At 55.0% G+C, this 69,232-nt stretch overlaps 1 protein-coding gene, 1 long non-coding RNA gene and 1 pseudogene across 24 annotated transcripts; 2 read left to right on the forward strand and 1 right to left on the reverse strand.

The window, feature by feature from the left end:
• The first annotated feature begins 8,627 nt into the window (after positions 1-8,627).
• Positions 8,628-59,636, forward strand: TNK2 (tyrosine kinase non receptor 2). Of its 23 annotated transcripts, XM_036445034.1 has the most exons (17): positions 14,016-14,020; positions 17,395-17,405; positions 36,683-36,865; positions 38,475-38,545; positions 40,411-40,632; positions 42,095-42,247; positions 42,709-42,986; positions 44,631-44,757; positions 45,381-45,527; positions 45,615-45,709; positions 51,461-51,655; positions 53,718-53,809; positions 54,335-54,379; positions 55,120-56,468; positions 56,567-56,662; positions 56,814-56,941; positions 58,865-59,636. In XM_036445034.1, exons 3-17 carry the CDS (start codon positions 36,703-36,705, stop codon positions 58,869-58,871), a joined length of 3,168 nt encoding a protein of 1,055 aa, XP_036300927.1. In that variant the 5' UTR covers positions 14,016-14,020; positions 17,395-17,405; positions 36,683-36,702; the 3' UTR covers positions 58,872-59,636. The 23 variants fall into 23 exon arrangements, 22 of the variants coding, with proteins under 22 accessions (XP_036300928.1, XP_036300927.1, XP_036300930.1 ...); XM_036445035.2 differs by lacking the exons at positions 14,016-14,020; positions 17,395-17,405 and adding an exon at positions 8,628-8,727 and having other exon boundaries at positions 36,685-36,865; XM_036445037.2 differs by lacking the exons at positions 14,016-14,020; positions 17,395-17,405 and adding an exon at positions 26,802-26,941 and having other exon boundaries at positions 36,685-36,865.
• LOC118722901 lies at positions 19,508-20,231 on the forward strand (annotated as a pseudogene).
• On the reverse strand, positions 23,608-27,707 carry LOC118722902. The gene is made up of 2 exons (XR_004989162.1): positions 27,661-27,707; positions 23,608-23,752 (listed from the first exon to the last, which is right to left on the reverse strand). It is a non-coding gene; the product is annotated as an uncharacterized LOC118722902 (long non-coding RNA).
• Positions 59,637-69,232: the final 9,596 nt, after the last annotated feature.

Below are 69,232 nucleotides of genomic sequence, written 5' to 3' on the forward strand. Positions count from 1 at the left end.
CCAAATAGAAAAAGAAGTAAAAGTATCTGGTCACAGATGGCATGATCTTACATATGACATGATCTTACATGTATAATAGAAAAGTAAAGAATCTAGAACATCATGCTGAGTGAAATAAGCCAGTCAATGAAAGAGAAATACCACATGACCTCACTCATTTATGGATATTAAAGAACATTATAAACTGATGAACCAAAAGACAGATATAAAGACAGTATAGCAACAAGAAGACTGTCAAATTACAGCAGGGAGGGTGGGGAGATCTGGGGGAGATAATAGATCAACCGAAGGACTTGTATACATGCATATAAGTACAACCAATGGACACAAAACTCTGGGGAGGGAAGGTATGTATGGGGGGGGGGAGGCAATGTTAAAATATGTACACAGATAATAATTTAATTTAAAAAAACAAACAAATAGCCGAAACCGGTTTGGCTCAGTGGTAGAGCATTGGTCTGCGGACTGAAAGGTCCCAGGTTTGATTCCGATCAAGGGCATGCAGCTTGGTTGCGGGCACATTCCCGGTAGAGGGTGTGCAAGAGGCAGCTGGTCGATGTTTCTCTCTCTCATCGATGTTTCTAGCTCTCTATCTCTCTCCCTTCCTCTCTGTGAAAAATCAATAAAATATATTTTAAAAAATAAATAAAAAGCAAACAAATAAATAAAAAGAAAACGAAAGGATCTATAATAATAAAAGTGTAATATGCAAATTGACTGAAAGGCAGAACAGCAGAATGACTGTCTGAATGACCTTTCCAGACAACCATGCTATGACATGCATTGATGCCAGGCCAGCCAAATCGGGTGCCATGCGACTGGGAAAGGCCTCCCCCCGCCATCACCCCACAGTCGCCCCGCAGAGGGAGGCCCAGGCCGCTCTCTGCGAGGCAATCGATGGGGGGGCTCCTCGATCAATCGCCCCAAAGAGGGAAGCCCAGATCACCAGCTGGTGAAGCAATCAATGGGGAGGGGGTTCTGTGATCACCGCAAAGAGGGAGGCCCAGGCCACCGTCTACACGGCAGTCCATCGTGGGGCTCCCAGACTGTGAGAGGGCACAGGCCAGGCCGAGGGGTGCAAGACACAAAACAAACACACACCAAAGTACGAGATACAAAATCAACACACAAAAAATCAGTCGCACTGCTATACACTAACGAAGATCAATCTGACAGGAAATTAACAATTCCATTTAAAATAGCCTCAAAATAATTAAATACTCAGGAAGAAGAGAGAAATAGCAAGGAGGTACAAAAGTGAAAAAAAAAAAAAAACTACCTCACCATTTAATGGTAAGCCCTGAGTGCTTCTTATTTCCAAATGTAACACAGTGAGTTCCAGAAGCCCAATTTCAGGGATGTGAAGGAGTTAGGTGAATAAAAGAGCCAGTTCTTCATATGCTATCTGGTCTCTCTCCCACCCTCACGCAGTTCCTGGATTATGCATATTGGGCCATGGCTAACATGACTTGCCCGACACTGACTGGACTCAGGATAGATGAATACCTGTTTACTGGTTAACAACTTCAACCCTAAGGTGTCTGCCAGGGGGCGCCAGAACCCAGGTCTGTGGCATTCCTTTCTGAGCAGCCCATGTTGATTCAGGGTTTATAATCTCTACGCTCAGTTGGCCCTTTATCTCAAACTAGGCCGAGGGGGCAGACACGTAGGAGCCCTGGTAAGGTTTTGAAACTCTGAATTGCTTGGGGGCATGTGAGCCTGGTCTCCAAGGCAGATGGGGGAGTTCTGACTTGCTGGATAGCGTGAAGGCACTGTTTGTTCTTGGCCCTGGGAAAACACGGCCTGGGTTAGCAAACAGCCTCGTGCCCAAGAATTCCTTCAGGTACCCCTCCCTTTACTTCCCCGAAGAGGCAAATGGTCCCTGCCTGACTCAGAAATCTTCGCCCTTGCCGAAACCGGTTTGGCTCAGTGGGTAAAGCGTTGGCCTGCGGACTGAAAGGTCCCAGGTTCGATTCCGGTCAGGGGCATGTACCTTGGTTGCGGGCACATCCCCAGTAGAGGGTGTGCAAGAGGCAGCTGATCGATGATTCTCTCATTGATATTTCTAACTCTCTATCACTCTCTCTTCCTCTCTGTAAAAAGTCAATAAAATATATTAAAAGAAAAAAAATCTTTGCCCTTAGTCAAATCAGATAGTCTGCTCAGATATCAGTCCTGATCCAACGCCTCACTTCTCTCCTGCCTCGGGCACTGGGAGACACTAGGGGAACTTTATATATATATATATATATATATATATATATATATATATATATATTTTATTGATTTAAAAAATATATATTTTTTTGATTTTTTTTACAGAGAGAAAGAGAGAGGGATAGAGAGCTAGAAACATCGATGAGAGAGAATCACCAATCAGCTGCCTCCTGCACACCCCCTACTGGGGATGTGCCCGCAACCACGGCACATGCCCACAGGCCGAAGCTCTATCCACTGAGCCAAACCGGTTTCGGCTCTAGGGGAACTTTTAATTGCTGAGCCCCACCCCAGGGATTACAGTTTCATTGTTCCTGGGTGGGGTCTGAGCTTCAGTGTTTTTGAAATTGTCTCCTGTGATTCTTATGTGCAGCATTATTGAGAATCTCTGGGCCCAAGGGCTTGCCACCCAAATCAGAAATCTCAGCCTACCTTTCCCAATTTGCTGAACCAGAGTCTGCATTTCAGTGGGTTCTTCAGTCCCCACACTGACCTTTGAGAAGCATGGATCTCATTAGCATATCGTTTCTGCTTCACCCTTGTCATTGCTCTGGCCTCTACAAGCTTCTCAAGCTGGAGCAGTGGCTTTCAGAAGCTATTGGCTGTGACCCACAGAAAGAAATAGATTTCGTTTTCAATGTCAAGTGCACATGTGTATACACAATGAAACAAAACTGTCACGAAACCATACCTTTTCTACAGGAAGTGCACTCTCATTCAACAGACATGGTTGGCACCTACTTCTTGCTAGGCCTTGCCCTAGCTGTCTGTGTCAGTCTGTTCCCAGACAAAAATCCTGTCATTGTGTGGGGGCCGGGGAGGGGGCAGCGGAGGGGGCAAAGGAGGGTGTTGAAAATTTAAAATCGTGAATTTGAAAGTGCGAGGGCTCAAAATAAGCCACCCAGGTTGTACCTCAGTTATGTGTAGATTACTTTGAGCTAAAGGCAATTTTATCTTCAGGGTCAAGAGAGGTTTTATCTTCAGGGAAAGCCTCTCAGGTGCATTCCCTCATCCCTAGCTGAGGATGGCTAATCTTCCTCAATCCCCCTTTCTGCCCCTGAACCTCTCCTGCATGTGAGGTCTCTGACTCATGCATGGGGTTCCCATACATATGTGTATATTAAATGTGGCTCTTTTCTTTTGCTAATTTGTCTCACGTTTATTTGATTATTAGTCCAGCCAGAAGAACTTCGGGGGAAAGTTTGTTCCTCCTCCACAAAGGGCATGCTAGAAGATGACTATAATGATAATAATAAAATTTTTCTTTTAAAAATTGCAATTGGGGGAACTTTCAGAAGTTGGTTCTGTTTCTTGATTTGGGTGCTGGGCATATTCACTTTGCAAAATGTGCATGTTTTATACTTCAATAAAAAAAAGTTTTAAAAATTGCATTCTGGTACTTTCTATTCCATTAAGTGTCTTCTCCCATGGAAAAAATAAGCCAGTCAAAACCCACTAAATTCCGTTTCTCTCCTACTAATGCGTTGCAACAGTCGTTTAAAAAAAAACATGGTTCTATTTTAGAAAACAAAACAGAACAAGAAAGCCTTCAGCCCAGCCTCTGCAGCCTCCAGCACACTTGGCTGAGCACCTGCTTGCAGGTATGAGTCAGGCTGCATCACCCCCCCTGAGTGGCCCTCCTTGCCTTGCCCGCAGCGTAACCATCTCTCAGAGGAGATTCGTAAGGGCGCCATCAGGAGCCTCCACTTTGAACGAGACCTGACTAGCCCTCTTCTTTGCAGACTCTCCCTGCTGTGGGCAGCTCTCCTTAAGCTCCAAGTCTGGGAGGCGATTAGCACAGGCATGTCAGAGGGTTGGTGTTATCCCTACAGCACCGCCTGTATCTCCTGAGCCTTGTGCTTCCTTTTTTTTTTTAATAATAATAATTTCTTTATTGATTAAGGTATCACATATTTATCCTCAACCCCCCCCCCATCCCAATCCCCCACACCTCCCCACTCATACCCTCACCCCGCTATTGTCCTTGACCACTGGTTGGGCTCATATGTGTGCACATAAGTCCTTTGGCTGATCTCTCCCTTTTATCCCCACCCTGCCTTTGAGGTCCACCAGTCTGACCCACGGCTCCTTATCTCTGGGTCTGTTCTTGTTCATCAGTCTATGTTGTTCACCATTTCCCCCAGATGAGTGAGATCATGCCCCACTGGAAATATACTTATAAGAATAAAAAATGAGACAAGCAATAATGGTTATGCTGAAAGGCATATGAATCAGTCTGCAGTGAGCTTCTTTCTGGGCCACCAGTTCTTTTGAGACCCAATTTCAGTGTCAAACAGCGCTTCTAAACTGTCTTCTCTCCTCCACTAAGCTGACAGCTCCCCGGGGGAGGGGGAAGAGAGCAGTCTCCCTGGGTGTCCCCCTGGCCACTAGTTCGGGAGTCCCAGGACGGTGCAGAGAACACAGCCTGAGACAGCTCCCAGCAAAGCTCGGGCTCCGCACGGTGGTAGACGCGGACAGGCCAGGGCTTAGGGCTGGGCAGAATTGGGGGAGGGAGCAGGAGGCCTCTTTGAGCCCAAGGCAACAGAAAACCCTACACGAAGGATGTTATAGGAAGCCTGGATCTGGCTCCTGAGAGCCACTGGTGGAGAGTGGGGAATGGGGACCTGCGCTCCCCCGATGAGTCACCAAACAGGACCCACCAGGGCGCAGGTGCTTGGATCCCCTGCTTTGTTTGATTTGGAGCTTGATTTACTGGCAGAGAAGCCTGCTCCAGATCGGTTGTTTGCATCGATTGACCCCTAAAAACCTAGTCAAAACCAGTGCTTCCCCAAAGGAAGCTCCTGGGCCTGGCATTGCTTTGCGGTGCCTCAGTGGCTCGGAGCAGACCTGTGAGTCAGAAAATCGGACTTGAATCCTGGCGTCACTGTATAACCAGGTGTAGGATCCCGAGCAAGTTACAGGACTTAACCAAGTAGAGCCTCAGTTCCGCCATCTGTAAAATGGGGGTGGTAACGTGTACCTTCTTGGGTTGTGGTGGGGGTGGGATGTACATAAATGCCGAGGACAGGACCTTACCAGCAGGAAGGGTCCAAAAACGTTAGCGATTGTCATTACTGAGGCTGGTGTGGGGAAGGCTGGGAGAGGACACCTCCTCAGATTCCTTCCCGCTAATTTTCTTTTTTCTTTTTTCTTTTTTTTCCTGAGGTCAGGCAACAAGGGAGAGATTTTAGCCTAGATGTGCCCATAGGTAGGGCCAGGAGTCCTGTCTGTCCTAGACCCTCTCTTGGCCCGGGTAGGGTGCTTTCACCTCCTGCTCACAGCCCTGGCTCCATGGGCAAGGACTCTGTTACACACATGCTATGAAATGAGTGAGATCGTGCCCCACTGGAAATATAAGAATAAAAAATGAGACAAGCAATAATGGCTATGCTGAAAGGCATATGAATCAGTCTGTAGTGAGCTTCTTTCTGGGCCAGCAGTTCTTCTGAGACCCAATTTCAATGTCAATGATTTAGTATAATAGGAAGTTGTGCTGCCCATCTCACAGGGTAAGAAGCAGTGATTCAAACCCACCCCATCGGGTCCCCCATCATAGGTGTCTGGACACAAATCCACCCAATCCAGCCCTCCCCCCGCCCCTCGCCCCCTGCCCCTATGGGTGTCTGGAGCCCATCCCCTTCTCATTGCCCTACTGCCTTCTGGCCAGTGCCTTGGGCCCAATGCCAGACAGTGGGAGTGCAGGAAGAACCACCCTCACACAGCTCTCTGATGTCCGACCTTGGGGACACTGCCCCCTGGAGTTGTTTTATTATTACAGCCACTTTATACTGAGGTACAGTCAGCAGAATGGCCAACTGGCCCTAAGCCTCTGGGTTCTAAACGCCACCTCCCAGGGCTGCCTCCAGGTGGGCCAGGAGCTGGGTCTGTAGGCTGCACTAGCCCTGCGAGGAGGAGCTGTGAATGTATCCTCCTTTGTGGGTACAGGGCGAAGAGGGCCACAGAGGCCCAGAGAATGCCCCCCACAAAAAGCCCATCGAGAGTCCTTTAAATTCTGACTCCCCATCCCTGGGTGCTGGTGCCATTTTAGGGCTCAGCTTGTCTGGTTTACAGCTGACCTAATACACTTATAATTCTTTACCACTTTCGGTCTCATGGTTACCCCTAAAAGGACCCTGACAGGAGGAAGGCACCCCCCTTCTTTGCCTGGGGCTCTTTCTGCCTGTGTTCTCTGCACAAAGTGTCACACGCCTGAGAGAGCTCTCCCTTATTTTATTTTATTTTTTAAAAATGTATTTTATTGATTTTTTACAGAGAGGAAGGGAGAGAGATAGAGAGTAAGAAACATCGATGAGAGAGAGTCATTGATCAGCTGCCTCTTGCACACCCCCTACCGGGGATGTGCCCGCAACCAAGGTACATGCCCTTGACCGGAATCACACCCGGGACCTTTCAGTCCGCAGACCGACGCTCTACCATTGAGCCAAACTGGTTTCAGCGAGCTCTCCCTTATTGCAATAACCTTCAAGTACCCTCTGCCCTCTGTTGGGAAAGGATGGGGTTTGATTTGGAGCTTGACCTCTGGGCTCCATTTTATCTATTAGGACTAGAATCTTCCTCTGCAATCAAACACTCATTAGATTGTGCCCTGGTAAACTTTCCAGTCCATCCTCCTCATTTTGGAAACGAAGCCACTGAGGCCAGATGGAAGTGACCTTTTACGTGGTCACGTGGTAAATCAGCACCACTGCACTGCTGCTTCGAATTCAAGACAACTATTTTTAAAAAATATATTTTATTGATTTTTTTTTACAGAGAGGAAGAGAGAGGGATAGAGAGCTAGAAACATCAATGAGAGAGGAACATCGACCAGCTGCTTCCTGCACATCCCCTACTGGGGATGTGCCCGCAACCAATGTACATGCCCTTGATCGGGAATGGAACCTGGGACCTTTCAGTCCGCGGCTCTATCCACTGAGCCAAACCGGTTTTGGCTCAAGACTCCTATTCCAGTGCTCCTCCATTGGGCGTGGTTGACTATGCCTTCCCAGGATTAACTCCTGACCGAATGCCTCACCTCGCCTTCCTTTTTTTTTGGCATCCTTAGAAGACAGCCTGAAGGAGGTAGGAGGCGAGAGAGGGTAGGGGGAGGAGCAAGCGGAGCCTGGCCCTTTAAGAGGGCGTGCTGGCCCCGCCCCCGCCCCGCCCCGCCTCGGGCGGCGCAGGCGCAGGCCGGCTCCGGGGGACTCGGGCGGGCGCTCGGGGCTCGCGGGCCGGCGCGCGGGGCCGCAGCACCTGCGGGGGCCGGAGCGGGGCTCGGCGCCCGGAGGGAGGGGAGGGCGGGCGACGCGCCGGGGACGTGGGGGCGGCCGCGGAGTCGGAGTCGGGGCCGGAGGGACGCGGCTCCGCAGCCCCCTCGCGGGGGACGGGGCGGACGGCGCGGGCGGGCGGGCGGCGGGGGGCGGTGTGAGCGCGCGCCCCGGGCAGCACCATCTGGAGGGGCGGGAGCGCGCGGCCTCTGGGGGGCAAGCGGGTGCGCTGGGCGGCGCGGGCGGGGGGCCCCCAGCAGGGCGCGCAGGCGGAGGAGGAGCGCGGCGGGCTGAGCCCCGCGCTGCCCGAGCAGCAGCCGCCGCGGGTGGGCGTGCTCAGCTGGGGGCCGCAGCAGCTGCGCGGGCTGAAGCTCGGCGTGGAGGAGCAGGGGGGCGTGGGCCCGGCGGTGCAGGAGGAGGGCGGCGCGGGGCCGTGGGGGCAGGAGCGGGGCGGCCGCGGCCGGGAGCCCAGCCCGGGGGCGGTGTGGGGGGCGCCGGACGGCGCGGGCTGGAGGCGGCGGCTGTCGCCGTGGACGAGCTCGGGGAGCTGGCCCGGGGTGCAGGAGGAGGGGCTGGGGGCCCGCACGCTGCACCAGGAGAAGGGGGAAGGCAGCCCCGCGGTGCAGGAGCGCGGGGAGGCCCTTTCCGGGGTGCAGGAGCGGGGGGAGGGGAGCCCACGCCGGCGGCTGCTGCGGCAGCAGCTGTCCGAGTTCGGGGACCGCTCCTGGGAGCGCGGGGAGGGGCTTGAAAGTTCGGGGGAGCAGCCCTGGGAGAGCTGCGGGCACCCCGGGCGGGAGGCGGTGGTTCTGGGGGAGGCCCGGACGCCCAGACAGCGGCCCGAGCTGGTGGGGAGGGCGCGGCCTGTGGGGCCCCAGGGCCCCGAGGGAGAGGGGCGCCCGGGAGTGCAGGAAGCCAATTGGCTTCCCGGGGTGCAGGAGGGACAGGTGGTGCGGGCCGTCCAGGAGACGTACCTGGACGGGAAGGGGTTCCTGGGGGGAGAGGGGCCCCCTGAGGGGCTCAGGACCCGGAGGCGCCGGCGGAGGAGGAGGTGGTGAGCCACCGGCGGGCTGCCCAGTGCCAGGATCGCCAAAAGGAGCACAAGATGTAGGGGTTTGGGGGAGTGGGGAGATAAAGAGCCTGGGAGCGACTGCCTGAGAGCCCGCTGTGTCCTGCTGGGTACTCTGCGGCCACCCCGGTCTGGACATCCATCCTCAAAGCAGCGTCTGCAGAGAGGCGGCAGGAGGTAAGGAAGCCCATTTCTGCCCTCTGGTGCGTTTGGAAGCCGGGACCCTGCGGTTACCTCGGTGAGGGTGCACCCCAAAAGGCCCTTGTTCACTGCCCCATCCCCACCCCCCAGTTTAAACCTGGGGAGGGAGGAAGCAGTGCAGTTTTCAACAGCGAGGCAGGAACCCCGCCCCCCCCCCCCCCCCCACCTTAAATGCCAGCGAGAGTGATGGGGCATTTCCTCAGAGTCTAGACTGGAGGTGAGCCTGGGTGGCTGCCAGGCCTGGGCAGAAGGAAGAGGGGGGAGCCGCAGACTGGGGCTGCAGAGGAGGCTGCCCTCCCTCCCTCTGCTTGTCTGCCTTTGGAGGTAGGGGTGCCTCCGTGCCATGCCGTGGTCGTAGCTGGCATGGTGCAGCCAGCCTAGGTGGTTGCCACACGTCCTTACAAGACGTTCCGAAAGAGGGAAGAGGGCAGCATTGTGTTAACAGGACCTTATCTCGTGCGGCAGGCAACGACTTGGGCACGAGCCGACCTGCTCCCGCCACACCTTCCTGTCACAGCTGATTAATGCGGGAGGGCCCGGAGCCAAGGATGGATAGTGGGCAGGAGGATGGAGAGCTGCTAGGTGGCTGTCTGTCTCCCGGAGGAACCCAGCCTGGAAGGGGTGGGAGAGGACAGGGTATCTACCCCATTGGGCTCTGGGCATCCTTTGTGGCCCAGACCTCAGCCCCAGCCCCTGGAGGTGGACTGATGGTCCGCTGTGGCATCATGGGTTTGGTACCAGCTGAAGCCAGCTCCCGGACCAGCCTAGAGGCGGCGTTTGCAGGGGTCAGTGCTAGATTTGACTTTTATGTTGATTTTTGTAATGGCCGGGGTGTCGGGCCTTCTCATTCCTGGCCCAGAGGGGCTGCTGACTGTCTGTCTGGGTTTTTGCTTCTCTAGTCCTGGGGGCTGGGAGACGGTGTGCAGAATTGCAGCTTGCTTCAGGGCCTTGAACTGGGACCAGTCTCTGCCCCAGCCCAAGGTGTGGCCCTCAGTCACATGGCCCCCAGGGCCCTGTCTGAGGCACACGGGGTGGAGATTGTTGGGCGGGAGTGGTGGTGACTTCCTAGCTAGGCAGCTCCTGGGACTGTGCTGGCGGAGCCAGTTAGCCTGCCCCTCAATCAAACCCAGACTTGTCTGTCGGCTTCAGCCCACGCCTGCCTGTCTCGCTGCCACCCCAAATACTCAGGGACCTGAACCTCAGGTGCCGTGTCCAGGGTGCCTGGTTCTTCTGGGATAGCCAGACTGGTTCTGTCTCTCTGGCTTCAATGCAAAAACATGGTCTGTTCTAGCCCTAGCCGGTTTGGCTCAGTGGACAGTGTGTCTGCTCCCAGACTGAAGGGTCCCAGGTTCGATTCCAGTCAAGGACATATGGGACATGGACCTGGATTGTAGGCTGGATCCCTGGCCCTGGTCCCGTCTCCTGTGGGAGGCAATCAATCTACAGTATGTGTCTTTCTCACATGATGTTTCTCTCTTTCTCCCTCCTTACCTCCCTCCCTCCCTTATCTCCCCCCCCCCCCCACACACACACACACTCTCTCTGAATCAATGGGAAAATATCCTCTGGTGAGGATTAACAACAACAAAAATTGTTCTAAACATGTACACAGAAGCACACATTTTCACTTATTTCAAGTCCCCTTTTTAAATTTGTGGTAGATGAAGATGAGGAGGAGGGTTTTGCCAGATGTGGGTTTAGATTACTTATGAGCTACGTAACGTCCTGGGCAAGGTAACGCCTTTGGGTTTCAATTTCCTTTTCTGGGTCCTGCCTTTCACCACAGTGTCTTCTTTTTTTTTTCTTCAATTTGAACAAAATGCACTTAATGCAATTATCAGTAGTCTATAACAATAACTTTTTTGTTATAGGTTTGTTGGGTAAAAGATAATAATCTTTAATAGAACTGTTCATGTATATTAAATCTCCAGGGTTTATTTATATATATAAAATATATATAATTTCTTTATTGATTAAGGTATCACATATTTGTCCTTATCCCTCCATTCCAATCCCCCACCCCTCCCCACTCATGCCCCTACCTCCCTCTTGTCCTTGACCACTGGTTAGGCTCATATGTGTGCACACAAGTCCTTTGGTTGCTCTCTCCCTTTTATCCCCCCTCCCTCTGAGGTCCAACAGTCTGACCCACGGCTCCTTATCTCTGGGTCTGTTCTTGTTCATCAGTTTATGTTGTTCATCATTTCCCCTAGATGAGTGAGATCATGTCCTACTGGAAATATACTTCTAAGAACCGAAAATGAGACAAGCAATAATGGTTATGCTGAAAGGCAAATGAATCAGCCTGTAGGGAGTTTCTTTTGAGACCCAATTTCAATGTCAAACAATTCCTTATGTATATGTGTCAGCAATGACATTTCAGTTCTGGATGGTGGACAAATAGTCTTCTTTTTAAAAAAAAATATTTTTATTGATTTTTAGAAAGGAAGGGAGGAGAAAGAAGTAGAAACATCAGTAATGAGAGAGAATCACTGATTGGCTGCCTTCTGCACACCCCGTACTAGGGACAGAGTCTGCAACCTGGGCATATGCCCTCACCGAATTGAACTGTGACGGTCTGGTCCATAGGTCAGTGCTCAGCAACTGAGCGTGCGGCTCCCAGTGTCTTGAGTGCTGAAGGCTCAGACCCTGCTTTATCAGTCTGGTACCCCTGCCCGGGAGCTCCGGGTGGTACCCCTCCCCGGGAGCTCCGGGTGGTACCCCTGCCCGGGAGCTCCGGGTGGCACCCCCTCCCCGGGAGCTCCGGGTGGTACCCCTCCCCGGGAGCTCCGGGTGGTACCCCCTCCCCGGGAGCTCCGGGTGGCACCCCCTCCCCGGGAGCTCCGGGTGGCACCCCCTCCCCGGGAGCTCCGGGTGGCACCCCTCCCCGGGAGCTCCGGGTGGCACCCCCTCCCCGGGAGCTCCGGGTGGTACCCCTCCCCGGGAGCTCCGGGTGGCACCCCCTCCCCGGGAGCTCCGGGTGGCACCCCCTCCCCGGGAGCTCCGGGTGGTACCCTCCCCGGGAGCTCCGGGTGGTACCCCCTCCCCGGGAGCTCCGGGTGGTACCCCTCCCCGGGAGCTCCGGGTGGCACCCCCTCCCCGGGAGCTCCGGGTGGCACCCCCTCCCCGGGAGCTCCGGGTGGTACCCTCCCCGGGAGCTCCGGGTGGCACCCCCTCCCCGGGAGCTCCGGGTGGCACCCCCTGTCCGGGAGCTCCGGGTGGCACCCCCTGCCCGGGAGCTCTGGTTGGTACCCCTCCCGGGAGCTCCAGGTGGTACCCCCTCCCGGGAGCTCCGGGTGTCACCCTCCCCGGGAGCTCCGGGTGGCACCCCCTCCCCGGGAGCTCCGGGTGGTACCCTCCCCGGGAGCTCCGGTTGGCGGATGTTGGGGAAGAGGGGCCAGTGCTTCCAGACCTTTCACTCTGGCCCATAAGCCCACAGTTATCCCCCATGCCCTATGCTTTATTCTGGAACATGAAGTGCTTTTTTATTTGTTTTTAATAATAGTTTTATTGCGGTATAATGATAAAAGATAAGTGGAACATATTTAAAACACAATTTGACGTTTTAATATATGTATATATTTGTGAAACCACACCACAATCAGGATAATGAGCACACCCATTATTCCCAAACTCCCAAGCGTTTTGTAATCCTTCCATCCCACCCCTCCTTTGCCATCCCCCTTCCCCAGGTAGCAGACTGGTTTGCTCTCTGTCATTCTGCATTAATTGACATTACCTAGAATTTTATGTAACTGGAACCATACAGCATGAGCTCTTATTTTTTTGCCTGGCTTTTTTCACTCACCATGATTATTTTGAGATTCATCCACGTTGTTTTGAATATTAACACATTCCTTTTCATTGCCGAGTAGCATTCCATTGTCTGTATACACCTGTTTATATACAGTCTGTTTATTCATTCTCATATCAATGGGTTGTTTTCAGTTTTGGGTTATTACAGTAAACCTTGATTTTGTGGACCTTGATTTAATGGACAAAATTTCTGGTCCATATATCATGTGAAAATTAAAATCCTGTTAATTTTAAAATGCTTTTAATTTAGATTTGGTTATAATTAACAGGCTGCTTTTTGTTATTAATGTTCACTGTTTTTTAACAAATTTTAGGGAAAAACACTAGTAATTTCGCCATATGTTGGAAAAACACTAGTAATTTCGCCAACATAAGTAAATATTACATATCTAAAACTATAGTCTACATATTTACAATAAATCCAAGAGTCACTGCTCGTAAAGTGTTCAGTGAATGACTAGCATGTGATTACACGGCATTTTGTGCCATTATTGGTTCTGTTGTCGCATGGTCTGACTTCCTGCAGCAGTTTTCTTTTTTTTTCTTGTTAATCCTCACCTGAGGATATTTTCCCCATTAATGTTTTTTAGAGGGAAGGGGAGAGAGAAAGAGAGAAAGAAACATCAATGTGAGAAAGAGACACGTCGATTGGTTGCCTCCTGCATGTGCCCCAACTGGGTCCGGAGATAAACCTTCAGCTAAGTACGTGCCCTTGCTGAGAATCGAACCCGTGATCCTTCGGTGTATGGGCCAACACTTTTAACAATGGAGCCACCCTGGCCAGGGCTCTGTAGCAGGTTTTTAAAAAAAATAATTTTGTTGTTGTTTTTTTAAACATTTTTATTGATTTCAGAGAGGAAGGAGAGGGAGAGAGAGGAACATCAATGATGAGAGATAATCATTGATTGACTGCCTTCTACACAGCCCCCTCTGGGGATTGAGCCTGCAACCTAGGCATGTACCTTTGACAGGAATCGAACTGTGACCTAGTTCATAGGTCAGCACTCAGCTTCTGAGCCACACAGCCGGGCTCTGCAGCAATATTAATATCTGCCAGCCACCAGATGTTCAGATGGCCACCCTATGTTCAGGTGTGCACTGAGCCACTCCCCAGCCATGTGCATTTGTTTACTTGTGGTGACTGATGAATGCACATATTTACTAGATCTATTTAATATACATTTAAAATTACTTGTCATACATATTTAATTTTAATTACACAAACATGTTTATATAAGTAAAACCTGATAAACTAATTTGTCAATTTTCAACATATGCATTCAGAAAATCTATTTTATTATATAACTAGAGGCTTGGTGCACGAATTCGTGCACTTTGAAAGGAAATTAATTAGAAGGTGGCTGGTGGGGCGGGACTGGGCAAGACGGGCTGGACACACCCTCGGTCCCTCCCTAGCCAGCTGCACCTGGGGCAGTGCTGGGGTGTCTGCGGAGTGAGCAGGGCCCCTCTGGCAGGTGGGGTTCCCTGGCTTGGCCTGGCCTGCGGGAATTGAGCCGAAACTGGCTCTCAGACATCCCCTGAGGGCTCCTAGATTGCAAGAGGGCAATTCTTGGGTAACTCACCGCGGGATCAGGCTCCCTCCTTTCTGGTTCTGGGTGCATCATCAAAGAACCATAGCTGCCAAGTCACTGCAGCTAGGCAGCTCCTGTGTTGAGCATCTGCCCCCTGGTGGTCAGTCCACGTCATAGTTACCAGTCGAACGGTTGGATGGTCGCTTAGACTTCCGTATATATAGGACTTTCAGATTTAACAGACACCCCCTTGCCCGAATTAACCTGTTATATTGAGGATCGAGGTTTTCCTGTACAAATAAAACTGAGCATTTGTTGAAGTCTTTGTATGGACAAATGCTTTTTATTTCTCTTGAGTACATTCTTAGGACTAGGATGGTTGGATCATGTAATAGAAACTGCCGGACTGTTTCCAAAGTGGTTGTACCATTTTACATACCCACCAATGAAAGTTCGCGTTTGTCCACTTTTTTTTGTCAACACTTGGTCTCTAATTTGAGACATTCTAATAGGTCTGTAGCTGTATCTCATTGTGGTATTAATTTGCATTTTCCTAGTGAGTAATGTCATTGAACATTTTCATGTTCTTATTTATCATCTATATATCTTCGGTAACATGTCTTCAAATTGTTTGCCCATTTAAAAAATATAGATTTATTGATTTCAGATTGGAAGGGAGAAGGAGAGAGAGATAGAAACATCAGTGATGAGAATCATTGATCGGTTGCTTCCTGCATGCCCCCCACTGGGGATCTAACCACAACCCAGCCATGTGCCCTTGGCCAAAATTGAACCTAGGACCTCTCAGTCTGCAGGCTGACACTCTATCCACTGAGCCAAGCTGGCTAGGGCTGTTTGCCCATTTTTTAATTGAATGGGTTTTGTTTTTTTCCATATGGAGTTTTGAGAACTCTTCATACATTCTGAATACAAGCCTTTTTATTGGATATATGACTTGCAAATATTTTCTTCCAATCTTGGGCTTACATTTTAATTCTCTTAACAGTGTCTTTTGGAGAGAAGTTTTAAATTTTAATGAATTCTAATTTATGAACTTGTTTGCTCGGTTTTTATGGATTGTGCTTTTTGTGTGAAGATGAAGAAACCTTTGCCTAACTCAAAGCACTGTGGTTTGCTCCTGTGTTTTCTCCTACAAGTTTTATAGTTATGGTTTTGCTTTTAGGTCTCTGGTCCATTTGGGGCTAATTCTTGTATAATATATGGTGCAAGGTATGAATTGAAATTCAGTTTCTTATGTGTGGAGATCCAGTTCTTCCAGCACCGTTTCTTGAAAAGACTTGTCTCTCTATGGAGTTGCCTTTGCACCTTTGTCAAAAATCAATTGTCTCGTGGAAACCGGTTTGGCTCAGTGGTAGAGCGTTGGTCTGCGGACTGAAAGGTCCCAGGTTCGATTCCGGCCAAGGGCATGTAATACATTGGTTTCGGGCACATCCCCGGTAGGGGGTGTGCAAGAGGCGGCTGGTTGATGTTTCTCTCTCATCGACGTTTCTAGCTCTCTATCTCTCTCCCTTGCTCTCTGTAAAAAATCAATAAAATATATTTTTTTAAAAATCAATTGTCTGGCCTGGCCAGTGTGGCTCAGTAGTTGAGCATCAGTCTATGAACCAGGAAATCATGGTTTGATTCCCAGTCAGGACACATGTGGGATGATGGCCTCAGTCCCCAGAGGGGGCTGTGCAGGAGGTAGTGGATCAGTGATTTTCATCATTGATGTTTCTCTCTCTCTTTCCCTCTCCTTTCCTCTAAAAATTCGTAAAAAAAATATTTAAAAAAAATCTGTATATGTACAGATCTAATTCTGGGCTCTGTTTTGTTCCGTTGATCTATTAGAGTACTATCTTTATCCCATTATCTTAACCACTGTAGATTTATAGTAAGTGTTGATATCAGGGTAAGATCTTGAACATTGTTCTTCCTTTTCAAAATTGCTTTAGTTGTTTTAGGTTCTTAGCATTTCCATATGCATTTTAGAATCAATTTATTAATTTCTATAAAACACAAAACCCTACTGAATCTATAGATTAACTTGGGGAGAATTGACATCTTAGCAGCATTGAACTTTCTGACCCATGAACACTGTAGAGCTCTGAATTTATTTAGATTCTTTACGAATTTCAGCAGTGGCATATAGTCTACAGTGTGTACATCTTTCACATCTTTTGTCAAATATATCTGTGAGTATTAACATATTTTTGGTGCTGTCGTAAATGGTACTTTTTTATGGTGTTTGATTTTTAAAAAAATATATTTTTATTGAATTTTTACAGAGAGGAAGGGAGAGGGATAGAGAGTTAGAAACATTGATGAGAGAGGAACATTGATCAGCTGCCTCTGCACACCCCCTACTGGAGATGTGCCTGCAACCAAGGTACATGCCCTTGACCAAAATCGAACCTGGGACCTTTCAGTCCGCAGGCCGATGCTCTACCACTGAGCCAAACCAGTTTCAGCTGATTTTTTATTTAAAAATTTTTTATTTAGCTTAATTATGGTAAAACTAGAGGCCTGATGCATGAAATTCATGCAAGAGTAGGCCTTCGCAGCTGCAGCTGCCTGGATCCCTCCCTTGAAGCCACAGCTGCAGCCCCAGCTTCATTCCAGAAGGACGTCTGGTCTAATTAGCATATTATGCTTTGATTATTATAGATATATATAACATAAAATTTACTATCTTAACCATTTTGAAGTGTACAGTTCAGTATTGTTAGGTAAATTCATATTGTTGTACAGCCGTCATCACCATCCACCTTCTTAATATATTTTTCATCGTGTAAAACTGAAACTCTGTACTTACTAAACACTGACTCTCCCCTGGCTTGTGTGGCTCAGTTGTTGAGCATTGACCCACTAACCAAGGGGTCGCTGGTTTAATTCCTAGTCAGGGCACATGCCCGGTTTTCAAGCTCATTCCTGAGTATGGAATGTGCAGGAGGCAGCTGATTGACGTTTCTCTTCTCATGCATCTATGTTTCACCCAATCTTTCCTTCTCCCTTTCTTTCTCTCAAACAAACAAAAAAACACACCCCAAAACAGTGACTCTCTATTTAGTATTTATCTTTTTTTCACTTACCATATGTACTCAAGGTTCATCTATGTTGTAGCAGGTGTCAGAATTTCCTTCTTTTTTAAGGTTGAATAATAATCTAGTATATGGCCCTGACTGGTTTGGCTCAGTGGATAGAGCGTCTGCCTGCAGACTGAAGGGTCCCAGGTTCAATTCCGGTCAAGGGCATGTACCTTGGTTGTGGGAACATCCCCAGTAGGGGAATGCAGGAGGCAGCTGGTCAATGTTTCTCTCTCATTGATGTTTCTAGCTCTCTATCTCTTTTCCTTCCTCTCTGTAAAAAGTCAATAAAATATATTTTAAAAAACAATCTAGTATATGAATACTAGAGGCCTGGTGCACAAAATTTGTGCATGGGGGGGGGTGTCCTCTCCAATCCAGGACCCCTCAGGGTATGTCCGACTGCCGGTTTAGGCCCCATCCTGTGCAGTCTGGGACTGCTGGCTCCTAACCGCTTGCCTGCCTGCCGACCTGATTGTTGCCTAACTGTTCCCTGGCCGGCCTGATGGCCCCCAATTGTCCTCTCCTGCCAGCCTGATGGCCCCCAACTGCCCTCCCTTGCTGGTTTAATGGTCCCCAACTGCCCTGCCCTGCCAGCCTGATGGCCCCTAACCACCTCTTTGTCGGCCCACACCAGCGTGGCTTTGTCTGGAAGGAAGTTGGACATCTGGAAGATGTCTGGTCACCTGGTCTAGTTAGCATATTGCCCTTTTATTAGTATAGATTCTATATTTTGTTGATTCATTCAGACAGTTGCTTCTTAACCTTTGGTTGTCAGTAATACTGCTATAAGATGGTGTTACTTTTTAAATTTTGGTTTCCAATTGTTTGTTGCTAGAAAATATGAATATAATTGATTTTTGTATATTGATATTGAATCCTGCCAGCTTGCTAAACTGACTTATTCTGGTAGCTTTTTTGTAGCTTCCATTGGATTTTATACATAGACTGTGATGTCATCTGCTAATAAAGACAGTTTTACTTCTTCCTTTCTAATCTTTATGCCTGTTGTTTCTTTTTCTTGCTTGATTGCACTGGCTATATCCTCTAGTATAATGCTGAATAGAACATTAGATTTCCTGGTCCTGACCTTCAGGGATTTTCCCAATTATTCATGATGTCAGCTGTCGGTTTTTCATATCTGACCTTGATCAGGTGAAGGAGCTCACTTCTATTCCTGAGATTTTTAATAGAATGGATGCTGGATTTTGTCAAATGGTTTTTTGTGTGTTTATCAAAATGATCGTAGGACCTTCTAAAATGTTGAATTACATTGATAGATTTTTAAAAGATATTTCTTTATTGACTTCAGAGAGAAAGGGAGAAGGAGAGAGAGGTAGAAACATTACAGTTGAGAGAGAATCTTTGACTGGCTGCCTTCCGCTCGCCCCCTACTGGGGATCAAGCCCGAAACCCAGGCATGTGCCCTTGACTGGAATCGAGAACCTGGAACCCTTCAGTCTGCAGGCTGACATTCTGTCACTGAGCCAAGCCAGCCAGGGCTACATTGATAGATTTTTAATTGTTATAACAACCTTACATTCCTGAGACAAACTCTACTTGGTCACGATGTGTTATTCTTTTTTTTTTTTAGTTTTTATTTAAAAAAAATATTTCTTTATTGATTTCAGGGAGGAAGGGAGGAGAGAGATAGAAACATCAATGATGAGAGAGAATCATTGATCAGCTGCCTACTGGGGATCAAGCCAGCAAACCAAGCATGTGCTCTTGGCCAGAATCGAACCTGGGACCCTTCAGTCCACAGGCTGACGCTCTATCCACTGAGCTAAGCTGACTAGAGCACAATGTGTTGTTCTTTATATATATTGTTGAATTCTGTTTGCTAAGTATTTGTTAAGAATTTTTTATCTATGCTTATGAGGATAGTTTTCTTTTTCTTTTTTGTAATATCTACAGGATTTATATATCTTTAACTTAGAATAGTCTGCCTCCAAGTGATTTTAGTAGTATATTTTTATCTCTTTTCTTTGTGTTATTAATGTTAAAAATTATACATGCTATCAACTCCATATGACATTGACATTATTTTTGTTTAAACAGTCAATTTATCTTTTACAGTAATTAAATAAGAAAAATATCTTTTTTTTGTTCTTCCCAGTTTTTTTGTTTTTTTTATTTTTTATTTTTTTATTTCTATTTTTATTAAATTATTATCTGTGTACATATAACATGGCCCCCTCCTTCCATACATGCCCTCCCTCCCCAGAGTTTTGTGTCCATTGGTTGTACTTACATGCATGTATACAAGTCCTTCGATTGATCTCTTATCTACCTCAGATTTCCCTCCCCTCCCCGCTATTTACCCATGTAGTTGCTATTTCCAATGCTCCTCATTTCTTTGCAGAGATCCATATTTCTACATGGTATTATTTTTCTTTATCTGAAGGACCTTAACATTTATTGTAGTGTAGGTTTGTCTGCTGATGCTGAATTCTTTCAGCTTTTATATGTTTAAAAAGTTTATTTAGCCTTTATTTAAAAAATATATTTTCATTGTCTGATCTGCCCTCTGCGGTGGAATCAAAGCCAAGATGCAGATTTTTATGAAAACCCTGATGGGGAAGAACATCACTCTCGAGGTTGAATCCTTGGACACAATAAAAAAGGCAAAGGCCAAGATCCAGAATAAGGAAGGAGTTCCTTCTGATCAGCAAAGACTGATCTTTGCTGGCAAGCAACTGGAGGATGGATGTTCTTTGTCTGACTACAGCATTCCAAAGAAGTCTACTCTTGATCTTGTGTTGAAATTTTGTGGTGGTGCTAGGACAAGGAAGAGGAAGTCTTAAACACCACTCCCCGGAAGAATGAACATAAGAGAAAAAAGGCTAAGCTGGCTGTCCTAAAGGCTGCAGAGTGGGTGAGAATGGCAGAATCAGCTGCCTCTGGCGAGTGCTCTTCAGATGAATGCTGGAGTTTTTATGGCTAGCCACTTTGACAGACCTTGTGGCAAATGTTGCCTGAGCTATTGCTTCCACAAACCAGAGGACAAGTAATTGTACATGGGTGAATAAAAGACATGCACTAACAACAAAAAAGATATTTCCATTGAAATAGAATTCTAGTTAGTTTTTTCTTTCAGTACTTGAATGATATTGTGCCATTGTCTTCTCATTTCTTTTTTTAAATATATTTTATTGATATTTTACAGAGAGGAGGAAGGGAGAGAGATAGAGTTAGAAACGGCGATGAGAAAGAAACATCAACCAGCTGCCTCTTGCACACCCCCTACCAGGGATGTGCCCGCAACCAATGTACATGCCTTTGACCGGAATCAAACCTGGGACCTTTCAGTGAGCCAAACTGGTTTCGGCTGTCTTCTTATTTCTATTGTTTCTGCAAGAAGTATGCTGTCAAGAAGTATGCTTCAAGATTTTCACTTTATCACTGATTTTGAGCAGTTTGATTATGATATGTGTTTGTGTAGTTTCCTTCGTGTGCCTTGTACTTGGAGTTCACTGAACTTCTTGAATCGGTGGGCTTAGTTTTCATCCAATTTGGAAAATTTCAGCCAATTCTTCACATGTTCCCAACTTTCTTCTTTCTTTAAGCATTCTGATTACATGTATGTTGGGCCGGTTGAAATTGTCCCACTGTCCACTTAAAAAGGAATCTCTTTTTCCTCTATGTTTCATTTTGGAATTTCTAGTACTGTGTCTTCAAGATTTTCTTCTGCAGTGTCTAATCTGCCTTTAATTCCATTTAGTTTATATTTTCATCTCATAATGCGTAGTTCTTATTCTAGAAGTTCAATTATAGTTTTTTAGCATATGGTTATAATAATTGTTTTAATGTCTTTGTCTACTAATTCTAATGTATGTCAGTTCTGGGTTGGTTTTGATTGATTGCTTTTTCTCCTTATTATGGACTAGTGGCCCAGTGCACGAAATTTGTGCACATTAAAAGGGGATTAATTAGAGGAAATAATTTAATATTGCTATTTGCCCTTTCTCTATGATAGAAGTGTCAGAGATGAAAGAAAATTAGTAAAATGTATATGAAACTCTTCCTCCTGGCAGAGGCGGGGGCGCACCATGGGACCCAGAGTCAAGTCCCACGTGTGCCTCAAAATCACGCAAGACCAGACCTGGCCGCCCCCCCCACTGGGCACAGCCTCAGGTCCCCTGGCCCGGAGCTGGGGCTGGGAGCACGGCCTGAGCTCCCCTGGCCCAGTACTGGGGCGAGGGGGAGGGGGTGAGGGGGGCTGCACCTTGAGGTCCCCCGTCAAGCCCTGCCAGGTGGAGGGTGCAGCCTGAGGTGCCCTGTCAAGGCCCGCCAGGCAGGGATGCAGTCTCAGGTCCCCTGGTCTGGGGCATGGGGTGTGGCCTGAGGTCCCCTATCAAGCCCCCCGGATGCAGGATGCACAGCCTCAGGTCCTGCTGATTGCTCGTTAAGGCTCCTTACGGGAACTCTGGCCTCTGCCGTGGGCGCAGCCATCTTGTGTTATGGAAACCCCCTCCTCCACTGTGGGCACCGCCATATTTGTGATGGAGTGATGGTCAATTTGCATATTCCCTCTTTATTATGTAGGATTACAGATTTTTGTATGCCTAGTAATTTTTTATTGGATGCCAGACAGTATGAATTTTCTTGTTGATTGCTGTGTATTAAATATTCTTGAGGTTTGTTCAGGGATGTAGTTAAGTGACTTGGAAATAGTGTGATCCTCTTGGGTCTTGTTTTTAAGATTTGTTAAATGGGACCAGAGCTGTGCTCAGTCTAGGGCTCATAATTCCCCACTGCTGAGGCAGGGCCCATTTGTATATTCTACTCAGTGCCTAGCTTTTCCAACCTGTTAGGAATAGGCACTTTTCCCAGAGCTGTGAGTACCAGACACTGTTACTTCTGTCCTTTTGGGTAGTTTCTGCACATTCATGTGATGATCAGAACCCAGCTGAGTATTGGAGAGGGCCCTTTGTAGACCTTTATGGTTTCCTCTCTTTTCTGATGATGTTCTGTGAACCCTGGCCACATGAGTATCCCCAGACTCAGCTCCATCTCCCCTGCTAAGGGCGTCTTTTGCAGTGTGACTGGTTCCCCTCCTTGGACTGCAGTTTGGAAATCCAGCTGTAGGGCTGGGGTCCTTTGTCTCCTGTCTCATGTGTATCAGTGTCTTTTGTTTCCTGATATCTGATACCTCTAAAGCCATTTTGTATATTTTATCTATTTTCCCGTTATTGTTATTTCTGACAGGAAATGAAATCTGATCTCTATTAGTCCATCTTGGTCCAAGATGAGGATTTGACTTTCATTCCCCTCATTCCACCTCTCCACCTTTTAATGCTCCCTATCTTTCAGTCCATCCACTCTAGGTATATTGCATTTTTTTTCCTTCACTCTCCTGTCCGAGTTTACATTGCTGTGGTATGGTAAGCTATGATGACTTTTCCTTTCCTGCCCCACTCTTTGTTCTCCCTGGAGTTGGCTTTTCTGTGTGCTTGGTTTTCTGTGTATCTTTCAGTTAGTCGAACTCGCCGGTAGCCGTCTACATTTATCGAGATGTTGTTTTCCATTCGGTGTTCTGTCAGACTCCTCTTTCTGGAGAGGTTTCGGAGCCCTGTGTCTGGAAGCAGCTCGGGCTGGCTGCTTTCCATCATGGTGCTTGGCTGTCCCTTGGCATCCTGGCGATTCCTTAACAGCCCTTCTGAGGTGGGCTCTTGTTTCCTGCATCTCGTGTCTTCTCTGTTGGTTTACTCGTTCGTTTTTGGTAGAGCACGTCCTCTCAGGTGTCACAGGCCCATTTGCTTTCCAGCTTTTTGTGGTGGTTGTCTCTCCTGTTTTTTAATTATTATTATTAAATATATTTTATTGATTTTTTACAGAGAGGAAGAGAGAGGGATAGAGAGTTAGAAACATCGATCAGCTGCCTCCTGCAAAATCCCCACCGGGGATATGCCCGCAACCAAGGTACATGTCCTTGACTGGAATTGAACCCGGGACCTTCCAGTCCGCAGGCTGATGCTCTATCCACTGAGCCAAACCGGTTTCGGCGTCTCTCCTGTTCTTATCCTTGGGGACTTCTGCCATGCAAACATCTCTCCTTTTTTAATTGTGGTATTGGTAGAGTTTTGGGAAGGAGTGAAATTATGTGCCTGTTTGCAATCTGCAGTCTTCTCCTAGAACGTCTATCCCCTCCTTAACCTTTGAGAATCCATGAAATCATTCAGTATCCAGTATATATTTATTTAAAAAAAAGTTTTAATGATTTTTTACAGAGAGGAAGGGAGAGGGATAGAGAGTTAGAAAAACATTGATGAGAGAGAAACATCGATCAGCTGCCTCCTGCACACCCTCTACTGGGGATGTGCCCGCAACCAAGGTACATGCCCTTGACCGGAATCGAACCTGGGACCCTTGAATCCGCAGGCTAGTGCTCTATCCACTGAGCCAAACTGGTTAGGGCCAGAATACAATTAATGGATAAGACCCTGGCTCTGTCCACCATGGGCCTGCATCCTTGAGCCAAGCAATGTAGTATACAGAATTCTGGCTTCATTTCTTATTTTCTGGGTGATCATGGCCACCTCTTCAGAGCTAGTTTTTTTTTATCTATAAAATGGGAATAATGTAGAATAGGAAGGGGGGGGGGGTTTAAATTGGTCAATGAAAAGAAAGCTTTTAGTAAAGAACATGCACGTAATGTTTTGTTTTTTTTAATATATTTTATTGATTTTTCACAGGAAGAGAGAGGGACAGAGAGTCAGAAACATCGATGAGAGAGAATCATTGATCAGCTGCCTCTTGCACACCCCCTATTGGGGATATGCCCGCAACCAAGGTACATGCCCTTGACTGGAATCAAACCCGGGACCTTTCAGTCCACAGGCCGACGCTCTATCCACTGAGCCACCGGTTTCGGTAGCACATAATGTTTTCTTGAGAGCCCACACTGTGACTTCTCCTTTATACTTCCCCCCAATCCTAGCACCAGGTGAACACATAGTAGGTCTGTGAGAGACGGAGGAGGGGCGTAGGGGGAGAGGTCTGGCCTGGCCTCTCCTCTCAGCAGTCGAACCTCCTGAGGAAGCTGAAGCCATGGGCCTCCGCGGGGATGAGGACCGGGGTTCTTATCGCTGCCTTTCCTCTGTAGGCTGTCTCCTAGTGAGTCAGGGTCTCCGCTCGGGGCCCTGACCTTCACTTGTCCCTGCTCTTGGCAGGGCCGCTCCTCCTCAGCGGTCAGAAGAGACCGTTGTTGACCACTCTGAATTGTTGACCTCCCCCAGCTCCTGGAGGTTCATTCCCTGTGACAGGCTCTTAAGTGCCTTGGACCAGGCCAGTCCCTTCCAATTTAGGGACTCAGTTTCTCTGTTGCTAAAGTGGGTGGGCAGGAGATGGTGGGATTTATGGTCTCTTAAAAACAAACAAACAACAACATATATATATATATATATATATATATATAAAATTTCTTTATTGATTAAGGTATCACATATTTGTCCTCATCCCCCCATTCTCACCCCACACCCCTCCCCACGCATACCCCCACCCCCCTGTTGTCCTTGACCACTTGTTAGGCATGTATGCACACAAGTCCTTTGGTTGATCTCTCCCCTTTATCCCCACCCTCCCCTACACTCCCTCTGAGGTCTGACAGTCTGTGTCTCTGGCTCTGTTCTTATTCACAGTCTTTGTTGTTCATTGTGGAATCTTAAGTACCTTGAAATCCCTGACACTTCTCTCCCAGGTTCAGACCCTTCGCCTCCTGGGCCCCGCAGCCTGCTCTGCACTGGATGTGCCTAGCTCCGGGGTTCTGTTGCGGACGGACATGGGGATGAGCAGTCCCTGTAGCAGAGTAAATGATTTACAATACACAGTGCTGGCTTTCCCCACCCCACCTCCTGGGCCCAACAATAGGCCACTTCAGCTCTAGGCTCTCCCCAGGGGTGGGGGTGGGGTGAGGCCTGAGCCAGAATGCGGGCAGCTCGCTGGGCGTCCTCTGCCCAGCCCTGGAAGAGCCCTGGGAGTGCCTGGCAGCCGGCACTACCTCCTTCCCTTCCTCGGAGGCGCTGCCGGGCCTTGGTGCCATGCTGGTGCCTGGGCCAGAGCATTGGCATGGTGTGCACCAGGCAGACCCCGGCGGCTGCAGGAATTCATCCTGCCACACTTGCGCGGTGTTTGTGTTAGCGGGGGAGAGTGCTCCAGGAGTACATTAGGGCTCTCAGTGTCCTGTCTGAGTGTCAGGATTGGCATGCCAGTCTGGCTGGTGGAGCGTGGAACAGTTACAAAATACTCTCGAGACCAAGCTGGTACATGTGGGCGGCGCTGAATTCAGTGTTGGTCTGTGTCATGATGGTTAATCAGATCCTTTCTTCTCCGAAGATCCTTACTCCTCTTTCTCCATGGTGGTCTGAGATAAGGTGCAGGAGAGTCCCTCTGTCTGATGTATCTGCCTCTGCTTCTGTGCCCTGCCTTTCCTCCCTGTCACTCCCCTTCCCCCTTCCTTCCCTCTTCCCCCCTCTCTTCCTCTCTTCCCTATCCCTTTCTCTCCTCCATTGAGAAGGCCTTCCAGTGCAAGACTCCCCTTCCGCCTGAGTGACCGCATGTTGTCCCTGGGACTGAGGTGGCTTTGTGGGAGCACAGCAGCTCAGTGGGTCTGGGACAGGAGCGGCTGCAATGAATCTGAAAACACGGAGACATTTGAAGGGAAATGGTAAGAGGTGGACAGATAGACAAGGAGTGGATCCTGACGGGCCTTGTATGTGGCTCAATGAGGAGCTACAGAAGGCGTGAAGCAGGGGAGGGACCTCAGGTCTGTGCTCACATGGCAATAATAACAGTAGGCCACTGCGTGCCAGGTGCTGTGCTAAGTGTGCTGCTCATGATCTCATGGAGTCTGCACTCCTTGAGGGAGGTACGATTTGTCCCCATTTTACAGATGAGGAAATTGAGGCTTAGATGTTAAGTCCTTTGCCCCAAAGTTGCCCAACGAGAAAGGGACAGAGTCAGGATTTCAGCCCAGGCCTGCCCGCATGACGGGAGGAATAAGAAAGAGGCAGAAACAACAAGATTTTGTGGCCTGCTTGGGGAAGGTCGGATGGCTGTGGGGGCCAGGGGTGAGGTGTCTAGCTTGGGTGGCTGGTGTTGGCTTGTGATTTTCAATCAGGATACAGGAGCACCCAGGAGCTCGGGTTAAGTGGTTAATGATGACCTCGGTCTGGACATGCAGGATTTGTGGTTACCTGCCTGTGCATCCTCCTGGCGGCGGGGAGGGGGGTGCTGTCCTGTAATGTGTAGGAATGTGGGTCTAGAGCTCCAGGAACTCGGGAACGGAGACAGATAGCTCATGGTGGTAATCGGAGTTCTAGGAGGAGAGGCGGTGACCCCCACGGACAGAACCTCCATGGAGAAGGGAAGAGTTCAGAAGTCTCAGGAAAACACCAACAGTTAGCGAGAAGGACGAAGAGGCTTGAGGGCTGGTCTCGGGGCCTGTGGGCCCAGCACTGCTGCCAAGTATGCCTCAGCCTTGCCAGTCCTCAGGCTCTCCGATGCCAAGCTCCCCTGGGAGGGAGTGGGCCGCCCTGTCCTGGGGATGGAGAGGGTGTGAACAGCCATGGCATGCCTCTGAATCATCCCCTTCTCTCCTTTGGCCCCTGGCCAGCCTCCTCCTCAGACCGGCATGATGTCAGACCCGGGCTGACCTGAAGGTGTGGGGTTGCCTAATGCAGTTCCCTCTGGGATGAGGACCCGAGGGGAGCCGGCCTGGCCTGGGTCCAGACGCTTGGGTCCTGCTCACAGCGGGTGAGTGGAAGCCGACTGGGCTCGGAGGGACTGACCTGGAAGGCAAGATAATCCTCTGGCTGAGAGGAGCTACCAGTGTTACACCCCCCCTCCCCCTCCCCAATATGTTGTTTTTCCTCTAGGGCTTGGAGAAGAGGGAGGGCAGAGGTGGCGGAGGGAGGGCTGGCTTGGAGGTGCGATTGGCATATATTCCCGAGAATACGGTAGATTGTTTTGGAAAAATCCTCTTGGCCGGAAATTACTTGTCACGTCTGCTCCTGGGATTGGATTTGTCACTTCACTGATGCTGTTGGAGAGGCTGGGGGAGAGGGTGGGGGAGGGGGGCAGCAGCAGATTCCTGGCTGCTCCCGGCTCCCTTTTAGAGATCTGGGGGCAGTTACAGACCAGAGAGGTGTGCGAGTGGGCTGGATGCCCCAAATCCCAGAGGCAGGTTGGGGCCTGTGGATATCTTTATAGCAAGACGGCAGGGGGCTTACAGGGGAGGAGGGAGGGAGGAAAAGCAGGAAGGAGGAAGGTTTTCGGATCAGACCCTTCTTCACCCGGCCAGGAGGAGAAAGAAAGAAGGGGCCTGGCATTTTCAGCCCCTTTTCTCCACAGCCACCTGGCTGGGTTCTTGCAGCACTGGTGTCTGTCCTAGCTGATACACCCGCTGCCTGGCAGGGTCATACTTAGGGTTGAGACCGAGCTTGTGAGGAGGGGGAGCCTTGGGGAAAACTCACCTGGTGCCCGCCTGGGCCCTCGCCTCACTCTGCAGGGTGAGAGTGTGTGTGTGTGTGTGTGTGTGTGTGTGTGTGTGTGTGTGCCGGTGGCTCAGCATCTCTCTCCTCCCTGGCCCCAGCCCTGGAAGGGGAGAAGCACCCTGAGCTCAGCCGCACATACCTGTTCCTGCGGAGTCAGTGGATGCTTCAGATGCCAGCCAAATGAGAGGGTGTGCGTCCGTCCGCCTGGAGCCCTGGGGCTGGCGGGGGAGGAGGAGCCTCGGCGGCGGCGGCGGGGCGTCCTCTGCCAGCCGGGGCCTCACCTGCACGCCGGGTGGGAGTTCGGGCGGGCAGGTGTGGGAGCCGGGTGAGAGTTCGGGCCCCTCCAGCAGGCAGCGTGGGCACTCCGAGGCCGGAGAGGGCAGCCCCAGCACCCCGCCCCGCCCTGCCCCGCCGCCCGCACAGCCTGGCTCTCCCTCCGGGGGAGGGGGCGGAAGGGAAAGGTCAAGGCCGGGCTGGAGGAGGCGGAGGGGGTGGGGGCTGGGCCGCGCCGGAGGAGGCGTGGCTCCCGTGCTCGGCCCCGCAGGTTTGCGGTGGCGGCCAGGGTGGAGCGGAGAGAAGAGGAGCCGCGGCGGGAGCCGGCAGGTGGGCGCATGGTGGAGGGGGAGGCCTCAGGCCGCCCCTCTAGAGGGAGGGGAGGGCGGGGCCTCAGGCTGGTTCGGGACCGGGGTGCTTCTGTCCTGTATGCTTCTGGGATGGACCCCCCCCCCCCCCGCTCCCCCCATCATGGACTGTGGGGAGCCTTGAATCCCCGGGACCAAGCTGGCGGCTGTGGAGCTCTGGGGTTCAGGGGAGGGGAGCGTGGCTCTGGGGACCGGGCTGTGGCCCTGCGGGAGGCGGCGGCTCCCTGGCGCAGACGGGGCAGGGCTGGGGGCGGGGCTGCCGCGGTCGGAGCCGGAGGGACAGCATCCTCGGGGGCTCTGCCAGCGGGTGGGTGGTGGACAGGAGGCTGTGGGGTGAGTGCGGGGTGGGGACCAGGACCAGAGCTCCCCCTGCTCATGAGCTCCAGCAGCCCTGCCCTTCTAGGCTCAGACCTGAGGATGCTCCGGGCCCAGCCCCGTGCGGGCCCAGCCCCGCAGGCCCCGCAGCAGCGCGCAGGGCGGTGACGCTGCCGCCGGAGGGGCGGGGGCTGCGGGCGGCGCTGCTCTCCTCGGGCCTGAGCGCTGCGTCTGGGTCCCATGGGGGAGAGGTCTGCGTATCAGCGCCTGGCTGGGGGCGAGGAGGTCCTGCAGGTAATGGGGTTAATGGGATTAATGGGGGCGAGGAGGTCCTGCAGGTAATGGGGGGGGGGGGGCCCTGGGGGAGAGCCGAGGGCCCAGCCCTGCGCTCTGCTGCCGGGAGTGAGGGGTGTGTAAGCGTCTGGGCCAGGACAGGCCCCGGGAGGCTGCGTAGAGACCTGGTGTTGCTGCGGGGGGGGGCGGGGGGGGCTGAGGGGTGGGTGAATCAGGGGTGATGAATTGCGGGTGCTGGCGTTTGCCTCCGTGTCTCTCTGGGTCCCTTGGGGTCCCCAGGAAGCTGCCCTTTGGCTTTCTTCAGCGCCCCCGGAGCGCTCCGGGCACACCAGGGTTTGGGGTTAGTCAGCCACGGGCGCGCCTCCCCATGCCCGGACATTCCCGTGGACATTGCGTTCAAACAGGCGTATCCAGCCAGAATGCCCCTGTTAGCTTTAAAAAAATAAGGTCACACCATCCATACGTAGGGGACCACGGCTCCTTCTCCTTGGAGACCAAGCACTCCCTCCGTCGGCCGGCAGAGGGCAGTCGCTGACAGGACAAAGATGGGCCGAAAGGTGGGAGCTGCGGTTGGGGAGAAAGGGACCCCAGGCCTGGCCGGAGCAGCTCGGACCCCTGTCTGCCCAGGCCGTTCTTTCCTGACAGCGCCTCACAGCTGGATTGTGAGCAAGCTGCCCAGGCTTGTTCTTACCTTAGACCCAGGGAGAGTCAGGCCTGGGGCTCTGGCGTGTGGGGCACATCTGTCAGCGGGTGCCTGGGGTTTTTTAATCTGGCCACGCTAGCCCAGCAGCCCTGTCTCGGGGTTGAGGGAGTAATCCTGCTTAGATCAGGTCCCTGGGCCTCCTTCAGAGAGGGGCCTGGTGGGAGGCAGGCAGTAGGAGGCTTTTCTTTCTGAGCTGTGGACATTTCCTGCCGGGGTTTGGGGGAAAGTCCGCTCCAGGGTGACCTCTGCCTGCCCTTGTCCGTTATCTGTGACCCCAGCCTCAGACGGGGACTCACTTGGACGGAGGGGAGCTGCACCTGGCTGGCTCCACAGGCTTTGGGTAGCGGATGACGGGGCCGGGGGCGGGGGGGGCGGGGGGGAGAGAAGGTCTGATTGCTGGGGTTTGTTTTCCCCCCTTCTCCCCCCCGCCCCCCGTCCCCCAAATCAGGGCTCAGACCAGGAAATGGCTGTCCCTTTGGGTAGCTCCTCTCCACACACTGAGAGAGACCTTGGAAAGAGAGCTTGGGATGCTGACTCCCCCCAATTCCCACCCCAGCTGCCTGCCCCACGAGCCAGCTGGGGCTCTCCGCGCTGGTGGCCAGCTGGATAGGAGACAAGAGAGCAGTGTGAGAGAAACAGGGGCTCCCTGGGCAGGGTGGGGGGGGAAGGAGGGGGAGCCGAGGGAGCCGCAGAGGACTTCCTGCAGCTGTCAGGTGTGTCTGGGGCTGCGGGGAGGGGAGGTGTGAGAGCAGCTGGCCCTCTTGAGGAGGGCCGAGGGATGTTTGTCGGCTCCGGGAACACGGGGGCCCCTGGGGGCTTGATGGAGCTCCTCTCCTTCCCGTTCGCTGGGCTGCTGTCGGGGTGTACGGGTGCTATAACAGGAGACACCATGCAGCCCGAATCCCACAGCGTGGGGCCGGGCTGATCCCGCTGGGGCTAGCGAGCATGTTTGTTTGTTTTGAGGGGGCTTGGGGACGGGGCCGCCCGTCTGGGGAGGAGGTGCCCGGGTGTTGTGGGGCAGCAGACAAGGCAACCCCAGGGGAGGAGGTGGAGATTCCTTACCCCCTCCACCCCCTCCCGGTCTTGGCCGGACTGCCCCGCGCTGGCAGGCTGCCGGCCTCCTATTTCCGTCGGGCACCAGGGTAACAGGGCCACATTAGGGCCTGAGCCAGAGGAGACACCCAGCCAAGGCCAGGGCCGGGAGATGGGGGAGGGTCTCCCCTGCAGGACCCGAGACCACCTCGGGGGTCCTGGCCCCCCAACGCAGGCTCTGTACTGGCCCCCAAGCCCCAGAGAAGCCCACGCGGGAGCCTGCGCCCATTCTTCGTGCATGGCTGCTGGGTTCACATGGCCCCCACCCTAAAATCCCAGGGGTTGTCTGCAACTATGGGGGCTGGGGTGGAAGCCAGAGACAGGGGGCCTTGTGTGTGGGGAGGCAGGGGGGCCGGTGCGGGGGGCTGGGAGGAAGAGTCCCCCCATTGCCGGCCGCCTTCTTGGCAGCCATTCAGAAAGGTCCCTTTTCAGCCAGTGTCAGAGCTGCTCAGCTGGGGAGGGCGGGGGGAGGAGGGAGGGAGGAGGAAGGGCAGTCAGGAGGGGGAGCCAGGGAGCAGGGCTGGAGCTGTGACCACTGCGCTGGAGAGAAGACAGAGAAACCGGACAGAGGGAGAGGACTCGGGCTGCAGGCAGTCTTAGGGAAGAGCTGACCTGCCCCCTGGCAGGCCGGCCAGCTGTAGGAACAGCTGTGCTGCAGAGCGCGTTCTTCTGCCCTACGTCCCACCCCTGGTGTGGGACTCTGGGGGCTCCTAGGGCAGACCTCTGGCCAGCTTCCCTTCTGGGCAAGACCTGAAGCATAGGAGCTGAGGTCCCTGCTCCCCCGCCTCTCAAGCCAACGTCCGAGGGACCCGTCGGGGGTCCAGCCCCGTGGAGATGCCAGCGGCGCGTCGGTTCCCTGGCCTGGAGCTCTCCTTCCCGCTCCTGGCCAGGCTGCGGCGGAGACTGTACACAGTGAGTGGGGGGCTGGGGCCGGGCCAGCAGCACTTCGCCGAGGGGCAGGGAGCGGGACCGGGAGAGGCTGAGGGCCCCCTTCAGTGAGGGCTTGCCCGGGGGTCCGGGCCGAGCGGCTTCTCCCCTCTGGTGCCGGGAGAGTGTGCCTGGGAAACGTGCACGCTCAGCGGAGAGCTACACGTGTCCGACACAGGTGTGCGGGCTCGGGGCTCCGCGGGGGCCCAGGCCCACGGGGACAGCTGCAGCCGTGCTCCGTGCTTCACAAAGGAGCTTGGGCTGGAGGGGCAGGTAGGGGCGAGGAGGGGACTTGTCCAGGGACAGGACCGGGACCCTGCCTGCTATCTCCCCCCTGGGATCCCGGTGTCCTCGGCCTCCCCACACAGGGCCCCGTGCAGAGCGGCCCTGCTGCCTGGGGCTGGGGAGCCGGGAGGAGAGTGTCCAGCTGAGTCGGGAGATTTGTTAGCTGGTATTTCGGGGACAGGAACAGGTTGGGCTGTGCTTTTCAGGGGAGGGACCTCTGGGTGTGAGCTGTCCTCAGGAGTGGCTGCCTCCTGCCCCAGAGGAGGGTGGGCACGGGGACCTGGAGCCCTGGAGTGTGGGCACCGGGGAAGAGGAGGCGAGGGCCTGCAGACCCCTTGCCCCGGGCCGAGCCATGTTGGGGATGGGCTGACCGTGAAGGAGCCGGCCCCGCCCGCCGGCCAGGCCCTGGGAACTTTGCGAGGGCAGTGACGTCACGGTGCACCTTTGGGGTTTTCTTCTGGAAGGCAGTGGTGTCCCTCCCTCGTGAGCCCACACCCCCTTGTTTATAACAGATGGTTTTCTGAGGATGAGTTAATGCTGCTCAATGCTTGGCGCTGTGCCCAGCACATAGTGATGTAGTTGGGAGTGTTAGCTACTTTTATTGTTATTCTTGAAACTAATAGAAATATAACGTGCTGACCGTGCATGTGACAGCCAGTCAGTCCACAAATGTAGTGCCACCTGTGCTGTAAAAGAGAAATAAAAGGGAGGTAATCGCGCCACTTCGCGTAGTCCGCGTCAGCACGCTCTGACACAGTGAAGTAGAACCACCACGAAGCCCCTCTACGAGTGCTGACCGAGAGGGCTGTTTTGAAAGAGTGAGGAGGGGCTGCCTTCAGTGACATTTTTTTTTTTAAATAGGGAACCACTTTCGCTAAGCTCTGAACAAAGCAAAGGCCGGTTTTCCCTCAGTTTACACAGTACGCTAGTTCCATTCCAGAAAAAAATTCAGTATGTATCAAGACTGCAAAAATACTTCTTTGGCCAAAACCTGTTTGGCTCAGTGTATAGAGCATCGGCCTGCGGACTGAAGGGTCCCAGGTTTGATTCCAGTCAAGGGCCTGTACCTTGGTTGCGGGCACGTCCCCAGTGGGGCGTGTGCAGGAGGCAGCTCATTGATGTTTCTCTCTCATTGAGGTTTCTGACTTTCTATCCTTCTCCCTTCCTCTCTGTAAAAAAAGTCAATAAAATATATTTAAAAAAATACTTTTTTGTTCAATTGTAAAATGAAATTCAACTCTAGATTCAGATAATTACAAACACATTTTTTAAAAATATTTTTTTATTGATTTCAGAGAGAAAGGGGGAGAGAGATAGAAACATCAGCGATGAAAAGGAATCATTGATCGGCCGCCTCCTGCATGCCCCACACTGGGGATGTGCCCACAACCTGCGCATATGCCCTTGACTGGAATCGAACCTGGGACCTCTCAGTCTGCAGGCTGATACTCTATCCACTGAGCCAAACCGGGTAGGGCTACAAACAAATTTTTCACGTCCGTGAATTAAGTTGTATGGGATTTGGGACAGTGTGGGAAACACCCCTGTGCATTACAGGATAACTCCCATTCTTGTCTCCCCTAAAGACCACCAGTGGCCCCCCAACGTTGTGACAACCAGAAACGCCCTCTAGGGGGCTGTACAGCCTTTGTGAGAACCTTCTGGGTAACGGGTTACTTACAGCTTCCAGTTTGGAAACCCCCTGTGGCCCAGCCTCCTTGGCAGGAGAGCCAGCCAGGGTTTGAACTGAGGTCCTCTGGCTCCCATTTGTCACTCTCTGAGCCGCCCCGAGCTGCCTGGGAAAGCCTGAACCGCTGGCATTGGGTTGGCAGCACCTCTGGGAACTGTGGAGCAGGAGGCTGGTGCTGGGCCCAGGCTGGGAGCGGCTCTGAGAGCCAGCCTTTCTGTGCGACCTGTGATGAGAGCTGGGGGACAAGGCAACCTCTGAGTAGGGGAGGATGGGGTCTCGGGCAGCTGACCTTTCGCCTCTTGCCTTTTCCTCCCTGTTAAATAGCTCTGGGATTGAACGTGGCCAGGGGCTGGCCTGGCCAAGCTCTCAGCTCTGAGGTGTCTCACTTGGACAGGGATGGGCTTGGTGTCTGGTGGGTCAGGTTGCTTAGTTTTGAGGGTGCCCCTGGCCTTCCTCTGGGCCCAAGAAAGTGTAGGTCAGAGGTCACTCAATGGTGGAGCCTTGGCTGATTGTGGCCTGCAAACGCGTGTTGTTTGGCCAACATAAAGTATGTTGTGTGTGTGTGTGCGCGCGCGCGTAAGTGTGTGTTTCAATTAGTTGACATAGTTAAAAAGTCAGGAGATACCTGGCCAGTTTGGTTCTGTGGTCCTGGGTTTGATTCCAGTCAAGGGCACATACCTTGGTTGCAGGCTTGATCCCCCCTGGCCCTGGTCCGGGTGCATGCGGGAGGCAACCAATTGATGTGTCTTTCTCACATCGATGTTTCTCTTTCTCTGTCTCTCTCCCTTCCTTCCACTCTCTAAAAATCAGTGGAAAATATCCTCTGGTGAGGATTAACAACAAAAAAGTCTGGAGAAAGATGTTAAGTGAAAAGGAACAGAATGAAGTAGGAACAGTATTTGTGTGTGTGTGTGTGTGTGTGTGTGTGTGTGTGGCCGGGGGGTGCGGGGGTGAGTGGAGAGACAAAGTCTGGAAGCCCTGGCTGGTTTGGCTCTGTGGTTAGTGTCAGCCCTTGGACCGAAGGGTCACAGATTCAATTCCCATTCAAGGCCGCCTACCTGGGATGCGGGTTTGATCCCTGGCCCTGGTCGGAGTGGGTTGGGTCGTGAATGGGAGGCAACCAGTGGATGTTGTTCTTTCTCTGTCTCTCTCCCACTTCGCTTCCTTCCACTCTCTAAAAAAATAAATGGGAAAAATACCCTTTGGTGAGGATTAAAAAAAATAAAATTAAAAGCTTTAGAAGAAAGCTCCTCTTCAAAAAACAAAACAAGCCCTGACCGGTTTGGCTCGGTGGATGGAGTGGCGGCCTGCGGACTCAAGGGTCCCAGGTTTGATTCCAGTCAGGGGTGTGCAGGAAGCAGCTGATGGAAGTTTCTCTCTCATCAATGTTTCTAGCTCTCTCCCTCTCCCTTCCTCTCTGTAGAAACATCAATAAAATATATTATTTAAAAGTCTGGAAAGATCTGCAAAGTAGTTGATGGCATCTGGCTTTGGGGAAGGAAGCTAGGTATCTGTGCAGTAGAGGAGAGAATGAGACTTTATGGCTCCTGTGTGCCTTTTGAATATTTTACCATGTGATTATATTACCTTTAAAAAAAAAAAACTATGGCAAGACTAGAGGCCCGATGCATGAAATTCGTGCAAGAGCAGGCCTTCCTTCCCCCAGCAGCTGGCACCGGCTGCCCTTTGGCACCTGGGACCCGGGCTTCCCTCACAGCCCCGGCTTCGTCTGGAAGGACGTCAGGAAGAACAGCATATTGTGCTTTTATTATTATAGATTTCACATATAGATTTAGGTAGCTAGTACTTCTTTTTTTTTTTTTTTTAATATATTTTATTGATTTTTTACAGAGAGGAGGAGAGAGGGATAGAGAGCTAGAAACGTCGGTCAGCTGCCTCTTGCACACCCCCCACCGGGGACGTGTCCGCAACCAATGTACATGCCCCTGACCGGAATCGAACCTGGGACCTTTCAGTCCTCAGACCGACGCTCTACCACTGAGCCAAACCGGTTTCGGCGGTAGCTAGTACTTCTTGAAAACATTGGTAAATTTTGGCAACACTGGGCCACAGTCTGTTGTGATAGCCATTGACAGGAGCTGGATCTGAAAGCGCCCCCCTCCCCCCCCCCCCCCCCCCCCCCCCCCCCCCGGCCCTTGCCTGTCCCTCTGTCCCCCACTTGTTGTGGTCCTGGAGGCACTTGCGGGGAGGGCTTTGGGTTGGGGGAGAGGCTCTGCTGTATCAAGCATTGGGAGGACTCCCCTAGTCCTGAGTCCTTTCTGTGTGTCCATCAGGTCTGAAAACCAACCCATGATGTGTCTCAAGGGACCCTGTCACCTCCAGTTTTTTTTTTTAGTGAAACTTTACGATTAAGAATGTGTTATTTCCCCCTGGAGACACAAATCATTTTCATCACATTCTCCAAGGGTTTGTGGCCCCAGGAGAGCTTGAGCTGACAGGGAACCTGAGAACACAGAGGTTGATCTCAGGTCACCGAGCCACAGATTTTGTAAGACCCTGACTCCGGCGCCTGGGCTGTATCCCAACTGTCCTAATTCTACCCTTGCTGCTGGCAAGAAAGGAGCAAGGGGGTATCTGCTGTTCTGTACAGCTGTTTTGAGGAGCAGGAAGGTGATTTTAATCTATCCTGGAAGTAGCGTAGTAGGATGTGGGTGAGCCCAGGGCTCTCGGGCAGGGTCCCCTTTTACCTCCCTGTATCCCCAGTTCCTGAATTCATTCTAATAATAATAATAATAATAATAATATTTTAAAAAATTATTTATTAATTTTAATATATTTCTCTTTTCATGGCTGTCTTTTAAAGATGTTCTATATTGATTTAGGAAGGGAGAGGAGAGAGAGAGAGAGAGAGAGAAACATCCATGATGAGAATCATTGATTGGCTGCCTCCTGCACAACCCACACTGGGGATCTGAGCCTGCCATCCAGGCATGTGCCCTGACTGGGAATGGGACCACGACCTCCTGGTTCATAGGTCGATGCTCAGCCACAGAGCCACGTCGGCCAGGCCCTGATTCACTCTTTCCTCCCCGCAGCGGCTGGGCAGCAGCAGCATGCAGCCCGAGGAGGGCACGGGCTGGCTGCTGGAGCTGCTGTCCGAGGTGCAGCTGCAGCAGTACTTCCTGCGGCTGCGCGACGACCTCAACGTGACCCGCCTGTCCCACTTCGAGTACGTCAAGAATGAGGACCTGGAGAAGATCGGCATGGGCCGGCCCGGTAGGTGGGCCGGGGGCCGCGCTCGCCGTCTCCCCCGACCCTGGCCTCTGTCCTCGGGATCACCGCGCACCGGGAAGGTCCTCCCCGCTTCGCTGCACGGGGTGGCCTCGCTGAGCACCCTCCTGCCCGCCCAGGAGCCCCGGGTGGGCTGGGGGGGCCGCACACAGTCCGTGCAGGAGGACAGCCTGCACTTGCCCAGGTGAAGGGGACTCTGAGGAGTCTTCCTTACAGCTCTGGCTGCTCCGCACTCCCTCCCGCCCCTGTGGTTTGTTCAGACAGTCGTAGGATGTAGTTCTCCCATCATCTTCTCCTCCTTGGTGCCTGTAGAATTGAGTCTGTTCTATTCACCACTTTGAACACCACGGTTCAGTATCCACAGATTTGTATGAAGAAGAGAAGGTTAAAAACCCTCAGATGGTTTGCTGATTTTTCTCTAGATCTGTCTTGCTTTCTCTGTCTCTCTCACCAAGATCTGCTCCATCTGGACGTGTTGATCCTAAAAGTAGTGGTTGCAGCACATAGAACGCATGGTGCTCCTTACAGAACGTAGACACTTATGTGTGCATTCAACTTAAAGTAGCTACCCATGTTTCCCCGAAAATAAGACATCCTCTGAAAATAAGACCTAACTTACAGGTTCCCTTCTGAGTGAAATATAAGGCATCCCCCCGAAAATAAGGCCCTCCTAGGCTAAACATGAGAGATTTGGTCCACTGATTCTGAAAGAAATGGAGTCACAAGAAATTCACCAGGAAATTCAGGAATTGGATTGTTATGATGATGTTCCAGAGCACATGTGTCAAACACAAGGCCCGCGGGCCAAATTCGTCCCGCCAGGCCTTGCAGTGTGGCCCGCACCGCGCTGTCATCACTGCACTCCGCTGTGTTTCCATCACAATGACAGTTTATGACTGTTCAGTAAACCATTCAGCCCGCGATTTAGGCTGGATTTTAGATTTTGGCCCCTTCTCTGATTGAGTTCGACACCCCTATTCCAGAAGATGATGACATGATTGTCATTGAATAAATGAGTAAATTCTTGATACTGTAGGATTCACAGTTTGTCTGGTTTGTGTTGACAGGTAATAAATTTCCTTTATTTTCATTTAACAATAAATGTGTACCGTATTCTTCTTCATGGAAAAATAAGACATCCCCTGAAAATAAGACCTAGCGCCTCTTTGGGAGCAAAAATTAGTATAAGACACTGTTTTATTTTCGGAAACAGAATAAATAGGTAATAGTGTGCTGAATTAGACATCGACTCCTGCCACTTTTGGCCTGGGTAGTTGGTATCTGATGCCAGTCACATAATAACATTTTATGGGAGAAAAAAACTCAAAATTGGGGAAAATTCTATTAGTACCTTGATTTCCTTTGCTCTCGAAAATTGGAACAGAGAACTACTGCTCAGTGTTGGTGGTTCAGTACCTCCATCCGATTCAAAAGCCACTGCCTAGAAACGGAATGCAGGGCCGCCTGACGACTGCAGCCCCTGGCTGGCTGGGATGGTTTGCTTCCTTGGTTTCGCTGTGCTGGGCAGGATCACCACGGGAGGCAGAGGGGGGCCTGAGCCTTACCAACATGGGGTCCCCTGTCCCCCCTGCAGGCCAGCGGCGGCTGTGGGAGGCTGTGAAGAGGAGGAAGGCCATGTGCAAGCGCAAGTCCTGGATGAGCAAGGTGGGTGGCGAGGCGTGAGGGGGCTGGGCAGCCTCCTGGGCCCCGCTCTGAGGTCCGTCCCGGGAACCGTCCCCCTCTCCTGGGCTGGACAGCCTCGCACTTTGTACAGACGGCCCGCCTCCGGGATCTTATCGGGCCGGCACTTGTGGAGCTGCCGGCTAAGTGTCTGTCTCCGCGAGGACGGCACGTGAGCCGCCTGTGGCTGCCGTGGCTGCACATCCGCTCCCGGAGCGGCACCCGCTGACAAGCACACCGGGACCCGGGCCCTCGTTCTGCCTGAGCGTCGGGGCTGGTGTCAGGCCTGGGGTCGTGCGGACTGACCGGGGGCACCTTCGCTTCCCTCTTCCCCACTCTCCTTCGCCGGTGGAGGGTTCCTCTGGTCACTTGGCCTTGCCGGCAGCTTCTCCCCCCGCAGGCTCCCCCCCCCCCCCCCCTCCCCCCCCCCCCCCCCCCCCCCCCCCCCCCGTCCTCATTTGGGTCTGTGGAGTGGTGAGTCCCCGGGCTGACTCAGTGGAACGCTGCCCATTGTCTGGAAGACAATGAGGGAGGAAGTGAACCAGCCAGGGCCTTCCCTCCCCACTGCTGGCCTCGGGCTGGGGCTGGGCGGGGGGCCGGCCGGGCAGCGCAGTGGGGCCGGATTGGACGGCAGAGGTTTCCTGGCTGCGATCTGGCCAAGGGGCCGTCTCTTGGGATCCTGTGGCCTTTTCTGGGGACACTGTCCTGGTCCCTTGCCCAGGTTTTGGGGAAGAAGGAGCATGTGGGGCCGGTGAAGGCAGGAGGGAGAAGCCATGCTGTGTGCCAGGTTTCCGGGGTCTTGGATCTGCCGTGGGCTCGCAGGAGGCTCTGGGGCCGGTCATTGAACCGCTCTGGACTCAAGGCGGGAGGCCTGTCTTCAGGGAGACGGTGCTGCCTGCTGCCCTTGGCCAGCTCCCCTCCCCTCCCCGGCCGTGTGCACAGTTCTGTCAGCTGAACATGGTCTGCGAGCATCAGGGCTTCCAGTTACTGGGAGGAGGACAGAGCAGCAGCCAGAAGAGGCTCTCGGGCTGGAGCCTGTCCATACAGATAAGGCTCTTCCAGGTTTGGGGGCAGGGGCCCAGCTGGGCAGACTCTGCCGCCTGAAGCCAAGGCTTTGTAGGGGTGGCCAGATCCACCTGACAGGCCAGCCCTGACACTCAGGGCCTCCTTCCTCCTGTCCGCTGACCTTTGTCCTCTTCCCGTCCAGCCTGGGCTGCAGAGTTCTTTCCCGTCTTCCTTCTCTCTCAGCCCTCGCTCCAGGCGCCCCTCCAGAAGCCCAGCTGTCTTCCCAGGCCCTTCCCCGGCAAGGCCTTGCTCCATCTGCACCCCACACACACTCACAGTCTAACCTCAGGCTCAAATTATCCTCCGAGCTGGCAGGAAGAAGGGCAGCCGGCTCCCCGGGGAGGGTGGAGACAGACAGCACCAAATGGGCAGCCCGGAGAGGGGCCAAGGCTAAAAACGGACAGAGAGGTGTTTGTGGCAGGCCCCTGAGGCTCCTGCCCATCTGCTCCGGTTCGGGCCGGGCGTCTCTTCTGGGCAGGAGGAGGTGCAGACAGGGACGGATGGGGTAGAAGGTGGTGCCTAGAGGAGCTTTGGGCTGCCCCAGGCCCCCCAGCTGGGTGTGGGGCCACCGTCGCCACCAGCTACATGCCCGTCTGTCCATTTCTGCCACACACACCCCCCGAGGCCGCACTGCAGCTCTGGGTTCCTATCTTGGGGGTGTGGCCAGAGGGCGCCTGGACCCGCCGTGTGGCAAAGCCAGGACCCATCTGGAGGCGGGCTGAGGGCCGGCTGGGACGGGACGGTGGCCTCAGGGTTCCCTCTGGCCTCTGGCCGCCCTCACACAGGTGTTCAGTGGAAAGCGGCTGGAGGCCGAGTTCCCCCCTCAGCACGCGCAGAGCGCCTTCCCGAAGGCCTCGCCCGCCCCCGGGGGCCCGGCGGGGGAGGGGCCGCTGCAGAGCCTCACCTGCCTCATCGGGGAGAAGGACCTGCGCCTCCTGGAGAAGCTCGGGGACGGCTCCTTCGGCGTGGTGCGCAGGGGCGAGTGGGACGCCCCCTCGGGGAAGACGGTGAGCGGCCGGGGTCCTGTGGGTGCAGCGAGGAGACAGGCCCCCCGGGGGCCGGCAGACACCCCTCTCTGCCCTCCACGGGGCTGGCCCCTCGGCCGGGATGCGGAGGGGGTGGGGGTGGGTCGTAGAAGTTCGTGCCCTGGATTCTGCTACCCTCAGGTTTACCCAGACACAGGCAGCTGCTGCTTTTTAAAGCTACACAGATAACTTATCATAAAAGTTTGGAAACCGTTTTAATTATTTTTATTGATTTAATATATTTTTAAATATATTTAATATATATTTAAATTTAATATATTTTTATTGATTTTGTACAGAAAGGAAGGGAGAGAGATAGAGAGCTAGAAACATCGATGAGAGAGAGTCATCGATCAGCTGCCTCTTGCACACCCCCTATCGGGGATATGCCTGCAACCAAGGTACATGCCCTTGACCGGAATCGAACCCGGGACCCTTCAGTCCCCAAGCCGACGCTCTATCCATTGAGCCAAACCGGTCTCGGCTGGAAACGGCTTTAAAAACAAGGGGTAAATTGTTGTACTTTCGTCCGTCAGGAAGCAGCATTTCTGCCTCTCTCCCCTTCTCCCCCTCAGGTATTTTGTCGAATTTAGTTAAGATGCAAATTTTAAATACAACTTCTGAAGTCTTGCCCTTTCTCTTGGTATTTTATTTAAAGTTCCCCCACACCCCCAGAGGGATCAATAGCATGTACATAATAAAGTGTGCAGCTCCTGAGTGCCCAGCTCAGTGCACACACACAGGGAACCACGCCCAGGTCCTGGTATCGGGCATTTCCCACCGCCAGGGCCTCCCTCCTGCCTCTGTGCCAAGTGTCTCCTTCCTCCGGGGAAGGCTAGTGTTCTGACTTCTGTCACCATACATTAGTGGTTTGGTATTATTACATTGAAAGCATTTTTCTCCTACACCAAAACCACTTTTCATGTTTGTTTTTTTAAAAATATATTTTATTGATTTTTTTTTTTTTTTTACAGAGAGGAAGGGAGAGAGGTAGAGAGAAACATCGATGAGAGAGAATCATCAATCAGCTGCCTCTTGCACACCCCCTACTGGAGATGTGCCCACAACCAAGGTACATGCCTTTGACCAAAATCGAACCCAGGACCTTCCAGTCCGCAGGCCGACACTCTATCCACTGAGCCAAACCGGTTTCGGCAACTTTTCCTGTTTTATAACATTTTAATGTCCTATCGTCACCCTGGTCATCTTTACCAAACGGTCGCTGTGTAATCTGGGCATTCCCTCAGGCCCGGGAGGCCCGGAGAGTGGCCCGGGGGCTCAGCCAGCGGCCCTTCCCCGGCCGGGCCGGGGCACCTGTGACACACTCACCCGCCCAGAGGAGCAGATCTGAAGCCAGGCTGTCAGCTGGAGGGAGGAGCGGGCTGGCTCGGCAGGCTGGGGCCCGGGGCCTGTCCTGACTCCGTGCCATCTCCACGCTGGGCAGGTGAGCGTGGCCGTGAAGTGCCTGAAGCCGGACGTGCTGAGCCAGCCCGAGGCCCTGGACGACTTCATCCGGGAAGTCAACGCCATGCACTCGCTGGACCACCGAAACCTCATCCGCCTCTACGGGGTGGTGCTCACGCCACCCATGAAGATGGTGAGTGGGCTGTGGTCTCCGGGCCCCGGGCCCGCCCCGTCTCCTGCCTGTGCTGTGGTGACTCCCATCCTGACAAAGGCCAGAGATCCCCCGGCATCCTGATGTGGTCCCCCCAGACCCTGCTGTGGCAGAGGGGCTCACAGGGGCCCAGCCCGGGACCGACCGTGTCCTCCGGCGCCCATGTCCACGCTGCATGCTGCGTTCCTTGGCAGAGTCACACCCATGGGAGGAGCGGGTCCAGAGTGTAATCTTGGGGGTTTCTAACGTGAGCCTGTTCGGGTGGCTCCTCTGGGCCTCCGTTTCCCACCCTGCCTGGAGACAGAGGCGGGGAAGCTGTAGGACGCCTAGAGGTCCGCCGAGGCCAGGCGGGGAAGGAGCGCCGAGCGCGGGTGGCTCTGGCGGGACGCTGAGGGCGGGCGGGCTCAGCCACGCGTGCTCCTCCCGCCTCCTCCGTGGCCTAGGTGACCGAGCTGGCGCCTCTGGGATCGCTGTTGGACCGGCTTCGCAAGCACCAGGGCCACTTCCTCCTGGGGACGCTGAGCCGCTACGCCGTGCAGGTGGCCGAGGGCATGGGCTACCTGGAGTCCAAGCGCTTCATCCACCGCGACCTGGCCGCCCGCAACCTGCTGCTGGCCGCCCGCGACCTGGTCAAGATCGGGGACTTCGGGCTGATGCGGGCGCTGCCCCAGAACGACGACCACTACGTCATGCAGGAGCACCGCAAGGTGCCCTTCGCCTGGTGAGGGGCAGGCGCTGCCGGCTCCAGAGCCCGGGCCCGCCCGTCCCACCCCGGTGCCCGCACACCGAGGCTCAGAGCATCCGGGTCCCACAGCAGCCCTGGTCTCTTCTGGGCCCGGGCTGTCCCTGTGTGCATTTCATTCATTCAGTCATTCACTCAGGAGTTTTCATGTGCCGGGCACTGAGACTCAGGGATAAGACTCTGCAGAACTCGGTATTAGTAAGCTCCTAAAATATCAGAAGTTAGCCAGACAAAGATGGGTTGCTAAGCCTGTTCCAGGCAGAGCTAGTGGAAGGCAGGGCCAGTCCAGCCTAGACTTTGTCCTCCGTGAGCAGCGATGTTCACCGCGGCCCCGCCCTGACCCCTGTGTGAGCCAGGCCCGTGCTGAGACCAGTGGGGCCCTCTGGGGTCACCGGCACCCCAGGGAGCTCAGTCTCCCTGCTTTGAGGTGGACGGGATCGGTCTAGTTCGCTGGCCGAAAACCCTCCTCATCCAGGATGTACAGTCACCCTGCTTAGTAATGGACTCCATGCCTAAGGGATCATGCATCCTAGGCTGGGCCTATTGTCCTGGAGTAATGGATAGCACCCCCTTTCGTACCCAAGCATCCTGGTTTGAGTGGTTATTATAAAGTCACCTATTTAAAAAAAAATAAATATTTTATTGTTTTTTTTACAGAGAGGAAGGGAGAGGAAGAGAGGCTTAGAAACATCGATGAGAAAGAATCATCGATCAGCTGCCTCCTGCACACCCCCTACTAGCGATGTGCCTGCAACCAAGGTACATGCCCTTGACCGGAATCAAACCTGGGACCCTTCAGTCCGCAGGCCGACGCTCTATCCACTGAGCCAAACCGGTCAGGGCGAGGTCACCTGCTGTTATGCAGCCCCCTTGGATCAGCTCTGTGAAGTGAGCAGATGATTGTTATTGCTCCCATTTCACAGATGAGGAATAGGAGGCTCGGAGTGACCTTCTCTGGCTCCCCCCGCTTTGGGTGGCAGGGCCAGCTCTCCAGTCCCGTGAGCCATCCTTTGATTCTTCATCCAGAGCGGCTTCCCCCTCGCTCGGCGCCTCGGCGCTGCTGGGATTCCCCGCGCCAGCCTCGCCGCCGCCGTGGTGTCTGTCCTCCTCGGCCAGAGGGCGTCCCAGGGAGCGCGTGGGGCGTTTGTGTGAAGCTGGGGTGACCGTGTTCACCCATCTGCTCTTCCCCAGGCCCCGGCCAGATTTCCCGCCCACACCTTCCTGCTGAAATGACCCAAAGGCTAGGATCCTGCCCCAGATCTGGAAACTGTCATCCTCCCACCACAATTACAAAACAGCCCGAGCTCTGCCTCCTCCCTCTGCTCCTCCTGGAGCCTCTGGCTGTCTTCCTGTCCCCGCTTTCCTGGCCTGGCGGCTTCACCCTCGTCCCGCTGTGGGCCGCCTGTGGGTACCAGACCTGAGCGTTCCTTATGTTCTGTAAGTCTGTGTGTCCCACCGTCAGGACGCCCCGCCCTGCCTCCTCATGCCACGTCCCCGGTACCTGCCGCGGAGCCTGGTACCTGGGGCCGCACCGTATTGGTTGAGGGAGCCTTTCGTACCCGCTGGGGCTGATGAGGGTGGGGGTGCTCGGAGAGGCCTCTGTCTGACCCCTGCCTTTGCCAGGTGTGCCCCGGAGAGCCTGAAGACCCGCACCTTCTCCCACGCCAGCGACACCTGGATGTTCGGGGTGACCCTGTGGGAGATGTTCACCTACGGCCAGGAGCCCTGGATTGGCCTCAATGGCAGTCAGGTGAGGGAGGCGCTGGGGATGTGCCCCCTGCAGGGTGGGGAGGGGGTTGGTGTGATTCCTGGCCCCCCACCTGGCCCTGTGAGAACTGGCTCTTACCCGCTGGAGTCCTGGCCCCCAGGCTCCGTGTCCGTGTGACCTCTCGGAACGCTGAGCCAAGAGAAGGGCCCCCAGAGATCCAGAGAGGGACCGGTGGGGCTGGCTTGCCTCCATTCCTAGTCCTTGCCACAGCCACCTGTTCAGCCCCACCTGGAGCCAAAACCGGTTTGGCTCAGCGGTAGAGCGTCGGTCTGCGGATTGAAGGGTCCCAGGTTCGATTCCGGTCAGGGGCATGCACGTTGGTTGCGGGCACATCCCTGGTAGGGGGTGTGCAAGAGGCAGCTGGTCGATGTTTCTCTCTCATCGATGTTTCTAGCTCTCTATCCCTCTCCCTTCCTCTCTGTAAAAAATCAGTAAAAATATATTTTAAAAAAAAGTGAGACCTGGGGATAGACTCTGCCCCCACAGGACCTGCTCTGGGGTGTGGGCACGGCAGCCCAAAGCTCCCGTTGTTCGGGGCCCGGGGGAGGGTGGGAAGTTGAAGAGCGGGGCGCCGTGCCTGTACTCAGGCGGCGCCCCCTCTCCAGATCCTGCACAAGATCGACAAGGAGGGGGAGCGCCTCCCCCGGCCCGAGGACTGCCCCCAGGACATCTACAACGTCATGGCGCAGTGCTGGGCCCACAAGCCCGAGGACCGGCCCTCCTTCGTGGCCCTGCGGGACTTCCTGCTGGAGGTGAGGGCGGGTGCCCGCGGGGCGGGGTACGGAGCAGGGGCGCAGGGGCCAGTCCCAGCGTGGGGAGTGACCGGTCTCTGCCCTCAGGCCCAGCCCACCGACATGCGGGCCCTGCAGGACTTCGAGGAGCCAGACAAGCTGCACATCCAGATGAACGACGTCATCACCGTCATCGAGGGGAGGTAGGAGCCTGGGCTGCACCCGCACCTGCTCCGCCGTGAAGCGTGCGGGGCGGAGGTCCTGCTGGCCAGGAGGTCCTCCAAGACCCTGCCTCCATGGTCCTCCCGGCCATGCGCAGGCCGTGGGAGGCTGGAGCGGTGCCGCGGCTGGGAGGCAGGGCTGGGGCTGCCTCTGAGTGCTGGGGGCTGGGTCTGCAGGTGCACCGCTCAGAGGGGTTTTCGCTGCGAAGTCCGCCTCCGGCACCCTCTTCTCACTCGCTCCAGCCTTGGCTGTGTGGGTCAGGGCCACGCCGGGAGACTCCGGAATTCCTAAACGTCCCTCCTCTAATCCTCCCCTTCCCTACCCACCCCCTCCCAGGGGAAGGACTCTTTCATGTTTTTTTTAAATTTTATTTTATTTAAAATATATTTTATTGATTTTTTTTTACAGAGAGGAAGGGAGAGGGATAGAGAGTTAGAAACATCAACGAGAGAGAAACATCAATCAGCTGCCACTTGCACACCCCCCACTGGGGATGTGCCCCCAACCAAGCTACATGCCCTTGACCGGAATCGAACCTGGGATCTTTCAGTCCGCAGACCAACGCTTTATCCACTGAGCCAAACCGGTTTCGGCTCGTGTTTTGTTGTTTGTTTTTTTGTTTTTTTAAATTCTCACCCAAGGAATATGTTCATTGATTTTGGAGAGAGAGGAATATATTTATAGAGAGAAACATCAATGTGAGAGGAAAACATCGAATCATTGCCTTCCATACCTGCCCCGACTGGGGATCAATCCTACAATGTAGGTATGTGCCATGGCCAAAATCAAACCTTCTTGGTGTATGGGATGATGCTCCAACCAGCTGAGCCACCCAGGTAGGGCGCGACAGGACTCCTAACTACACAACGGCGTGCATTTCAGAACCCCAAGGCCGCCCCACGCCATCCTAACAGCCTCCCCCTCCCACTGAGCCCCACTGCTGCCCCCAGGGCTCCCTCCGTCCTCTGCTGGGCCCTCACCCTGGCCCCTGTGCCCAGGCGCCCCGCTCAGGGCCTCTGCTCCTGAGCCTCCGTCCCCGTCACTCCTGGCAGCGAGCCTCCCTGCCTGTGAGCAGGCAGCATCTTCTGAGTCACACCCGACCAGCAGCCCCACCCACCGCTCACCCCATCCTCTGTTATCTGAGCCTCGGGGCGTCTGAGGGCCAGGCTGGGGCAGGGCAGGAGTGGAGGTACCTTTGGAGGAGGTGGTGGGCATGGAGGGCCGGGAGGGAGGGAGGGAGGGAGGGAGGGAGGGAGGGAGGGAGGGAGGGAGGGAGGGAGGGAGGGAGGGAGGGGGGGAGGGAGGGAGGGAGGGAGGGAGGGAGGGAGGGAGGGAGAAAGAGGGGATGCCCGGTGGTCCCAGCTCCCCTGATTCAGGCAGGCAGGGATGGGGGCAGAGCTGTTTCCCCTCAGGCGTGGGGCGCCGGGGCCTGTGACTGAGCCTTGTGCCACGTGGGGGTGGGTGGCAGGGCAGGGCCTGGGCTGAGTCAGTGATGGAGCTGGTGCTGGGCCCCAGGCTGGGTGTGGGGGCGGGGCCTGCACCTCCTCTGTGGCCCGTCGCCTTGGGCACAGCGTCTGGGAACAGGTATTAACACCGCGTGCTGGTGGCCGTGGAGGGAAGCAGAGAGCTTCTAGGATAGAGGCCTGAGGGACAGGAAGGAGCCCAGTCTGTGGTGCGGAGCGGAGGAGCCAGGAGAGGGACCACAGGCCTGGCCTTTCGGGGAACGTTCTGGAAGTAGGAAGATGGGGGTGAGGGCCCCTCCGGAGGTCCATGGCAGCTCGCAAAGCCAGAAGTCTGGGCCTCCCGCCATTCCCACCTCCGGGAACCCAGGACCCTGCCCCCCTGTGCCCTGCAGTCCCCAAGCCCTCACTTGCCCCGTCCCTGCCCTCCGTGTGGTTCTGTGTGCCAGGCCCAGTGTTCCTCAGGGGTGACTCAGAAGCTCCTTGTGTTTCTAAGGCGTGTGTCTCTTTGGCTGGCACCCGGCTCACCTCTGGAGCAAGGGAGGGGAGGGGAGAGGAGGGGAGGAAGGAGGGGACCGCCCCTCCCAGGAGGCGGCCGCTGTGGGCATGCCCTGCCCTGTCTTCCGTCACAGACTCCCCGCCGCCTGCCAGTGTGGGCTCCCGGGCGCTCCCTCCAGGGCCCGCGATGTGGAGCTTCTCGGAGGTGGGAGGTGAGGGGCGGGAGGCCGGGACCGCGGGGGCTGTGGGGTGGGCCTGTGTGTCAGCGGTACCAGCGCCTCCGCTCCGCCCCCTCGTCTGTCAGTGCCCGGGTCTCCGCTGGGCTGTCTGTCTCCGTGGACCCGGGCGGATGGAGCGCTCTGCTCTGTGTGTCCCTTTGGGCCTGTGTGTGTACGTGGGGGCCGCTGGCTGTTTCTCTGCCTCCCCTGAGCCCGGCTCTCGGCTCTCCCTATCGGGCCTCTCCTGTCCGGGTTGAATGAGTCTGCCAGACGCTACCTCCAGGATTTGTTTCCTCGTCCCGAGCCTGGGGACGCCCTTGTCCTCGGCTCTGATTCTGTATGTGGGTTCAGTGCTGCTCGGGGTCCCGGGCAGCAGGCAGAGGGACACTCGATGCTGTGTGAGCCACGCTTGGGGGCTTGGTCTAGATTGGGCAGGCGGTGCCTGTTCCTTTTCGGGGGTCTCGTTTGGAGGCTGGGGTGGCTGGTGGCACTTTTCTGTGTTTACAGAACTGGGACACAGGGCGAGGCTTTGAGGTCCTGCAGGTCCCTGGCCTGGCCTCGTTCCTGAGCCTCTGATTCCTTTAGGAGGAATCAGGAGGCCAGGTCTGTGCTGTCCCTCGGGGCCAGGGGCTCCTGGCACACCAGAGAGAAGTGGGTGGGTGGGTTTGAATGTTTAAACGACACTTGCCAGCCATTTCTGGATTACCCGAGGCCAGGGCTGGGACCGGGGCTGGGATTTCAGAGGCTGGTTCCCGATGGGGCTGGGCCACTGTAGCCGCTGTAGCCAGACCCGGGTTTGCTAGGTGCTGTTGTACATGTTGCTTGTCCCAGGACACTGACAGGAAGCAGGAAGGAGAAAGTTCTTGCTGGAGGTACTGGGCCCTTTCCTCCCTCCCCTAGGGACTCCCCCTCTGTGTCTGTCTTTGCAGCAGTGACTGATGGCGTGGTGGGGCCGGTCCTCTTGTTGCTGTGGAGACGCGGGCCTGTTGGTGGAAGGAGAAGGGGGTGTGTGGCCAGAGCAGGCTGGAGGGGAGCACTGGGCTTGGTCCTCTCTGGGCTGCTGGCTCCTCAGCCCCCCTGAGCCTCAGGGGAGACGTGGACAGTGTGACCCAGCCTGGGCCGCTCATGGCTGTCTCAGGAGGCTCATTTGAGTCTCGTTGGGCTGATGTGCTTGGGGTGCAATTTCCAAGGGGCCTCTTTCACACACACACACACACACACACACTCACACTCATACACACTCATACACACACACTCTCACACACACACTCTCTCTCATACACACATACACACAATCACACATACATACACACACATGCACACACAGACACATACACTCATACACACACTCATACACACACACACTCACACTCATACTCATACTCAGACGCACACACACACTCAGACACACACACACTCACACACACACACACTCACACACACTCACACACTCTCACACTCTCACACTCCCACACACACACACACACACACACACACTCTCACACTCACACACACACATACACACTCACATACACACACACACACACACACACACTCTCACACTCACACCCACACATACACACTCACATACACACACACACACACACACACTCACACACACACACACACACACTCTCACACTCACACCCACACATACACACTCACACACACACACACACACACACTCACACACACATACACTCACACACACTCTGCACTCTGACTTCCCCTCTAGGAACAAGCTGTTTTGGGGGGTGTCAGGACGCCCAGCAGGCATGGGGGTGCTCACCTCGCCTCTCTGTGATGAAGGGGTGGGCTCTCCGAAGTGAGTCCGGATGAGGCTCCTGTGGAAGGAGCTTGTCTTGTTGGCAAAGGAAAGACGGCGAGGGCCTCTGCCAGCCTGGCCCCTGCAGGCCCCACGGAGGCTCTGAGCCCTGCACCTCCGCCTGCGCGAGCTGCTCACCCGAGGGAGCGAGGGCCCGACAGGCGTGTGGAGCGAGTCAGCGCCGCCGGGGCTGGGTCTGGGGGGCTCTGCCGGGTCTGGGGGGGCTCTGCTGGGTCTGAGGGGGCTCTGCTGGGTCTGAGGGGGCTCTGCTGGGTCTGGGATGGCTCTGCTGGGTCTGAGGGGGCTCTGCTGGGTCTGAGGGGGCTCTGCTGGGTCTGAGGGGGCTCTGCTGGGTCTGGGGGGGCTCTGCTGGGTCTGAGGGGGCTCTGTGGAGCCCGCAGAGCCTGGGGAGCCAGCCCGTGTTGGGGGAGCAGCAGGGCCCGGTGCCAGGCACGCTGCCACCCTCTCCCAGGCGCCCGCCCCCGTCGGCCGGGTGGGGAGCGCTTCTCCTCGGAGGCCCGCTATTTTCGGATCGCTTTCTTCCTTCCCGGGTGTTGTCCTCGCTCCTTCCTTCCCTTCCTGCCTCCCCGCCCGGCGGGCAGGGTGGTGAGCACAGGGCTGGGTCTGGTGGCCGGTCAGCGCTGTGCTGGCCAGGAGGCTGGGCTCCCATCCCTCCCCTCACCTCTCGGCTCCCCGAGGACTGTCAGCTCATGGGGTCGCCTTGGGTCTGGGTCTCTGGGACTCGCGTGCGGGGCCATGCCGCCCCGGCTGGTGGCGTCCCCTCCCCGGGGAGGGCCCAGGTGCCGGGCCTCCCCGCCTCCTCCCAGCCTCCGGTCCCCGCTCCAGCCGCCCTCGGAGGAGACTCCTCCACACGCCTGGCCTGGCCGTGGACAGGTGGCGTATGGGTGGGGGTGACGGCGAGAGCCTGCAGCTCGGCGCCACACGCGTCCGCCACAGCCACAGCAGCGGCTGCTGTCCCCCGTCTGCCTCAGCCCCGGCTCCGCCCACGTCCTCGGGGTGGGTGGTCGGCAGCAGAGGCAGGAGCCTTAGGGCCTGTGGCTTACTGGGGTGTGAGGTGTCCAGGAGGGCGCTCTGTTCTCTGCCTGTCTCCCCCCCCACCTCCCAGGAGGCTTAGGCTGCCCGCCAGGTTTCGTGTCTGAGGTCAGATGTCAGAGGTCAGAGCGAGGTGCCGGGGGTCCTGGCTTAGGACAGGAGTGGAGCTCCTCCAAGGAGGAGGATGGGGCAAGGGCGAGGTCCCGCAGCCCGGCCGGGGGCGGGCGGAGGCACTGGGCACGTGGGAACGGGTGAGGTGAGTGTGGGCTGCCAGGGCGCTCCCGTGGGCCCCTGAAGCTGAGGACTCTTGGTACGGGGCTCGAGAGCGACGCCGGGCGGCGAGCAAAGGACCGGAGCCCGGGCCTCGCCGGGAGGAGGCGGGCGAGGCGACCGGGTGGGAGAAGGGCCCCGGGTCACAGACTGACAGCGGGTTTGAATCCCGGGTCTTCCTCGATCGTCCTGGCAGCAGCAGGCGGGTCGTGTCGCTTGTAGGAACCTGCTTTGTTACTGTGACGTCTAGGAAGAGCCAGGTGACTCACCGAGGTGGCTCAGAGGAAGGCTGTGTGCAAACAGCCAGGCCCCGTGCGGGGTGTGGTCGTGGGGGCTGCGGGGAGGAGGCAGGCGATGGCGGCCCGCCCGCCGCGCCTGGTGCTGACCGCGTCCTTCACCCCCCGGCAGGGCTGAGCACTACTGGTGGCGCGGGCAGAACACGCGGACGCTGTGCGTGGGGCCCTTCCCCCGGCACGTGGTGACCTCCGTGGCCGGCCTGTCGGCCCAGGACATCAGCCAGCCCCTGCAGAACAGCTTCATCCACACCGGCCATGGCGACAGCGACCCCCGCCACTGCTGGGGCTTCCCCGACAAGATCGACGAGTGAGTGCGGCGACCGCAGGGCTCAGAGCTCACCTGGGGGGGGCGCTCCTTAAGTGAGAGGACAGGTCCCTGGGGAAGCAGAGCAGCACAATTAGTCACTTCCTGGGGGCCCCGCCCCAGGGCTCCCTCGAAGCTCCTCCTACCAGGCCTCCAGCCCCTGCTGCCCGGGACCGCCTCTGACCTCTGACTGCGGGCGCCTCTGACCTCTGACCGCGGGAGCCTCTGACCTCTGACCTCGGGCGCCTCTGACCTCTGACCGCGGGCGCCTCTGACCTCTGACCGCGGGCGCCTCTGACCTCTGACCGCGGGCGCCTCTGACCTCTGACCGCGGGCGCCTCTGGCCTCTGACCGCGGGCGCCTCTGGCCTCTGACCGCGGGCGCCTCTGACCTCTGACCGCGGGCGCCTCTGACCTCTGACCGCGGGCGCCTCTGACCTCTGGCCTCTGACCGCGGGCGCCTCTGGCACGTGCTGCCCCGAGGGACTTGACGAGGCAGACCCCTCAGCTCCATGCTCCCCACACCGGAACACTACGTGTGTGTGTGTGTGTGTGTGTGTGTGTGTGTGTCTCACTCACAGAGCCCGGTGAGGGCTGTGTGTGTGTGTGTGTGTGTGTGTGTGTGTCGCTCACAGAGCCCGGTGAGGGCTGTGTGTGTGTGTGTGTGTGTGTGTGTGTCTCGCTCACAGAGCCCGGTGAGGGCCGTGTGTGTGTGTGTTGTGTGTGTGTGTGTGTGTGTCTCGCTCACAGAGTCCGGTTAGGGCCGGGTGTGTGTGTGTGTGTGTGTGTGTCTCGCTCACAGAGCCTGGTGAGGGCCGGGTGTGTGTGTGTGTGTGTGTGTGTGTGTGTGTCTCGCTCACAGAGCCCGGTGAGGGCCGTGTGTGTGTGTGTGTGTGTGTGTGTGTGTCTCGCTCACAGAGCCCGGTGAGAGCCGGGTGTGTGTGTGTGTGTGTGTGTGTGTGTCTCGCTCACAGAGCCCGGTGAGGGCCGGGGTGTGTGTGTGTGTGTGTGTGTGTGTGTCTTGCTCACAGAGCCCGGTGAGGGCTGGGTGTGTGTGTGTGTGTGTGTGTGTGTCTCGCTCACAGAGCCCGGTGAGGGCCGGGTGCGTGTGTGTGTGTGTCGCTCACAGAGCCCGGTGAGGGCCGGGTGTGTGTGTGTGTGTGTGTGTGTGTGTGTCTCGCTCACAGAGCCCGGTGAGGGCCGTGTGTGTGTGTGTGTGTGTGTGTGTGTCTCGCTCACAGAGCCCGGTGAGGGCCGGGTGTGTGTGTGTGTGTGTGTGTGTGTGTGTCGCTCACAGGAGCCCGGTGAGGGCCGGGTGTGTGTGTGTGTGTGTGTGTGTGTGTGTCGCTCACAGAGCCCAGTGAGAGCCGGGTGTGTGTGTGTGTGTGTGTGTGTGTGTCGCTTACAGGAGCCCGGTGAGGGCGGGGTGTGTGTGTGTGTGTGTGTGTGTGTGTGTCTCGCTCACAGAGCCCGGTGAGGGCTGGAGGGTTGGGGCAGGAGAGCACAGCTCCCTCCCGTGGGGCCGGCGCCCTCTGCCCTGCTCCCGGCGGGCCCTGCCAGCCCTGCCAGCCCCGCCCCATTCCTCCGGGCTTTCGTCAGCCCCGGTGACTAAGTCCCAGATCTGACAGTCGGCACAGGGGTGAGGGCCCGCCCTGGCAGTGGGGCAGAAGGATGTCTCCTGCCCACCCTGACCGGGGACGTGGCCGGATGCCCCGGGCCTGGCAGGAGAGAAGACAGCGTGCCAGCAGGTGGCTGCGGGTGTGGGCTGGGGCGCTGTGGGGGCTGCGCAGGGCCAGCTCTGCCCTTGTAGGGTGTTGTTGGAGCCCCGACAGTCCTAGACGTTTGACTCGCGGCCAGGAGTCCTCTCCCTGCCCTCTTGCCACAGCACCCACCCCGGGGTGCAGCTCGGCTCTCCCGAAGGGAGCTGCCGGGAGCCAGAGCCGTGTGCCGCAGACCCAGGTCCGCAGGGCTTGGTGGAGGCGGGCCTGGCCCCGGCAGCTCCCCCAGAGGGTCCTCACGGCCACACTCCTCGCCGGCGCCCTCCTGACCCCGTGCTCTCCCCGCAGACTGTACCTGGGGAACCCCATGGACCCTCCGGACCTGCTGAGCGTGGAACTGAGCGCCCCCCGCCCCACCCAGCACCTGGGCAGGGTGAAAAGTAAGAGCCCCCGCTCCCTGGCGTCCCCTCGCTCACAGGTCCGCTCTGAGCCGGCCGGCCGGCTCCGTGATGGGGGTCAGCACTGCGGGGACCGCCGCCGTGTCCTGGCTCCGCTGGGTGTGGGGTGGGAGGCGGGAGGCCGCCGTGTCCGCCTTGGTGGCCCCTGGGTCAGCGCCGTATCGGCCGCCGGAGCTCCTCACCCCCTCCTCGCCGCGCTCGGAGCCCGGCCTTCCTCACACACTCTCACCCCCTCTCCTCTCCTGAGCCAAACCACCCCCCCCCGGGCTTCATCTTGGCCCGGAGCCTCATCCACCCCCTGGATCCTGGGCCTGGCGTTCCGGACCAGCCCCCTTCCTGCCGCCCCATTGCTTCCCATCGTGCCGAGTGCCTCATCCACGGGCCCCTAGTCACTGCTCGCTCTCTCTCTCTTTCTCCGCCCTCTGCTCTCTGCCCGGCTCTGCCCCCTCCCTGTCCTCTGTCCGTCCTGCTCTGCCCCCTCTCCCCTGTGCATGGCCCTTCCTGCAGGGGAGCGTCCGCCTCGCCCACCTCAGCCTGCCATCTTCGCGCAGAGTAAGTGGGGCCGCTCTCGGCGCCTCGGCCCCCGCCCCCTCTCCCTCTGTCCTCTCCTCCCTCCTCTCCTGGAAGGTACGGCCCTGCGGCTGGCTGGGCGGGAGGGGAAGGGAGCGTGCCGTGAGCTTTGGCTGCTGACCCGGCCCAGCATGCCCGCCTCTCCTTTCAACCCCCCCATTCCTCCCCCCCCCCCCCAAAAAAAAAAGCCAGGGCTTCTAGTGCAGGCCTGCGGTCCTGGTGCCTCCCTCTGCCTCTCCCCCTGCCTGGCCTGCCTCACGCCCTCTGCAGCCTCTGCAGCCGGCAGAGGCGGGGCACTCAGGATGGCGGGCCAGGGGCTCCTGCTGCTCTTAGTGGGGGTGAGAGGTTGCTCCCCACCCCCACCCCCACCCCCGCCTGCACTAATGGTGTGGAAACGGGGAGGGAGAGGGGCTGCTAACCAGGGGCTGGGGCATTTGGGGTCTTGTGTGGATGGAGGGGCATCAGAGGCAGGTGAGGGTGGGGGTCCCTTGCTCCAGCTGGGGGGGTAGGGGCTCACCCGCCCCTGCAGAGAGGGCTGGCCGCGTCCAGAGCAGGCTTTGCCCTCCCGTCTGAATGGCACTGCTGTGCGCTGAGAATCTGGCAGCCGAGGGCCAGTTCCCGGGGGAGCGGGTGGGGGACCCTGGGCTCTCCTTCCCCGCACCCCACCTCCCCCGTGCCCCCGCCTGATGCCGCCTCCCCGTCCGGTCTCCCGTCTGCCGCAGAACCAGCCTACGACCCCGTGAGCGAGGACCAAGACCCCTTGTCCAGCGACTCCAAGAGGCTGGGCGTGCGGAAGCCGGGCCTGCCCCGCGGGCTGTGGCTGGCCAAGCCCTCGGCCCGCGTGTCGGGCACCAAGACCGGCCGCGGGGGGGGCGGCGCCGCCGAGGTCACCCTCATCGACTTCGGCGAGGAGCCGGCCCCGCGGCCCCGCACGCCCTCACTGGCACGGCTGGCCATGGACGCCTGCTCCCTGCTGGACAGGACGCCGCCGCAGAGCCCCACGCGGGCGCTGCCCCGGCCGCTGCACCCCACGCCCGTGGTGGACTGGGACGCCCGCCCGCTGCCCCCGCCGCCCGCCTACGACGACGTGGCGCAGGACGAGGACGAGGACGAGGACGACTTCGAGGTCTGCTCCATCAACGGCGCCCCGGCGGGCGCGGGGGCCGCCCCGGGCGACGCCAGCGACGGCTTCGCGCCCGCGCCGCCGCGGCTCCCGGCCCCGCTGGAGGACAACCTGTTCCTCCCGCCCCAGGGCGGCGGCCGGCCCCCCAGCTCGGCCCAGACCGCGGAGATCTTCCAGGCCCTGCAGCGGGAGTGCATGCTGAGGCTGCAGGTGCCCGCCGGCCCGCGGGCCCTCGCGCCCAGCCCCGCGGGCGAGGACAAGCCCCAGGTGCCCCCCCGGGTGCCCATCCCCCCGCGGCCCGCGCGCCTGCGCGGCGGGGAGCTGTCCCCCGCCCCCTCGGGCGAGGAGGAGCCGGCGGCGTGGTGGCCCGGCCCCGCCTCCCCGCCCCGGGTGCCTCCCCGGGAGCCCCTGTCCCCTCAGGGCTCCAGGACCCCCAGCCCCCTGGTGCCGCGCGGCGGCTCCCCGCTGCCGCCCCGGCTCTCCAGCTCGCCCGGGAAGGCCATGCCCACCACCCAGAGCTTCGCCTCGGACCCCAAGTACGCCACCCCCCAGGTGATCCAGGCGCCGGGCCCCCGGGCCGGGCCCTGCATCCTGCCCATCGTCCGCGACGGCAAGAAGGTCAGCAGCACCCACTACTACCTGCTGCCCGAGCGCCCGCCCTACCTGGAGCGCTACCGGCGCTTCCTGCGGGAGGCGCAGAGCCCCGAGGAGCCCGCGCCCCTGCCCGCGCCCCTGCTGCCCCCGCCCAGCGCGCCGGCCCCCGCCGCCCCCACCGCCACCGTTCGGCCCATGCCCCAGGCCGCCCCGGACCCCAAGGCCAACTTCTCCGCCAACAACAGCAACCCGGGGGTCCGGCCGCCTGCCCCGAGGGCCGCCGCCTGGCCGTCACAGAGGGGCTGCCCGGGGGACGGGCCGGAGGTCGTACGGCCGACGGATAAGATCCAGATGGTGAGCATCGGGCCTGGCTGTCCGGTGAGCGGGGCGGGAGCCCGAGGGGCCCGGGGGAATGGGCCCCGCGGGTGCTGACCGGGGGCGGGTGTGCCCAGCTGCAGGCCATGGTGCATGGGGTGACCACAGAGGAGTGCCAGGCGGCCCTGCAGAGCCACAGCTGGAACGTGCAAAGGGCTGCCCAGTATCTGAAGGTACCACGACCGCCTGCCCGCTCTGGTTTTCAGGGACCCTGAGGACCGGCTCCGCTGCTCGCCCCCCCTCCCCGCCCCCTGGCTCTCCTCTGCCCCACCCTGTCTGGCTCCCGTGGCCCCGCGTGTCCCACGCACTGCCCTCTGCCCTCAGGTGGAGCAGCTCTTTGGCCTGGGCCTGCGGCCGCGGGGCGAGTGCCACAAAGTGCTGGAGATGTTCGACTGGAACCTGGAGCAGGCCGGCTGCCACCTCCTGGGCTCCTGTGGGCCCGCCCACCACAAGTGAGCGGCCCCTTCCCTGTCACACACACACACACACACACACACCCGTTCCCGAGGGGTGTCCGCAGCCACACAGCAGGGGGCGGGGCACAGGTCCCCAGCGGAGGAGGAGGCGGGCCCAGTCCCAGGACGCAGGCGGTTCGCGGCAAAAGCAGTTTCTCCGAAGGGCCTTCGCGTAGACGTTTAGCCTCGTGGTTCAGATGAGCTAACGAGTGGAAGAGGACGTCGGAGCCCCTCTGTTTTCTGAGCTTTGTTTCCCGGGGCGCCCTCCAGCACCCTGAGCCACTGGGGGGGGGGGGGGGAACGACCTGTTTAGGACCCAGGGATTTAAATAGGTATTTCTCACCTCTGCACCTCATAGTTCAAAGTAACACTTAGAGCGTGAGTGCCTTTTTAAAGGAATGTGTAATCAAAAAAAGTCCATTACTTTTCTGTAAATACCGTAGGTATATCCTATCTAGTGAAATAGTAATATGCAAATTGACTATCACTCCAACACACAAGATGGCCGCCCCCATGTGGTCAAAGACCTGCCCCCATGTGGTCAAAGATGGCTGGCAGGGGAGGACCGTTGTGGGCGATCAGGCCAGCAGGGGAGGGCAATTGCGAGGGACCCAGGCCTGCAAGGGAGGGCAGTTAGGGGGGACCAGGCCTGCAAGGGAGGGCAGTTAGGGATGAACACGCCGGCAGAAGAGGGCAGTTGGGGGGGACCAGGCCTGCAAGGGAGGGCAGTTGGGGGGGACCAGGCCTGCAAGGGAGGGCAGTTAGGGATGAACACACCAGCAGAAGAGGGCAGTTGGGGGGGACCAGGCCTGCAAGGGAGGGCAGTTAGGGATGAACACACCAGCAGAAGAGGGCAGTTGGGGGTGACCAGGCCTTCAGGGGAGGGCAGTTGGTAGGGGGGACCAGGTCTGCAGGGAAGGACAGTTAGGGATGACCAGGCTGGCAGGGGAGGGAAGTTAAGGGCAATCAGGTCAGCAGGGGAGCAGTTAGGCAGCGATCAGGTTGGCAGGGGAGTGGTTAGGGGGTGATCAGGCTGGCAGGCAATCGGGGCAATCAGGCAGGCAGGCAGGTAGGTGAGCGGTTGGGAGCCAGCAGTCCTGGATTGTGAGAGGGATGTCTGACTGCTCATTTAGGCTCAATCCCATAAGGCACATGTGTCAAACACAAGGCCCCGGGGTCCCCAGGCTGGCAGAGTGGCCTGCACCCCGCGTTGTATTCACTGCACTCCGCTGCGTTCCGTATCCACAAAGACAGTTATGACTGTTCAAAAAACCATTGTCGGCCCGCATTTAGACTTGCATTTTAGATTTTGGCCTTTCTGATTGAGTCGACAAAGTAAGTCCACTTTGAGAGCGGTAGGCCTGGGCGAGTCACACCGCCCCTCTGTGTACGAATTTCGTGCACTGGGCCTCTAGTGTACTATATATAATAGAATAATAGTTATAAAAATAACATACAGCAGTATGTAGTATAGATATGTACATGAGTTTTATAAAGTTAAAAAGGGGTGGGATGGGTAAATTCCAGCGGCATTGTGGGAGGCGCGGGTGGGATGTGGGGTTTCAGAGCAGTTGGGCTGTGGCAGCAGACAGTTGGGGTTGGACCCTAGTGCCCGTTCACGGCGCGTCAGCTTACACAGGTGTCCCCACCTCTCAGCGCCCTCGTCTGTGTTGGAATGACGCTGACTGAGTCATTTCAGTTCCTTCAAGTAAAGAAAAAAGGCACCCAGGATAAGCTCCAGAATTATTGCCTAGAACTACCAGTTTTCAACCGATTTGCCTGGCACAGCGATGCCCTTTCACTCTAGGCACACTCTTGCACTGGGCACACTCCTTCACCGGGCACACGCTCGCTCTGAGCACGCTCTTTGCACTGGGCACAGTTGATGGACGGGTTTTCTGGTTGTTTTTCCTCCTTTAGGCGCTGAGCTGTCTGGAGAGCCAGGACATGTGCCCTGAAGAAATCACTTGAGCCTGTCCGTCTGACGGGGGTGGGGAGAGGCCCTCCCAGGCCTGGAGAACCTGCGGACACCCACTGGCAGAGCCAGGCTGAGGCAGCAGGCGGCTGGGAGCCCCGCCTCGCCTGCCCCTCGCTCACCCAGCACCATCCCAGCGACTTCAGTTCAGCCCACGGGCCCGGGCCGAGGTGCAAGACGTTGCTGTGAAGGCTCGCACGGGGGTGGCCTCAGCAGGCCTGCGGCTGGCGTGCCTCTGGTGCATCCACCCTGATGGGGCTGCCGCTGGAGTGTGTCCCCACGCCCTGCCCAGGGGGAAGCCGGGCTAGGCCTTGGGCGGGAGGGTGTGTTGGCCACCCTGAAAGGTGGACGAGCATGCGGCTGGGACCAGAGAGCCCCTGGGTTCTGGGGTGTCGGACAGGAGTGACGGTGGCCTCGCCGTAGACAGTGTTTTGGGACTTGGCTGCTCTCAGGATCCTGTGCCTGGAGATAGCCTGCAGCGGCCCAGGAAGAGGGCATCGGTGCCAGCCGTTCTCTGGCAGGGACCAGGGCCCACGGCCCCAGGTTGGAAGGAGACCAAAGGGGTAGCTTCCCAGGAGGGATACTTGAGCTTCCTCCCACCCAGCTCTTTCCCTGCGCTGTTCCCTCTTCCCACCCGTCTCTGTCGCCAAAGTCGCTGCCCCAGCTACGGATACCTGCTTCTTCCAGAGAAATAAAATTAGTTTCTATTTTATGTTACTTCCTTGTGCCTGCCTGTGTCTTTGCCTCTTGGTCAGCCGCCCGAGGCCTCAGGGTGCTCCTAGGCGCCGCCATCTGGCCATGGCAGCAGGCCTCAGAGCGCCACCTGTGGGCAGAGGAAGGAAGTGCAGGGCTGGTGGACCTAAGGGTTTCTCCCTTTCCTGATCTGGCGGAGGGGCAGAGCCCCCGCTGGCTCACAGTCCACGTGTTTTTGCTGCAGATGCGTAAGGCAGGATCTACTGCAGGAGAGAGTGCAGTAACTGCATTCGCTGGGCTCAGCCAGAAACTGCAGTAACAAGCAAGGCTTCAATGTGGATAAATATTTTAATATTTTAATTTTGTGTTTCTGACTACCTGATACTTCACATGGCTCAAAATTCAAAAGGTACTGAAGAGTATACAGTGAAGTCTCCCACCACAGCTACCACCTGCCCCGCTCCTCCTAAGCTGATCTGATCATCAGTTTCTCGTGTGTGTGTGTGTGTGTGTGTGTGTGTGTGTGTGTCCCACTCAGCAGTATTTTAAAAATATATATTTTATTGATTTTTCACAGAGAGGAAGAGAGAGGGATAGAGAGTTAGGAACATCGATGAGAAAGAAACATCAATTAGCTGTCTCTTGCACACCTCATACTGGGACGTGCCCACAACCAAGGTACATGCCCTTGACCGGAATCAAACCTGGGATCCTTCAGTCTGCAGGTTGACGCTCTATCCGCTGAGCCAAACCAGTTTCGGCTTAACAGTATTTTGAAGAGTTCCCTAGCCACTGAGAAAGTGTCACTGACCTTGGTTGGGGGGGCCCTGTGTGTATGGATATACCACAATCTAACCAGGCCCCTTTTGATGAAGGGATATTTTGGTTGTTTCTAATCCTTTGCAATTGCAACCTCTGCTGCAATAAACAGCATATGCGGGTTATTTTTCACCTCCGGCTGAAGGATGAGTTTCCAGGAATGGGACTCCTGCGTGGGAGAATGTGTGCAGTAATGATGGGTCTCGCTGAATTGCTCTCTTTAGAAGGGCTGGTTCCAGCAGTCACAGCCACCAGGGTGTGAGAGCGGTTGTGGAGTTTTCTGGTTTTAGCCAGTCCAACAGGTGAAAAATGCATGTGTCTCTATAGCTTCAATCTGCATTTCCCAAACGAATGACTGAACATTAAAAAAACAAACAAAAAAACGTAGGCCATTTATATTTCCTATGAGTTACCTATTACTACCCTTGGCCCATTTAAAAAAAGTTTGATGATTAAGCTGTTTCTGATTGGTTTTTAGGAAATGACTAGATCAAAGCAATTAGTCCTCTGAGCTTTACCCTATTCCCTGAGTTTTAAGAAGAGAGGTAAATCATGAGGGGAGACGATGGCTTAGGTTGTTAAAAATACAACAAAGGGCCAAAACCAGTTTGGCTCAGTGGATAGAACGTCAGACTGCGGACTGAAGGGTCCCGGGTTCGATTCCGGCCAAGGGCATGTACCTTGGTTGCGGGCACATCCCCCTGGGGGTGTGCAGGAGGCAGCTGGTCGATGTTTCTCTCTCATCGATGTTTCTAACTCCATCCCTCTCCCTTCCTCTCTGTAAAAAATCAATAAAAATATATATATATTTTTTAAAAAAACAACAAAGGCCCTTCAGGGTGGTCTTTGTGTGTCTGGCCCCAGGTTGGTCTATGTGGTGGGCTGTGAAGCTTGGGAGCCCCGGAGCCTTCAGATTCACCAAGAAAGGAATTAAATTATGTTTAACTGAGATTTTTAAAATGTAGTCAAATGTGACATAAAAGGGAAAAGTTAGTATTAAGTAACCTGGGTTCCATTCTCAGCTGTTTGATCTTGGGAAAGTTACTTAACCTTTCTGAGCTTATAAACTGGGGGAGTAATTCCTGCTTTATAGAACGGTCGGAGGGTTAAGTGAGGTCGGTTGGATAGAACATTGTGCCTAGTACACAGACCATGGTAAGTATCAGTAAATGGTATTCATTATACGTTTTATTTCTCCATGCTCTTGCCTTTCTCTACCGATCAATAGCTTACATTATACCCTGACCACAACTCTGTATACAGGGTGGTTTTTTTGCATTTCCCCTTATTATGTTGTTCATTTTCACATTTTCTCCATTGATTTTCAGTGAGAGTGGAAGGAAGGGGGAAGAGAGAAACATCGACGTGAGAGACACATCAATTGGTTGCCTGCTCCAACCTGGGTATCGAGCCTGCAACCGAAGTCCATGCCCCTGATCAGAGTCAATCCCAAGATCCCAGTCTGTGGGCCGATGCTCTATCCATTGAGCCAGATTAACCAGGGCTCCTTTTTTCTTTTCTAAATCCTCACCGAGCATATTTCCCCATTGACTTTTAGAGAGCGTGGAAGGAAGGGGGAGAGACAGAGAAACAGCAATTGGTTGCCTCTTGCAAGTGTCCCGACCAAGGCCAGGAGTCCTGTCTGTAACTGAGGTCCATGCCCTTGACCAGAATCTAACCTGGGACTCTTCACTCCACAGGCCATTGCTCTGTCCACTGAGACAAACTGGCTAGGGCCCCCCTTATTTAAAAAAAAATAAAAATCAATTTGTATTTTACAGATCATGGATGCTTTCGACTCTATTTAAAAAAAAAAAAAGTTTTGGATTTTTTCTTTTTGTAAATGATGGCAGAGGTAATCCATTCCAGAAAGCATCTGGTCCTTCAGGGGATCAGGAAACCCAATGCACTTTTCTTGTCAGACACAGCTCTCCAGACCCCAGGGTTTCCTGCTGTTTTTCTCACTTAGCCTTAGCTGGTTGCTCAGTTGTTAGAGCTCAGCCCCAGGACTAAAGGGTCCCAGGTTGGATTCCAGTCAAGGGTACGTACCTTGGGTGGCAGGTTTGATCCCTGGCCCCAGGTCAGGGCACTTGCAGGAGGCGACCAATGGATGTTTCTCTGTCTTTACCCCCCCCCCCCCCCTTCCAGTCTAAAAATCAATAGGAAAGAATACCCTTGGCTGAGCATTAACAAAAGAAGTAAAAATTGAAATCTTAAAAAAAAAAAAAAAAATCAGCCTGCTAGCTTTTGCCAGAATTTCCTGGGTTACTGAAAAGATCTTAAGGGAGGACGACACAAAAGCTGACGGGTTGGTTTGCCAATGTGGAGAATCCAATCAGCGAGGAGGCATCGGACCCCTCTGTGTCAGGCCCTGAGGGGGGATACGAGTGGGCAGTTTTTGCCCCAGCAGCCTGGCATCACAGAAGATGAGTGCCCCCAGGCCATTGCGTGCCAGGTGCCCTGAGAGCAGAGGAGGTGGCTCCCGAGGGGGTGACGCTGTGCTGACTGGATGGGGAACGGGCATGCGCCAGGCAGGTGAGGGCAGGAGAACATGGCAGGTGGAGGGAGTTGCAAGTGCAAAGCTTGGCGGTGCAAACTGGCTCCGGGCTGACGTTAGCAAAGCCAGCACCCATCCTTTGTGCTTTGCTTGTGGGTTAGGGGTGGTTTGTCATGTGGTCCTGGCGAGTGGGGCAGGCCTGGACCATGAAGCCATGGTGTGAAATGGTGAGTTTTTAGAGCGTCGGTCTGCGGACTGAAAGATGCCGGGTTCGATTCTGGTCAAGGGCATGTACCTTGGTTGTGGGCACATCCTCAGTAGGGACAGGTGTGCAGGAGGCAGCTGATTGATGTTTCTCTCTCATAAATGTTTCTAACTCTATCTCTCTCCCTTCCTCTCTGTAAAAAAATCAATAAAGTATATTTAACAAAAAAAAAAAAAAGAAAAAAGAAATGGTGAGTTTTCTGACTTGATAGACAAAAGGAGACAGAAAATGAGAATAAGAGCAATGATGTGCTTTTAAGAGAGATGACTCCGCTTAAAAGGCTCGCTGCTCCACTCAGCCTGAGTGGAGGGAAGCCTGTGTGTCCCAGTGCACAATGGGAACACAAAGGTACTCATCATTTGAAGCAAATTCATTTTCACAGAAATTTGAACTTGGGGGATCCTTGCCCAGAGCAGGGTTCCTGGAGTCTAGACCAGGGCCAGTGCTGATCTAGGTTCAAGTTTTCACAGGCCTGAGGTGACAGAAAAAGAATAAGAGCCACACAGTTGAGTTTTTCTGAAAATGGAACATATTGCATTTCAAGGACTGTGTACGCGAAGATTTTTGTCTTCCTACTGTTATGGTATTGAAATGGCTATTCTTGGGATGGTCACGGTAGTGTCAGTGGAAATTTGCCCCCTTGCCTTTAGGTGGCAGTGCTATGCCCGTGAGCATGCCCGCTCCAGCAATTACACATTTAATGGTCCCTCAAGTGGATCTTTGGATCCCTTGGGCAGAGTGCTTTTGTGTGAGGCAGCGCCACCTGTTGGCACCATGTGACTTTGCAGTCTCAGGAGGGGTAAGATTGTGTCAAGTCCTTGCCCAATCAATCAGTTAAGTCCAAAAGCTGCTGGCCCAGGCTCATGGGCACATAAAGGGATCTATCCCAGGGAAGCCGGGAGGGAAAGGAACACCAGCTGGAGGCAAGCCAAGGCCAACTTGTCAGGCCAAGAAGGTATTATTTTATTTCTCTAGGAGACACTGCAGGCTATGGAAGCCCACACAACCGCTGCCGATGAAAAGGCCCTTCGTGAAGCAACACCACTATTTCCTTTTGATGTTTTCATTACGGTCCCACCTGCTCCTGGTTGAATTGGACTATTTGGAAAAGCACAACGAGAAAATTTAAACTACGCAGAAAGCCACTTGGAATTTTGAGATATTTTATTCCAGCTTGGTTCATATGAACATATATGCTGTATGTGTTATGGTTTTATAAAAAATAAAGTCATGGAACTTGTACTCTTTAGTAAACTGACTTTTTTTTAGTATTTTATATCACAGTTTTATATATATATATATATATATATATATATATATATATTAAATATATTTTATTAATTTTTTACAGAGAGGAAGGGAGAGAGATAGAGAGCAAGAAATATCAATGAGAGAATCATCGATCAGCTGCCTCTTGCACACCCCTTACTGGGGATGTGCCCGCAACCAAGGTACATGCCCTTGACTAGAATCAAACCTGGGACCTTTCAGTCTGCAGGCTGATGCTCTATCCGGTTTCAGCAGTTTTCTATATCTTAAAATTCATCTTTTGAAAAAAATATTTAGACACTGCATATTTTCCATTTGATGGAAATGAAATATAGCCTGTTATTTAACACATTCTCTTATTAACCTTATTTGGTAACAAATTATCTTAGCAAAAATTCCTACGAGGCTTTCCAGAAAGATCTGTCTCCCCTATTAAAACAAAACAAGTATGTTTTTAAAGAGAGGACGTCTATTTTGCAGACGTGTTGTAAAATATTTCTGAAGGAAGTGATCTGCTGAGAAGAGTCCATACAGTTGGAGGAAATGGCTGGGAGCTGATAATGTTGAGGCTGGTCATTGTACTACTACTCACCTGGAGAGGGTGAATGAACCTTCGCACAGTGAGAAGTTAAACGGAGACGCACGCCCTCTCCAGATGGGGACCCCCCGCCGGCCCAGCCGTCGTCTCTGAGGCTGACCCTTCGGAGGTTTCTCCCGCGGTTCCTGCTGCCACCACCGGGGTGGCCCCCGGGATGCACGGCTTCTCCCTTGCATCTCCCTTCTCGGCTCCTGCCCGCGATGGACAGAACCCCCTTTCCCTGCTGGCCTGTGTGAGGTGGAGACAAGGTGGAGCTTGGCAGACCACTGGGCCAGATTCTGAGGGAAACACCAGCGTTCCTGTCGCCACAGCCTCCAGGGTGCTCACCTTTTCCCGGGGCCGTGCGCCTTCCTGGGTGATGGTCTGAGGTCCGGCCGCATCAGCAACACCCGTGAGCCTGTTAGGAATGCAGAACCCAGGCCCCTTCCTGGACCTGCTGGCTGGAACCGTCCTTCTCCGAGGACTGCCCCCGGATCCGTGGGTGCAGTCGAGGGCGTGGAACCTGCACGAAGGCAGCGCTGCTCTGTCCTGAAACGCTGGCGGCCTTGGCTCCCGGGAGCCGCCGGTCCTGTCCGCGCAGGGGCTGTGCTCCCTGCCCACCTTCTCGATGACCTATCACCCCTTCTAACTCCCCCCCATTCTGAATAGAAAAACTTTAAAATATACATGGAACTTAATCACAACAGTGTTTGTAACAGTAAACAATTGGAAACCACCAAAATGTTCAGTCACCCGCCCTGGCCCATGTGGCTCAGTGGGTTGGAGCATCGTCCAGTGCACTGAAGGGCTGTGCGTTTGATTCATGGTCAGGGCGTGTGGAGGAGGCAACTCGTGATGTTTCTCTCTCACATGGATGTTTCTCTCTCTCCCTCTCTCTTCCCCTTTCTCTCAAATCAATAAAAACATACCTCTGATGAGGGGGAAAGTTCAGTAATAGGGGACTGGTTAGATAGACTTTATTTTACCCACAGAAGGGGAAAGAACACAGCAATCCATTCATCCTTAAGAGAGTTCATTGACATTTAACTAATTTGAGTGACGAGATTATGGCTATATAGTTTTTAATTTCAGTATTCTGTTCTATTACAAAATGGCTTCCGGTCATATCTTTTATTTTTTAACTTTTTTTTTTAATTGTGGTAAAATACGCATAACATAGCATTTGGGTTTTTTTGTTGTTGTTTTCAAAGTAGCAGCCATTCTCCTGAGCAGGAGGTGGTATCTTGTGGTTTTGCTTTGCATTTTCCTAATGATTAGTGATGGGAGCCTCTCATTGCTTGTTGGTCATTTGTCTGTTTTCTGTTGTTTAATTGGGTTGTTTGGGTTTTTGCCATCCTTACTGCGCTTTTGCTGGACCCCTTGACCTGGAGCCTCAGGCTCACCATCTGACTCCCTGGCTTTCAGAATCCTACTTCCCACCTTCTCTTCTCTCCGGCCCTTGATGTGGGTTAGGGTTAGGGTTAGGGTTAGGGTTAGGGTTAGGGTTAGGGTTAGGGGTTAGGGTTAGGGTTAGGGTTAGGGTTAGGGTTTAGGGTTAGGGTTAGGTTTAGGGTTAGGGTTAGGGTTAGGGGTTAGGGTTAGGGTTAGGGTTAGGGTTAGGGTTAGGGTTAGGGTTAGGGGTTAGGGTTAGGGTTAGGGTTAGGGTTTAGGGTTAGGGTTAGGGTTAGGGTTAGGGTTAGGGGTTAGGGTTAGGGTTAAGGTTAGGGTTAGGGTTAGGGATCAGCCTCCCAGATTCGTGCTTCTGAGGTGTCCATGTGGGAGAGGACCCATCACTTAATTAACATCACCCTGATGACCCCACTCCCACCCACCCACAGAGACTAACACTATTTTTTTTTGAGCACCTACTAAGCAGTTGATTCTTTCACAGACCTTATTTCATACTTGAGGCCCGGTGCATGAAATTCATGCACTGGAGGTGTGGGGGGTTGTGTGTCCCTCAGCCCAGCCTGCACCCTCTCCAATCTTGGACCCCTCTCACAATCCCGGACTGCTGACTCCCAACCCTCACCTGCCTGCCAGCCTGATCACCCCCAACTGCCCTCCCCTGCAGGCCTGGTCACCCCCAACTGCCCTCCCCTGCTGGATGAATCACCCAAAACTGCCCTCCCCAGACAGCCATCTTTGACCACATGGGGGTGGCCATCTTGTGCAATGGCATGAGGGTCAATTTGCATATTACCTCTTTATTATATGGATAATAACCCACAAATTAGATTTTGTTGGTCCCATTTTATAGACAAGGAATCTGAGAGTCAAAAAGGTCAGCTGACTTTACCCAAAGCCATGGAAAGAGGAGGCTCTGGAATCCAAACTCAGATCTGGGTGACCCCAGCACCCACATAGCTGCTGCTGCATAAGCACCCAGTGGCTACCAGACTGGATCATAGGGGCCCATCCACGAAGAGAGTCAGACAACTGAAGAAACCACGGAATTTTGTGGTTTTTTGAAAATCCTCTCCCCAGGAGTGAGGATATTTTTCCATTGATTTTTTTTTTTTTTTTTTTTTTTTTAGAGTGGAAGGAGAGAGAGAGAGAAACATCGATGTGACAGAGTTGCCTCCCACACACGTTGATTATTGCCTCCCACACACATCCTGATGGGGAGCAGGGATCGGACCTGCAACCCAGGTATCTGGCTTTGACTGGGAATTGAACCCGAGACCCTCCTGTGTGCAGGCTGACGCTCTAACCACTGCGCCACACCAGCCAAGGGCACCAGGCCCCACGGGACCTTTTGGAGCCTCTCCTGGGGCCCAGAGCTCACCCAAGGGGATGAGCCTGTGTGTTCTGGCCACGCTGGGCAATCCCCCAGGAGAGTGCTTCCACCACCGCCGCCTCCACCGGGCAGGTGACCGTCCCTCCCAGTGTCTCTAGCACGCTCCTGTTGATGCCCATTGCTCCCGGGCGCTGCTAGGACACTGGGAGTTGCACTCTCAGAAGTGTCCCAGCACAGACCCCAGAGTCACCTACTGCTGGGGGAAGCTTGGCCACGCCTCTGGCCCCAGGCTCGGCCTTGGTCTCCGGACAGGACAGTCACCGCCCAGTGAAACCTCCGCTTGGACCAGAAGGTAGTTCCTGAGCCTCCCTGCAGTCCCTGCTCCTCCTGGAAAATCCCCAGGGAGAATGCCCGCTGCCTCGGAACCCAGAGAACCGGGTGCTCCCCGGGCCGCTTCTAGCGAACTGTCTGGCCTGTGTGAGCCTGCGTTTCTTCATCTGTAAAGTGGGAGCAACAAAACATATTTTGAGGCGGTTGAAAGGTTCGATGGAGGTAAAGAATGTAAAGCGCTCAGCACAAATGGCACTTCCTCCTTTTGGAGGCGGGCACGCCAGAGGCAGGGGACACAGGAGAAAGTGCCGGGAGTGGTGGAGCCCTAACTGGTGGACAGCACTGTGGCTGGCACACGTGTTCCTTGCACACATGCTAAGGTCTTAATAAAAATGCATTTGGATTCCTGGTCAAGGGCACATATCTGGGTTGCAGGTCAAATCCCTGCCCCCCTGTCGGGTTGTGTGTGTGTGTGTGTGTGTGTGTGTGTGTGTGTGTGTTTGAAAACAATCACTGTGTCTCTGTCATGTTGATGTGTTCCTGTCTCCCCTTCCACTCTCTCAGAAAAATCAAAGGGAAAAAGCAGTTAAGTTGTAATTGTGCAGAGAAAAGAGCCCAGGACCTTACTCGTCTTGATGTCAGCAGTGCCTGGCTGTGGGTGGTGAAATGGTGGGTAATGTTCAGTTCTTTTGTTTGTATAATTTTTTTTCAACTTTCTAAACTGTGTATGTGTGGGTGGGTGTTCTATGACCAGAGGAAATAAAATATAGAAATAGACTGTTGTAAGAACTGTGGTCTTTGGTGCGTTAGAAAGTTAGTCTGTGTTACTGGGTCCTGACTGCTGGGATGGACACCCAGGAACGTGCAGAAAAACGCGTGTGTGTCTGTTTGCACAGAAAATGGCCACTCTGTTCCCCCAGCTGGGCCCTTGCCGGCTCTCCTTGGGGTCCTGGGGCTGGATCTGAGGATGAGGAGACCCTGACTCCAGGCAGAGATGGAATTACCCAGGGAGGGGCCGTGAACCAGAGGAGGACACAGCTGCTGTGGAGGGACCGCCAGGGCCTCCTGCTCGGGCCCACCCCTGCTCTCCCGGACTGAGCCCCCGGCTCCGCACGCTCCCAGA

This window comes from Pipistrellus kuhlii, unplaced genomic scaffold (assembly GCF_014108245.1).
Source record: "Pipistrellus kuhlii isolate mPipKuh1 unplaced genomic scaffold, mPipKuh1.p scaffold_m20_p_2, whole genome shotgun sequence".
NCBI classification, from domain to species: domain Eukaryota; kingdom Metazoa; phylum Chordata; class Mammalia; order Chiroptera; family Vespertilionidae; genus Pipistrellus; species Pipistrellus kuhlii.

Excerpts from the sequence above, each read along its gene's own strand:
- TNK2 (XM_036445030.2), top strand. The coding sequence starts at position 31,561 with ATGCCAGCGGCGCGTCGGTTCCCTGGCCTGGAGCTCTCCTTCCCGCTC. Across the intron at positions 44,758-45,380 it reads TTGGCCTCAATGGCAGTCAG|ATCCTGCACAAGATCGACAA; the intron begins GTGAGGGAGGCG and ends CCCCCTCTCCAG. Across the intron at positions 45,528-45,614 it reads TGCGGGACTTCCTGCTGGAG|GCCCAGCCCACCGACATGCG; the intron begins GTGAGGGCGGGT and ends CTCTGCCCTCAG.